This window comes from Acanthaster planci, linkage group LG07 (genome assembly GCF_054643075.1).
Source record: "Acanthaster planci isolate LZ-2023a linkage group LG07, COTS_SCS, whole genome shotgun sequence".
NCBI classification, from domain to species: Eukaryota; Metazoa; Echinodermata; class Asteroidea; order Valvatida; family Acanthasteridae; genus Acanthaster; species Acanthaster planci.
This window is the reverse complement of record NC_141783.1, coordinates 4,140,379-4,212,467: the sequence shown is the minus strand read 5'-3', so window position 1 is coordinate 4,212,467 and position 72,089 is coordinate 4,140,379. Positions and strand designations below refer to the sequence as shown.

The 72,089-nt window shown below is 41.0% G+C and overlaps 3 protein-coding genes and 1 pseudogene across 3 annotated transcripts; all 4 read left to right on the top strand.

Moving 5' to 3' along the window:
* Positions 1 to 41,183: 41,183 nt before the first annotated feature.
* Positions 41,184 to 44,231, top strand: LOC110990614 (uncharacterized; annotated as a pseudogene).
* Positions 44,232 to 52,058: 7,827 nt separating this feature from the next.
* Positions 52,059 to 55,496, top strand: LOC110990610 (uncharacterized). The gene is made up of 2 exons (XM_022255688.2): positions 52,059 to 52,353; positions 53,976 to 55,496. The coding sequence occupies exon 2, from the start codon at positions 54,048 to 54,050 to the stop codon at positions 55,236 to 55,238; it is 1,191 nt and encodes a 396-aa protein (XP_022111380.2). The 5' UTR covers positions 52,059 to 52,353; positions 53,976 to 54,047; the 3' UTR covers positions 55,239 to 55,496.
* A 200-nt stretch (positions 55,497 to 55,696) lies between these two features.
* Positions 55,697 to 66,265, top strand: LOC110990611 (uncharacterized). Its single transcript, XM_087138770.1, has 5 exons — positions 55,697 to 57,780; positions 58,827 to 59,806; positions 64,037 to 64,106; positions 64,316 to 64,493; positions 65,006 to 66,265. Exons 2-5 carry the CDS (start codon positions 58,844 to 58,846, stop codon positions 65,148 to 65,150), a joined length of 1,356 nt encoding a protein of 451 aa, XP_086994896.1. The 5' UTR covers positions 55,697 to 57,780; positions 58,827 to 58,843; the 3' UTR covers positions 65,151 to 66,265.
* On the top strand, positions 61,969 to 63,526 carry LOC147798570 (uncharacterized). The gene has a single exon (XM_087138772.1). It carries the CDS (start codon positions 62,092 to 62,094, stop codon positions 63,100 to 63,102), a length of 1,011 nt encoding a protein of 336 aa, XP_086994898.1. The 5' UTR covers positions 61,969 to 62,091; the 3' UTR covers positions 63,103 to 63,526.
* Positions 66,266 to 72,089: the final 5,824 nt, after the last annotated feature.

The window sequence follows — 72,089 nt, the reverse complement described above, 5'->3', positions numbered from 1 at the left end:
ACCTAACGTATAGAGGGATTTCACTGTAGCGCCGTCTGCGCATATCTGCATCGAAACCGAGGTTCTCGGTGTTGAACTTCGTCGCGCGCGCCCGCGGGGTCCACACAGTACATGGAGTATCCGGTTCGTTAGTGTGACGCCACTTCATTTTAAACCACGCCCACTGCATAAGATACACGACCATCGCTGGTACGTTAGTTCGCCGTCAATTGTCGTTATTTTTTCTTATGATTTTACGTGTCGAGTCATTCTGAAAGACTCTTCCACAAAAATGTGCAGCCCGAAAAGTCTGAATTTAACATACCTTTATGTATTTTGTGTCTGGACTCCTTACTTTCAATTGTCTGGTCGTATTAAGAATTGAAGCTGACACATACAGCCTCGTTTTCAAACGCAGGAGTGCGCAGATCGACGCTAAAAGCGTCGTATTGGGATCCATCTATTAACGATTTCTCTGCTGAACCGAGCTTCGTAGAAATTGAATAATTTTTCTTGGTCTTTTGGACAAAGCGACTCGATGTCTTTGACGGAATTTTCTTTACCTAAAAATTTTTTTAGATCCGCCTGATGCAGCTATTGAACAAAGTCTGTCTTTTACGTTAGGTTTGGATTCAGTTGCATCGACTTTTGATTCGGCGAGGATGGTTCTGATGTCGTCCATTTATATAAACAATTTTTAAAATTGTTGACTGTTTGCTCTAGACGTACTCGATTGTATAATAATGACTTATGACAAGCCAACATGCAATTCCATTTCACGTGCCCAAAGTTCGTATGTAATCTTTCAATCGTCGCTTGATCGTTTCTTGGCTGATGTATTAGTATTTTTAGTTGCAGCCGTTGTAATAACAGAATTTATGGTTGTCGACCAATTCCTGTAGAAAATCTCTATCGATGAATTTTTCAGGGTTGAATAAATTATTTTTTTTATCGTGCTGTTCAGAAGTATACAACCAACGATCGAAGGTAATTTTAATTGCATTGCTGCAGATTTTGCACCGATATTTCTCCTTACAATGAATACAAATCTCCGAACCGTTACATTCGGCGCATTGTGATCTTCGTCTTCTGTGAATACATATCCCAGAACCATTACATTCAACGCATTGAGATCTTTACCTTGTATGAATACATATTTCGGAACCTTGAAAATCAACACAAAGTGATTGACGCTTACCATGAAGACATTTACGCCGATCGTTAGATATTTTGCCGCGGCGTTACAAGTGATAAATCCTGCGCAAATCTTGCCGCTATCCATAACTTTAAAACATTCCCGTGCTTTTAACTTACAGCATCGATTACAAATTTTATTTTCCATTTAAATTGATATTAGATTCATTGACGCATTTTATCATTTTTATTGAATGCAATAATCCACTGGCGGTTCCGTATTTAACACCAATTTACTAAATTTAACGTCACGCAGGTGCTTTGCGATCTCTTCCCATTTGCAATCGGGCACGACGTTATTTTTAGCTAAACACTGGTCAAATGAATTTCAGTCTTTACAATGGAATAAAGCAGTCCATGCCGTATTTTAGCGAAAATCTTTGAGCACCGAATTATACTTTTGGCTAAGTAACCAACAACTATGGCCATAATGACGCCCTGAAAAAGCCATCCTACTTAATGCACATGTTTTACTCCCTTCGGGCTTCTTTCTATATTTAATAGATTGGTCGGCTGCGCAGTCGTCGATTATAAAAAGCGTATTTATTCCATCAAATAATTTTTGATAAAGTGCGATCGCTTCGTTTAACTCCATTTTTCCCATCCAAATCACATAAATAAACGTTATCGTCTGCGTAAATCCACAAACGATCTAAATACGTTTTATTCTTAAAAAGCGTCGGGCAGATGATCACGATAGCTTCAAACGTGAATTGGTATTCAGTCTCTAATAAATTCAATATCCAATATCCCCGTTTGATAATATATAGCGCTTTGTGTCTAACGGCGATAGGCTCAACTTATTTTGCGTGATGGTGTACATTTGATGTTTATCTGATCTAAATAGCTGCTGTTTATTGAAATGCTGCTTTTGTTCAAATAGGCAGCTTTTATACATCTCGTGGGTAAGGTTCTTTTGGGTTACTACTTTTGTGACCCCTTTCGCCTTCTTTGAATTTTGATCGGTAGTTAAGATCGAATACATTTGTATGCAAACCACCTCGGAAATTATTTGGCCACCAAATTTGTCTTTCACTTTGTTTATGACTTTTTTATTTTTTGAATCATAAAGTCGATGATCGGGCGGGTAATTCCTAAAGTCAAATAATGTACGCTTCTTACTCAGGTAGCCGTTTAAATCATCGGTTTGAATCTGAACTAACAGAGAATCAGTGTCCGTGTAAAGTAAATTTACTTTTTCACCAAAATTTGATTTTAGTTCGTTGTAATAAAAATCGTACATTAAAGTTTTGGATAGGTCTAGCACGCTTAATCCGCAATAGATCGGCTTATTTAGCTTGGTCTTTACGCGATACATTTCCACAAATGAGAGATCGCACTCTTTAAACGGCACAGTTGATTTGTAATTCGGTTTAAAAGTTATTTTTTGTACTTATCTGCGTCCTCTAAGTTCCTCAATAAATGACCGTCCATACGATATCTGACATTCTCCATCGTCTTGCCAAAAACCGAGTAGTTCATCAATTTGAAGAAATCTTTCTCAAAAATAGATTTAGCCAATTTGCGCAATTCGGTATTTTGTCGAAGTAGCTTTTCATCCAAGGCCACTGTTTAAACGACATGACGCGGTGTACCTCTTTTAATTCTAATCCTAGTTCTAAATATTTCTGTAAAGTTTGGTAGTAAACAACATATTTTTGTTTAGTGCTTAAAGTGGTCACGAGTTTGTCTACCGAGGTCACTTGCTCTCCATTGCTAATTAAATTTTGTTGGTAACTTGAAAACCATTCATTAGGCACTACTAAATTTTCAGGGGCAAGTGGGAAGTCGTTGTGTTTGTCGTGTAAGTGCTGTGGATAGTCTAAAGTCACTTCAAACATGTAACCGTGCGTGTCTGCGGCTCGTAACGTGGAAATAAACTTGGGGGTAAATTCGTCAAAGCTTTTTAGCCCCTGAAACTCACCTACGGGCAGATACTGATTCATGGCCCAACCGTATAAATTATTTGCGTCCAGGTGCATGATATGAGACTCCGGCTTATTTGAGTCGTAGTCAGGTAGGTCCCGGACATTTGCCTTTGCATATCGCTTTGCACCCACACTAGAAATGCCACCTTTTTTTGCCCTTTCAAAGAATAAATGCTTATCTATGTCTGTCAGTAGTTCCAATTGTATGCCCAAGTGTTTTAACAAAGCATCCCACGACAGACACGGTGACGTGTAATAGTTGGCCGAGTAAAGGCCGTAGTTCAGTGTATAGACTTTATGGAAGTTCTCAAATACAGCCGCTAGCAATAACACGCCCGTTTCCACGTATAGTTCTTTTACAGTGTGTTACATAGTGTTTTTACAACCAAAAGTGTGCCATACTTTTTGTGCACGGGCGTATTCTTGCTCGGTCACAGTGGACTGCTTCAGAGAGCTATAAAAAGCGTCTACTGGCGGTAAGCTCGTCTCTTGGAACCGATCAAAGGAATCGTAAGGGTAAATTCCCTTTTCCAACAATAAATTTGTATTTTCTGGAAACCTTTCGCAAAGTAAGTTAAAATCGTCGGGTGAACAATTTTTAACCGACCGATCTAGCGAGGTCGCCATAAAATGAACGGAGTCTAAAAACCTGAGTTGGCCAAAGGACATCGAAATGTAGTTCTCAGTATTTTTAGCAATTAATTTTATTTCTTCCACGTTGTACTCGTGAGCGCCTTGCATAATCAAGTGCGCGCCATATTTCTCGAGATTGTGTAAAATCACCGGAATGGGCGTTTGATACGGGATGACTTTTACCTTGAGATTACAATTGGCGTGTGCTGGACCTCGGTACTTCCCCTTCACGTGACAATGATCTCTTACCTTTCTAAATTTATTAATGGTCTTTGTACACGTCATACATAGCAATTCTCTAAACCCAGCTTCGTTTGCATAACTGTTTTCAGCTTTTTCGTCCTTCGTCTTTGGTTCATTTGGAATTGGACACTGACACTGAAATTCTTTTGTCTTGCCGATAAGCTTTTCACAGATCCAGCAGCGGTTACAATTTTCATAGATTTTTGTAACTCGGGTGACCAGACCAACGGCTCTTTGTTTTTAAACGTTTAGTTGATCTTGTCTGCTTCCTCAGAAAGCGATTGTACAAATTTGGTAGTCGCGTCTGTGCCTCTATAAGTCTCGCGTGAAGTGCAAATCCCGTCACAAAAAGCATTTCCAGCTTTTACACATACACATGACATAAGACCACCTCGTTTGTCTGGTTCCCAGATGTAAATGTATAATACAGAAATGACATCTGGAAAAGATGACCAAATGTATGGGGGCCTTCAGGGATTCCTTTACTCTACATACTGTACATGTATTACTTAACCGTACCTCATCTAAAACATTCAAATTTATGCAGAAGCAAGATTCCACTCAGTAAAGCAAGTTTGGCAGCTTTTGGACATCTATGCCCAATTTTTTTTTAAAATGCCGACATGCAGGCCTATGGCGATGTGCACACTGAACAGAAAATGCTTCCTCTATTTTTTTCAGGATTGGAACCTGTATTGTGGATTAAAAAAGTATTTTTGTGATCAGTGAACAGGATTAAGTAAAGAGATGATACACCTGTGGTTAAAGGTCCCCCAAAGATTAGCATGTTAAGCCACATCCAAATAGCTTGGCTACGGTTGACAATAGTACATGCACATATGCAAACTGCCAGTTAGTGGCTAAATCCATGTTCCATAGACACATACATAACTCTCGGTCACAGCCAAGCAATCAGATACAACATCACACTGGTCTTTGTATTATCCACTCAGTAGGTGGGGGTATCATCAGGTACCACCTGACTCATTGTTGCCTTTTTCCAGGTATTCCATCAGTCTGCATTAGCAAGGATAGCAAGTGAGTGTGTTTGTACTGTAGCGTGGCCCACTGAACAGGGTTCGACGCCTTAAGAACAACACGCTGGTGCAACTGTTCTGGTCAAAAAATCTCTGCTTTATTCTGTCGCGATACTGACAGCACCACGATATGCTCTTCCGACAAGCTTTTTTCACAACATGGCGCCTGGCGGCAGGGACTGCGCAGGCGCGAGGCGGGAAAACCGCGGGCCGTTCGCAACCAGCGCGGGCAGCCAGCCAACTCCATACGGGTCCGAGCCCGCGCCCCCACCGGCCGGACCCGCCGGCGCTACAGTACTGTCTGTTGAAATCTTTTACTAAACAATAAAGTGATAAGTTGTAACGAAGAAAAACACAGCATTACTGACCTCATGTCTGAGACATTTTGAATACTGGTGTAAGAAAGTGGAAGTCAGCTATATTGGTTGATATGCTACATCTGTCAAAGGAAATGTTGTTAGAAAGACATAGTTACATAAGCCTCAATGAACGAATTTTCCATTTTGGTAGATATTCCAGAGGAACTGAGCTGTTATAAGGATTTCTTATTCATGAGAAGGCTGCAGCACTCCCCACATAGCCCATTTCATGGTTCAAACATGCATGGTCCATTTGTTTGTGTGTCATCCATCCCATATTAAAAAATACAGTAGCAGCATTGCCAAGTGAAAATAGTGAAAGTAGCAATTAGTTAATAAGAGTAAAGTTGAAGAGGAAAGTGTCATACAAAGGATTGGTATTAGTTTGTAAGCAGGAACATGTTCAAAATGCACAAACTTATCTTAAGCAGAGTAATATTTGGTACAAAGAAATTATAATCAGTTGTGACTGGACAGATCATTGTTGGGTGATAATGTAATAGATGAAAGTAACTTAGAACAAGAATTTGATGAGCAATCATGTACAAGTGATCCTGGATACATGCAAGTTTGCAACCTGTAGATAATGTACTTAGTCTAGCACCTTGTGAAGGTCCTGTTAGAGTGTTGATGGAAGAAGGAAATTGGGCAAAATGGTTTCCTGTATTATTTCAACTGGCAGTCCAGTATTCAGTGATGATCATATTGTGAATGGTACACATGCAAGATATTTCCTCAACGGACTTAATGCAGATAATATTTCTGCAAAGAATATCCAGTACATCTCTTATTTACAGCATTTGTTGGAAATTCAAAATACATAAAAGGCGACATTATGAAGAAAAGATATCAAACAGTTGCAGGAAATTTTATAATCTGATAGGGTAATAAATTTTTGAATACATTTGGAGGTACACTCCCATATTGACAACCAATACAGAGAAGTGATGAGTTGGATGCTTACTTTAATGACACAAAATTTATGGGCCAGTCCTTTGGACTTTCAGATTGTAGATAGCAGACCGTTTTCGTAGGTTACAGAGATGCATTTAGAAAAAGCGGCCCCGGTTCTCCTAGACTGGGTATGATGCACCTTGTGTGGTCTCTTTTATACATGGTGCACACTAGACTTGAAGTCAAATTTTGATGGAATGACTCTTTAATAAACAGCACAAACTAGTCATGGTTGGGGAAACATAAAACTGAGGAACATATGGAACTGTAAATGTAACTCACAAAGTTCTTCACGCTTTCACAGTGGGCTTGAAGTAAATTTTATGTAGAGTAATCCTTTAATAAGACAGACTATCAAAATAAAAGAGCCACGGATGGGGGTATAGATGGGCAAGGCAATCAGAGTTTCTGCGCTCAGCTAGGATCGTAACAACAAGTTCCCACTTGAGCTAGGCCAATTTATGGACCTTCTGAATACAGACATCTGAGTAAGGGATTTACCTGATCTACATTGTATGTGGACTGGTTTTCAGCTGACTTGTACTTTGCAGGTAAATTTGCTGAGTGATATTATTTCCTTATTTCTCTGTGTTGTAGCTGTATCTTAAGACCCCACTGGACCAACACTAAAAATTCAAGTCAGAAGCTATTCAGATGAATTGCAACAAAAGTATTTCTTTGTCACTATTCACCCTGTTACTTGTGATTGGTCTTGTTCATAGTCTTGTGTGTGGTTTGTAACTGGTCTTGTGGATGGTCTTAACTACAACAGTGTTATTATCTGCCTAAAAGCTTTAAAAAAATTAAAAAACTAAGAGAGTTTCAAAATGACAATTCTTAATCAATCTTAATCAAAACCAGTTTTAAAAACTTGAACTTCTGATGGCAATCATAGAGTAAGTATGAGTGTGTAAACGCCTTCAAAAATGGACCTATAACAATAGGGGACAATAGGGTCCACGGTTGCCGAGAGTCCACAGTTGGAAACATGTAGAAAACATATGGGAGGTCTTCCGAAAAAGTATGAACAAAAGAGGAACAATAGGAAGTCCACCATTGAAGGCGTTTACACACTTGTGTGTGTTGCCAGATATGCAGGGTTTTGGTTGATATGTGTAAATCCATGCGTCAAAGAAGTATTCAATTTGCGTCAGAAGGGAGTGCACAATTATTAGCTTTACTTACAATGTCAGCAAAGACTTCAAAGTCTTTTCTTAAAACTGGCTTTTCTTAAAACTGGCTTTGACAACCCCCCCACATGATATTGCTACCATTGGTGAAAATTACACATCAATTGTTGGTTCTTTTGATGATGCTTCTTAAGTACTGTCAATTTAAGACAACATTTACTGTTTTGACACTCAATACAACTACTGTGTCATCCAGCAGCCCAACCACGGCAAATTTTACAGAGCTTTTCCCCACCTCTTCCTCTCACTGGACCACTTTTGCAAAATATGTGACTTGCAATTCCCCATGTTATGCTGTTCAACAATTCTGTACAATCCACTTGGGCACCACTTCAAAATTCTTATGGGGTAGGTGTCAGACAGAATGGTCAGACCAATACATTTATTATCAGTTGGCTATCAGGTTGAGTGTCCTCAAGTGGCCAATTCTAACTGATAAATGCCCTTCTATTGCATTACTTCCAAGGCTATGTGGTTTCAGTGGAGCAACACTTCCTCCATTATTCACTCAATGCAAGTCACTGTTATTAGTTGGATGGCCTTGTCCTATAGTCAACCGATAAGAATTTTGAAATGATGGATTTTTTTTGTTGTAATGGATTTCATTACAACAAACGCATGCAGCTAAAGCTATTTAAAAGGCTGATAAGTGACCCAAGATGGCTAACTCAGTGTTCCCCACCACAGCATCCTTCACTCCTCAGACTTCAGGCTTTACCCCCGTAGAGTATCCACTGTCAGGAAGTATTGCATGCTGTTCAACAGCCCTACAATGTTGTTCCATAGAGTGTGGTATTGTGCTTCACTGATCAGCTCAGTTAATGTCAAAATGTCTGGGCAACTGCAGCAGTTGTAGCTCAATCAACGTTTTATGATGTGGAGGAGCATTAGGCATTCCTAACGGTTAGTGGACGTTGTCCTAGCAGCAAGTGGATGTAAGTGGATGCCATCTGCATAGTAACTGTGATAGAGAGATGATGCCTGGCATCCTGGAATCCAACCCACTTTGGTGACAGGGTTGCTGATGTGGATCACTGATTAAGGCCATTCAAACTGTCCTGGGCTTATCCATGTCAACAGTATAGGGACAGTGTCTGACATCCTGAAAATGCTACCAAATTGGCCACTGTAGCAGCAAGGCTCCTTGGATTTGTAAGGATACAACATCTGAAATGTTTGTTGTATGTACATGTACATGCATCATTAGTCATCAGGTTGCTGGGATCCTAGAAATCCAGGAATGTAGGAATCTAGCAAGCCTTACACTGTTGGTCATCAAGTGGATGTAGCTTAATATCAGCAGAGCATCAGCAAAGCAGGATGGCATTTGGCATTATCATACAACGGAGGAGGCCACTTTAGTGGCAGGTTTGGAACACTACAGAGGGCTGGAAGTGGATGTTGCTTGAAGTGTCTTCAGCACAGCATCAGTGCAGTTCGACTGTCTGGCATTCTGCTATTTATGTAGCCATCAGGTCACCCAAGCAGCAACACTGAGAGGCTGTCGTTTGAACTGTCTTCAGCAAAACATCAGCAGAGTTGAACAATATCTGGCATCCATGTAATGCAACCATTGGGTCCATCTAGTGGAAAGGCCCCAACGATGGACCGTGGTGGATGGTAGTCTGATGAAATGCTGCATTTACTCAATAATGGTGGTTCATGTAACCAATGGTAACCATTTTTGATCATCATTTGGAAACTCTTATACCAACCGAACAGTATTAAATTTGGAAGGTAGTGACATAAATTGGGTAATTTAGTTTTTTTTTTGGGGGGGGGAGCCTGGGGACACAAATTATTCCACAGCAACACCTAAAGTGTAGGTTGTGTACATTTTAGAATTTCAATGAGGGGTGACGACATGGACCTTTGCTGGAGGCATGGACCTCTGCTGGGGGAAATGTGAACCCCCAAGTTATAACACTGCAGTATGGAATACATCTTCACCGTCAGCCAGGTTTTGGAACCCCACTGACACCCTGATGTTAGGCCATTCCAAGGTTCAGATGCATTACCATTTTACATACATCCACAATGTAGTCTCATTTGACAAATATTTGATTCAAGTTTTAATCATAGACACAGTTTTGTTAATAACATAACTTCATATAACTTATACAACTTCATATAAAAAAAACTCAGTGGAAAGTAATTCATAAAATACTATTTCAATCTAATTACCAAGCAAGCTTTGAGGCATAAATGCCAAGGCCCTGCCCAACCTCACCCATGGCCATAGTGATTACCATCTTGAATTTCATAGTCTCAATTTTCTGAACAACTTTGTTTTATATCTCTTTCTCTTTAGTTTTTTGGTTACTGTTGAAATATCCTTTGTGCCATCACTAGGACAAAAGGGGGAATGAAATACTGAATTGGAGGGGTATGGCATGTACTTGTACCTGCCATGTGTACATACAATGTACCTGTAAGCCACTGTGGGTTGTGCTCTAAAGTGTACCTACAACAGAAATAATAAAAAATATGAAAGTACATTTATATATTGCCAAATCACCAGAGGCAGCAAGGCACTTACTAGTAGAGGCAGAGTTACTTCTTGAGAGCAGATTTGAAAGACGATACACTGTCTAGATTCCTAATGTGGTGGGATGAATTGTTGCACAGGCAAGGAGCAGCAATAGGAAAAACCCTGTCCCAAACCTTCTTGAGAGACTTAGCGATGACAAGAATGAGACAGTCAGAGGAAAGAAAGGAATTGGAATAGGTCTGGTATTCAGAAGAGAAAAAAAAGAAAACAAAGCGTGGTGCAGGAGTTTAATTGATTTGAGGGTTTACACTTATGTATGAAACTGAATATGTTGATCAACTGGAAGCTATTGAAGCAGAGGGAAACGTGTGGATTTCTTGAAAATTAACCTGACAAATAATGTAAATACTTCAGGGATTGTGAAAACTAAGAGTTCCATGATCTCTATCTTAGAATGTCTTATTCAAACAGACTGGTAAGAAGATCTTACCAATTGAAACTATGTGCTGCCAGTGAACAAATCTATACCGGTAATATTTTAAAGGCAAACTGGAGACCTTATCTTCTTTAGGAAGAAAAGTCGACAGTGTAAAGTGCTTTTAGCAAGCAAATGACTCAAATTCCTATGCTTTTTAGAACTATAACAAATTCGCTTCAATCAATCAAACTTGTCTTCTCACGAGAAAGATTTATATCAACATGTGCTATCTACATGAACCAATGCTGTTACTCAGATACTTTTTTTATATTTGCATGTATTTGCTTTTTCAATTGGTAAAGGACTCAAGGTGGATATCATATGTTTGACAAAATGAAATCCTAAACACAAGGTGGGAGGAACTATCTATACAATAATGTATATGGAACTATCTATAGAATAATGTGAGAGGGAGCTAGAAGATGGCAAACAAGAACAAAAGTATCAAGAATATATGTTGCAGGTTTTCAGAAAGTTCAGGCAGTAAAACGAGGAAGGGGAGCCAAAAACCCCTGTGCTCTACTAGCATGTGCACTTTCAGTCATGGCTCATGGTAATGAAAATGAAGTACAGTGGGTCCAATGCGATGTATGTGGCCCAGATGACGAAAGTGGGTGGTTCCACACCGATTGTGTTGGGTTGGGAAATGTACATGTCAGTGGATTTTGGTTTGAATGTCCCATTTGCAAAGGAGAAGTAGGGACTGTAGATGATGTTGTGAAGAAGCCATGCAGAAGTGTAGTTGAAGAAAAACAGGCAGCCAAAAAGGACCTTGATGGTATCTTCAATGAGGTGAAGGCAAGCATGAGGCCTCTTGAGAAAAAGAATGGGTTCCATTTTGGAATATGGTCTTTGTGTTAAAAAACAGGTCCACTTGTACGAGACGAACAGCAGAGTGGTCAATACCCACCAGACAATTGCCGTGGCCCTGCAGCCTCCAACGGTTCATTTGCATTACACATAGCTGAACCTCATGTGGACTGTATGTCAGGCAGCCATCATTTTTGCCAACAGCAAATAAATTCTGGCATCAGTGAGTTGCTCTAGCCATCTAGCACACACGCCAATCTTGCACGGGGGGGGTGAGTTGAAACCTTTGGGGCTGCAATTTTCTGTTCCGGTGATGGCAGCTCCTGTAAACGGAGCTAGTAATTCTTGTGTATGAAACACAGGTATTAAAGCATGCTGAGAGTAATTTATCAGGTGGCATCCATTCAGCTGATGTCCTCAAACTCCAGGGTTATCCAGTCTTTGTGACCAGTGCTGCCTCCTGCTTGGCATGCATGTTCCTCAGGCAACACACGACAAGATTTTGCTGGGGATTTTTCAATATTAAAAAAAATGATGCAGCCACTGCGGTCATTACTAAAATGCAACCCCAATTACCTTGAAGCTGAGGAAGCTGTGAAATTACAACCCAAGAGAACCTGCAAGACATGGCTGCAGAGAGAAGAACTGTGGAAGACATCCAAGAGATGGAGGGATTTAAAAGAAACAGAAACTTGTGAAAAAATGAATCACGCAAGAGACTTTTCAAAAATAATCAGTACGATATGAGTATGCAAAAGAGTGAAGCCATAAATCAAGTTTTTAGGGTGACCAATCGAAAAGGTAGTCTCTCCTTTTCAAGGAATGCTGCTGCCAGAGATCACAGCTCATGACACCTTGTTAACGACAGGCATACAAACTCCACCATCAAGAAATGCAAAGCAGCTTGATGTCCAAATTCCAAAATAAAAATACATGTATCACAAGCGTGCCACATAAATAAGATACGAGGCTGGGCATGATATCGAGCTACCTGTAAGAGATGCTGTAACAAAAATTAACTTGATTAATTTTGTGAGTTCTTGAGCTCCATAAAATTTGTTTAATGAATGTTGATGTACATGTACAAATTGATCTGCTATTTAACTTTTCGCACTAGATTTGTATGTTCTTGTGCATGTGGCCAGGATGTTGTGTGCTTCCTTTTCTTGCTGTCAGCGTCATCTATGAAACATAAAAGTTGAGTTTTAGGATTGACACTCGTCCCTCAACATAGGTCTGCCAAATCTGTACTGTTTCTCCCCTGTGGAGAAACTGCACTTTGTTTTAATCAAATGGCGGTTTTCTAACAATGATAGATAAGTTTTAACCAGCCCCATGAAAGTTCCTAATAAAGTGGCAATTTCACTGTTGAGATGCAGCTAAACATGTACATGTATGTGACCCCATCTTTTTCAGTGGGAGCTGGTTTTGTTTTTTTAGGGGTGGGTTGGTAAATTTTGTAACTGTCTCCTTATGGATGGTATATGCCATTTATTTCGATTCAGTTTTCATTCTTGAAACACCCTTATTCTGAGAGGTCGCACAATGTTTCAACCTCTGTAAGGCCGATGGGGTGAATGTTTTGTTGCATCTTTTTCTAAACTGACATCATAAATAGCAATTAATGTGTATTCGACAAATGGTCTCCTGACCTTTTTGTATTGGAGCCACAGAAAAGAAGGCCATAACTGATCATGCATATTTCAGTAGTTGTGTAGTTCTATAGTTGTTTATCATTTGTCATAGTTTTGATTTGTTCTTAAAGCTCATTTCCAGGATTTGATGGAAGAGGAGTGGGAACTCGAGGAATGGGGCGGACCCAGAGTCCCAAAGGTACATGTTCTGTGCAAGAATCCAAGAGGGCTGACAGTATGATAGAAGTACAGTTCTTCTTAATGGAGAATGACAGACCTTGCACTCCCCCACCGACAGAGGAGGCCATGTATGTGGCTGCTGGTCATGGACCATGAACAAGTATGTATTACATTGTGCCTCTGCAAACTAAACTTAGTTTGACAGCTTTCCTGGCTGATTCAAAGGTGTGATTTACTGTGAAATTTTTTTGATTGCCTAAGTCACCAGTGCCAAAATAAGTTATAAACTTGCCTTGACAGCTATGGTTGAATCAGACCAATTTCATAACTATACTCATTCCAAAATCTTTAGTCCATAAGGGACAAGACCAAAAACATTCTTCCTGTTCTCATGCGTGAGTACGCGTTCCCTGCCGTTCGTGGACGGGGGGCAATAAAAGTGAACAAAAGGCCCCGTTCCAACACGGCAGAACGGGGGCACATTTCGGCCTTTTGGCTAGGCAGGAACGCCCCATTGTGCTGTGCATTTGTTATGCTAATTAGGCGAGAAGAACGCGTTCCGAACAGTGGCAGCAGCAAAGGTATGCGATGTACGAAGACAGTGACAGAATAAATGGTGCTTGCTATCAATTCTTGAGTTTACAAGCCAGTAATTGCTGTAGACGTATGATAATCTTTTCTACAAACACCCACGTGCCCACAGACTCAGTTACGTAGGCCTACATGTATTTCATTATTTTATTAGGTGTAAAAATACTTCACTGGTAACTTTTAAGATATAGACTGTGTTATCGTCGCCGCTAAGTTTTGTCATCTGGTTTTTTTCTCCGCTGCTATTTAGTTCCTTGATTTGAATAGTATGTCCCTTCCAGCTCAGTTTTGTTCCTAGGAATGTCGGGTCACATGCTTCTTTATTCTCTTAATGTATTATTATTCACGATTAGCTAATTTACATGGAATTCCTGGGTCATGTCGCATTATTCAGCCAATAGCATTGCGGCATGCGCTTCTCGTGTGTACTGGACTCATTGGGTATATTTAGGGTGGGAACTTTCTTTTCGTGTCAGTCTTCGTCACGTCATTGGAAGCTGTGAGTGCTGTTCATTTTTTCTTCCCATATTTTGTGCCTTGTGTTATAATTTATATTCGGCTATGTGCAGTGTAATGTTGTGACGATATCGTAGGTCTCGCTTGTCACATTAAGTTGTATAGAAGCCCATGCCTTCCGTTATAGCTTGTCGATGTTCTCGTGTTCCTATGTATGTACAATAAGGTTTACCAGTAACGATATGTGTTCTTAGCGTTTATTTTGTTCATATTACGTTTATTTTTTCAGCACCACCAGAATACTGCAGTTACCTCTGAAGCCCCTGTATATCCCGGTTTAAGTGCTGATAGGACGTCGTTATTTTCCACTGTGTGTATTTGGGGATGCCTACCCCGCATACGATTTGTAAGTTGTGGTTGATGTATAACGTCAGTCTATAATTGAACATTGTGCCTGCTTACATTTGCTAATTATTTAAGGTGCTTTGCTCGTTGGAATATTCTTCATGTAATTATTTGCTATGTCTCTTGCTGGTTTACGTATTTGTTGACTGAACTTATTGGATATATGCTGGGCGTGTGTTTATTGTCAGTGTCTCCATCTTCCAATTGTCTTGTCTTCTAGGGGTGTATTTTCTTAAATTACAATATAACTTATACTTGTATTCATGTGTTTATTTCAGTTTTCACCTGCTCCTTTGGAGTTGAGTCATTAAATGAAGGGGAAGACATCTCTGCGTCACCGTGTCCATTCTTGCGCGTACACATTAGTGATAGACTGCACTACGCTGAATTTTTTATAGTATCTTTTTCTCTAATGTTTTGGTACAATGATGACGTTTAAAAGGGAATGAATCATTTGTGCTGAGTTCCTCACCATTCACTGACTTTGAAACTTGTTTGGGTTACCACGTTTTTGCTTTCGATGTAGAGCTCAGCCTTTTAGGCGAAAAAGTTGAAGGTAAATAATTTCTTTGAATTTTTGACATAAATTTACTGCAGAGTTGTACAAAACTCTGCTGCCTCTTCAATGTCGCAGCATTAGCAACCAAAAGTCTCTTACTCTAAACACCATCTTTGAAGGAGTAAACACAAAGAAACATCAATCTGCAAGGAAGAGATATCAACAAACGGGAGTAAAATGAAGACGCTCTTTTATTGTTTGATTCTCTTTATTTCTTTTGTTCTCAATGAATTTAGTTATATTAAAATGATTTCAATGTATTACTATGCAATGTTATTCATGTACATGTACACGTACTTTCAAACATTATATGATATGTATCCTGAAGTCGTGGACGCTGCACGCTCCTTCACTGAGAGAAACGGGTTTAAGGCTCATAGAAGACGGCAGGAAGACACTGGCACTTTTGGTACTACCTAGAAGGAAGTGAAGCAACACCTGCTTCACACTATCCCAAACTTGCAAAACGAAAGGCCAAATATAGGTATGTGAACACTCACAGGTCAACTTGTACCCGTACTAACTCGCACCACCAGGTCTAAAAGTCAATTTACATGTAAAATCCATTTGAACAACCTATATCTACACGTATGTACTATCAGCTCTAGTGCTTGCGAATATACTTCCGTGTAAGAGGAAAGTGCACTTGAACTGAAAGAATTTGCGATATAGGTTAACAATACATCATCGAAAGACTTTTTTAAAAGGACTTCGAAATAGGCCTTTTTTGACATGTTGGCACAAATGTATCCTTTTACACATATTTCTGGATAGTTTCGAATGAAGTTCATATCAACCACCAAAACAGATCTTACATTTAATTAAATATAGTGCCAACTTGTTTTTCATCCTTTGTTTATTTCAGGTGTGAGGACGATAGCCCGCTGGATGCAGCCACCAAATAAGGCATTCCGGGCAAAGCATCCGCAGAATACCAAGGTTTGATCGACGCCCGAGTTCCAGCAAAAAAACATTCGGTTCGTAAGTCCAACGACAACAGCCATTTCTACGAAGCCAGGGTTCGCTATGTACTGGAACCTGCATCTAAGTTCAACTCCTGTTCCATCATCTACTCTGTGGACAACAAGAACATGTACCACCAGTGCACTTACGAACCGAATGTTTTTTTTGCTGGAACATGGACTTGCAATGCCTTTGTATGAAAAAGAAGCCACCCAGCGGCCATTTTCCCGAGTCGAATACAAAAGCATGGGTTGGCTCCCTTCTATAGACGTCAGGAAGAACAAAGGCGGCCATCGAAAGCAAAGCTTTGTATTTGGCTGGGTAAAATGGCCGCCAGTGGATTCAATGATTTCTATAAGCTGATTAAGGGCATTGCGACTCCAGATTTTTTATACACTTCCGTGCATTGCAAGTCCAGATTTTGTTCTACATATGCATACAGTACATGTGCATCCATGACCACTTCCCGTAGGAAAGCATACATGTACACAAACTTTAAGCCATGGCTTTCCAATAGGCATGCTGCAATCAAGGCCAACATCCCTCGCAATGAAGCTGTAGTGGTTCTGCAACTTCAAACATTTACTGACAACGCGAAAGACAAAATGCTAAAATTGTTTGACATTGCATACACTGTGGCATACTGCGAACAGCCATTCGAAATCTACAGTACATAATTGGCCTTAGAATGCAAGCATGGTGTTGAGTTAGGAACAACCTACTCACATGGTAAAGCTTGTCGGAACTTCATCAGTCACATTGCTGGGAGCATGACTGACCAGCTGGAGCAATCGTTCTCTGTGGAGCCTTTCTATTGCGCACTCCTGTTTGACGGCAGCTTCGACAAGTCTACTTCAGAAAAAGAGGTAGTGAGCATCAAGGTGATCGAAGATGGCAGTCCAAAGATAAAACTGCTTGGGTAAGTATTAAAATTGTGTAATTTAAGAATACGAATTTGATGGAATACCAAGAAATTTCATTAAAAAATCAGAGTTGTAAAATAGCAGATGTACAGCAGAAAAACAGTTAAAATAACAAGTTCTGCAAGAGTGCTGGAGTGTTACCCAAAGAATCTCAACACACATCAGAGGTTCTTATTTTAACTTTTATGTATAATTTCAGTATTGCCGAGCCAAGCAAGTGTGACGCTGATGGAGTACTTGCAGCCATCACCAAGACTTGTCAGGACCACAAACTACATCTTCAGAAGTGCTTGGTGGCAGCAGCTGCTGACGGTGCATCAGTCAATTTTGGGAGAGTAAATGGAGTCTTGACTAAACTTCAGGACACCACTCATGCCCCATGGATGGTCAGGGTTCACTTCATTGCACACCGTTTGGAGCTTTCATTGAAAGATGCATTCAAGAACACCTACTTCGGCCAGGTAATCTGAATGAAATAACTGCCTGCTATTGCAAAATTGCTGATCACCTTTCTGCTGAATGTTTCAAGTTCCATTTGCTAACATTTAGGTATCCTGTCTCTTTAGTTTTTCAGATTGACGACATGTTGATGCAACTGTATTACTTGTACCGTCGATCTGCAAAGAGGTGGCGAGAGCTGAAGGCATGGCAGATTTGCTTAAACAGCATGTTGTAAAACCAGCATGTGCACAGGGGACACATTGGATCGACCATCGCTGAAAGGCATTGAACTGCCTTGCCACTAATTACATTAGTGTGATAAGGCAGTTTGAGGATCAGTCAGCCGGAATCTGCCGAAACATCACAGCAGCTGATGCAGTCAAAATGAAAGGTTACTTAAAGCTCCTTACTTCAAGTAAGTTCTTTCTCCACATGGCCCTCTACCAAGATTTGGTGGATGATTTAGCTGACTTGTCCCCCAACTTTCAAAAAGATGACATCCCCGTCTCCGCTGCAAGAAGCAATGTGGTAATGACCCAGGCAGCCATCAGAAGGAAGAAACACACACCTGGTCCCCACTTACGACAAGTCCTTGCTGAGGCCGATGAAGCCTTTGAAGCCGCAAAAGACTCTCCAGCTGTATTCAAATTCCACGGTGTGGAGATCAAAGCCCAACCCACTGGTCCCTTCAAGAGGCAGATGGAAAAGATTGTTGATCGGATCATACATAATATTGGAGAAAGATTCTCCAGTTTCAGTACTGATCCGGTACTACTGGCGGCAGACATTTTGGATCCAAGCAATTATCATACAGACATTGATGCACTGATGGAGTATGGAGTAGATGAAGTCAAGGCCCTCTGTAGTCACTTTCAGCCACTGCTCCTTCAGAAGGACTGTAATATTGCCAACATTGATCGTCAGTGGTCAAAAGCAAAGTACGACATTGTGTGCCATCACCAACATGACCAGTATCTTTCGCTCTGGAAAAAAATCCTGACCGTCAAGGTGGAGAAGTATTCAGATCTTCAACATCTGATGCAAATCTTGCTGGTCCTGCCAGTGTCAACGTCCTGGGTTGAGCGACAGTTTTCCCACATCAAATGATTTCAGGGCGACTGGCGTCTTCGACTTAAGACATCAACTATCGAAGATCTGCTGAAAATATCCACCGAAGGGCTGAAACCAGAGGTCTTTGATGCTACGACTGCTGTCCAACGTTGGTGGAGCGAGGGTCTTCATGCTAAGCGACCTTTCATACAACCATATGGCCCAAGAAAAGCACCTGGCACTGAACACAGCGAACAGATTCATGACTCGAACAGTTCTGGCTCGGAGTCTGAGCCCTCAGATCCTGATGAAGATGTACTTCAACAAGATGACTACATACAAGACTGCATCAGATCTGTGAATCAGTGAATGCAATTTGCACTCTGACCTTACTCATTATGCCGCAAAATATCAATGTCAATTTTCACAGGCATCAGTACAAAAGGGTTACTTGAAAGCCTAAAAGTCAACAAAAGGGATGTGCACACATTTTACAGTGTTAGGAAAAAAATTAAATTAATTTGACGATCATTTATGTGCAACTCATGCCCTGTTCATAGAGTATAACAATTCCTGGTGTTAGGTTTTACCTGCTTATTGGACATTTGCTCGTGGGTCAACTTTTTTCCACAATAAAGCAAAAGAATGCATTTAAGAGGTTGAACAAATTGTATTTTGACAAATTTGCCTTTGGGCCCTTGTCAATTTTCAACAATGGCCTCCGTGCCCTTTTTAGTGGCCTTGGTGCCAAAATGGTCTAGGCCCCTAAAAAACGAATTTCAAACCCTGAATATATGCCTTGAAAAATGAAATGCAATTACTGTACGTTTCCAAGTCTTTTTGTCGGGATTTGACTTTTGCATGTACATTTAGGCCAGGAAAAGTACATGTATGTAAGGCGAGCAGAGCACATTCATAAGGCCATGAGAATGAGGTTTTGCATTTGCGTCCGGAATATTTTGAAAAACATGAGGATTTTTCATTATGCATTATTTTTCGTATACGACGGTGTGCGGAGTGGCCAAGTGCGATGAATATGTAAAGTATGTAGTATTAAAGAATTCATAAAAGATCAGCAGTGTCATGCAATATACCGCATTCCCTGGTACATGACTCTGCTAAATTCTCTCTATATTCAATTGAGCTTAATGCACATTCAGTTCAATAATTGGCATGCCAGCTGCAGCTAGCCATAACCTCACGTTCCATATAAGGCAGACAAGGTCATTAAGTTGTCAAACAGAACAAGTTTTGATTGGATGCCGCGTTCTGTATACTCGCAGCTGGCTGGCCAAGGCAAGTGGACACGCAACGGGACAGAAGCTACACGGCCTCGCAGTGCTAACGGATTGCTTGCACAATATGGCCGGGCCTGGCCAGTGCTTTACACGAAGGCATTATCAGTCTTACAAAATTTGACCGTTCGTGTAGCAGGTAGGTATGCGTAGATATACGCATACTAGACCCTTTGGCTTTTGCTGCTGTATGATTTAGTATTTGAAATGGATTTTTTTATTCCTGCATTTTTCTGAAAATAATTATTTGGAAATAATGACTTTTTTTGGCTGGGTGTTTTGGACACAATGCGGGCGGTGGACGCAAATCTAAAATTTTCATTCTCATGGCTTATTAATGTTGGTGCTCGGATTTTTACGATAGCGTTAAAAGGAAGCCAAGAAAAAGTTACATTGTCTTAAACGGGTTTTCAAGTCGGAAAGAATGCATTTTTTCAGTAGGAAAGAGGTATCCCTCACCACTACCACTACCTGCCGGGAACCAATGCGCACACAATTGAAATGGGGGGCTTCGTAGTCGGTCGGACAGCAAAGCCAAAGCAAAAAAAAAAAAAAAAATCAAATTGGATATCTGTAAATGTTTGGTCAGCGGATACAAGACTTCTCTCTCATCATTTTCAATTTCTGACTCCAGAAGGTCGGCAGATCTGATTACCACCTTAAAAACTCTTGCCCATTAAATGCTGGCCGACTTTTTTACTTTGTATTTTATTGAAGCTTTCTCAAACATTTTGTCTGCCTCAAAACCTATATTTTTAAAAGGCAGGAGTTCTTCGTGTCTTTCTCATGAAACTCTTGAACTGTGCATGATTTTGTGGAAAGGTTTTGCCTTGAGATACACCTGCAAAAGAAATAGAAAAGTATGGTTAAAAAACGTTTCACAGATTAACAAATGTTCTGTATCCACAGGGAATCAAACCATGAGTGCCCATATGTACGTTTATCGGATACTTCTTGTTGCGTAGGGTCGATCAGTGTGTGTTCACACACCGTGACCGCGCTATTATATTGCTGCCCACCACACTTGCGCGAAGCATGGGGCCTGTCCTGCACGCGAAAGAGCAGTGGGATTAAAGAACAATTGGACGTTCCATCCCATTCTCACGCGTGAGAACAGGAAGAATGTTTTTGGTCTTGTCCCCAATGACTTTGTCCACAGAAGTACATCGAACAAAAGGCAAATTCAATAATTAAGGAGTCATAATTATGCAAAAACTAAAATTATTTACAGATAATTTCACACAGATGATAAGTAGGTATGCCTCTATGACACTGCCAAATTTCATTGAAGTATATTATCGTCCGATTGAGATTTACTACCCCCTCCCATTCTACATGACATAGTGTAAAGTCTGCAAACTGTACAAAAGGAGCTTGTCATTATTAATTTTGAACTGCCTGAAATGCAGAAATTGAATTGTGTGGTTTAAACGGAACTAAAAATGTAACTGAAATTCTGCTAAGAAGTAAGAGCATCCTAAAACAAAATAGGATTAGGACTACATAGCAAACGAATGAAGAATCCCATGAAAGTTTAAAAGATTCAGAGCCTCAAGTAACAAAATATAATTTATATGGAAAATGAGTTTGAAAACCGTCAATTTTTTGAGGCAGGAGTCTGCACCTTTTCAAAAAAAATCTGTAATTTGTTGGTCAATGGATGAATGATATATTTCTACCACAATAGATGATAAAATGTATGCATGGCATGTGAAGTATCCATTTCTATCCATGCATTTGATTGGCAAATGGACTATACATGGTGCATAAAAAGTACACTATGAAAGCATATTAAATGAATGTTGCTTCTCATGATCTCAGACACTATTTTCATCCCAGTATTTTTAGGCGCAAAACAGATATTTAACATTTAGTGTGATAAGCCTGTGAGCACTTATGCATGGTATGCCGAGTATGTGCCACAGCACAAAAATAGCAGCATACCATTGTCTATCGAGCGATGTAAAAGGATTTTCATAAGATTATACAATATTAGTTTTGGGGCACCTTTTCAAAGTGTCAACTTCTTTGATACACCCTGTAGTCTGTCCCAAGTACTGATGTTAATTTTTTTTCCATTTGATGTTCAACAGGAACCTAATGGGCACACCATGCGCATCATCATCTTTTTGGAGGGGCAAGAGTCTGAAATCTTCAGTGTACTAATTAAGGTACTGACAATGTACAAGAGAGGGGAACGTAAGAGTGTCATTGTATGAAAGAAGGAAAAAGTTACCGGCAAGGGCGATTTCAAGCCGTACATTTTTAGACAGTTCTTGTCTCTGCCAGGTAGTGCTCTTCTCAACCTTCTGAGCCAACTGCAACGAAGGGAAACTGACCTTACCACATTCCAGCAGGAGGCATTAAATCTTCAATGGCTACAAAGAGTCCAACGGCAAATGATGGACATGATGGATATCAAAACCTGGGCCGAGTTGGAGCATCAGTTTCCTGCTCATACCACCAGAGAATCATCTTCAAATTCACAAAAGATCTAAAGGGGAGTGGAGTCAGTGACAGCCTCGGGCAGTATGTGAGACAGATCAGGAAAACCGAGCACATGTCGGAGGAAGAGGCCAGCTTCTTGACAGATGCCCTTTTCCACAGACGAAACAACACAGTTGGTTTCCGGCTGCCAGCTTATGCAGAGGCTATATCTACTGATGCGGTTTTGCAGCTGTTTCCTTCATTTCCAGGCTTCCATTTGAGTGTGCTCGACTTGCCAAAGGTAATCGTGGGTAAAGAAGTAACCCAATCCTACTTTATGAGTAATGACCTAGCCCTAGTCTTCGCGAATCGGCCTTTACCTTTGCAAAAGAAAGGACTCCCCCGACAAGTGTTATTTTTCAAAATGCACCCAAATTGCAAATTCTTCGCAGTGAATTGATCGTGAAAAGGTCCTATATTTCTGAGAGGTACATGTACTGTGCAGGAGTTGGCACACAGCGCTCTACAGTTTGGCTTAAAGTTTATTTGAAAGTTTTGGCATCCAGGGTTGATAGTAGGACATCACAAGAAATAACTGTCTCTTCCAGTTTCAGAAGTGATGTGTTTTCTCATTCTGAGCTGCAGACGAAAGTCAAGCTTTTGAGAATGGATAACAAAGCACTGAAGCAGAAGAATATGCCCCTTCAGGTACATATTGAGGAAATGCTGAAGCAAGAGTGTGCTCCGGTCAGCAGCGAAGAAGAGGCTTACTTCCAGCAGGCAATGAGGGAAAGAGAAGAGTAGTTCTAATCAGCATTGAGTGAGGGTTCACCAGCTAGTTTGTTGTGGGAGCAACAGAAATTAGTGTTCCAGTCCGGCAAGGGCCTACATGTATGAGGGCATCCAGCCATATTTAGGATTTGTATTGCTTTGCAGAGCAAATCCTCATCAACATACAACCTTCTTCGGGACAGTGGCTTTCTTAAACTACCCCATCCAAATATGCTTCACCAGTACATCCATTTTGGCAATCCAGCTCCTGGTTTCAGTGCAGATCCTGTGCTATGTGTTGCCAAGGAAATAGGCTTAGAGTCTTGTCAGCAGCACGAGCGGGAAATCTGCATCTTATTTGATGAGATGGAGATAAAGGCTACTTTGGTCTACTCGGTCAGGTCTGTAGCTATTGTGGGGTTTGACAATGTGGGCTACATTGCAAATGAAACATTGCAGATTGAGAAGAGATGTCAAGGTGAGGGTCTTTGTACTGCCCGCCATGTAGTGATACTGAGGTACGTGGAATACAGGGTTGCAAGGGGTCCATCAGATACTTTCCTTCCCTTGGTATAAGTAGCCATCAGCTTTACCCTCTTGTGTGGGAGGCAATCATGTTGTTAGAGGCAATTTTGACAAACATTGACAAACCAACCGTGAGGATCCCAAAGCACAAAGAAGTTGAAATGTAGGCCAACCTGTCAGTGTAGTGAGCACAATGCCCACCACAAATTTGGTGCTTGAAGAAGATAAATACATTCCACTTTTTACTTTGGCTGGTGAAGAGGTAATTGTAATTATTGGTAGTGATTGTTATCAGACTGGCAGCTCTGCCACACTAAAAATAGATGGAATATTTCAGACATTAGGATTGGAAGATCACATATTGCCGTTCAAAGAGAACAGTAGGTCCAGTTCTGTTTAATAGGCTATAACAGTCAAGTTACTGTTATTGACAAACTCCAGTGTCCACATTTCCAATTCCAAGTGGCACTTGGGGATCTATTGGAAATAGTGGTCACTTCACAGGGATACAGCCTTGATGGCATTCATCAAAAGGACCATTATTATCCTTCTGACATTAGATGTTTCCCATAGAGCTACATTATATTTAATTACAAGAGATACAGAGACTGAGCACAGTGTATGAAACATACACTGCAAATAGCACTGTCTCATCCACTGATGCACAAGGGGCTTCATCAAGCAGCCAACTTGTGGCACATTGCCAGATTTATCTGGCATATCAGCAGGTGCCTCAGCCAGTGCCTCGCAACCAGATAGCTCTGCCACACCACCTGGCTCACCAGCAAGAACTACTTCTTAAAAAGGAAATATTCTTGCAGACTTGCAGGATTGCTAAAGCATTCATCATACCCAAACCACAGTGTGCTTTCTTTATTTGCAATGTATACTGTCAGACAGTGCAACTGATGTGTTTGTATATGTATTGGTATAATAGGTAATTATGGAGCTGTTCTACAAAAGCTCAGCGAATGTACATCATGGGAAGACTTTGATAATCTGTGCCACTTTTTAAGGGGTATTCTAGCGTAAGGCAAAAGCAATTCAAATCAGGGATGCTACCACTGAAATGCAAGATTGATTATGCGTACTGTAGGTACATGTAGCAAGATGTGATTTTTGTTTATTTTTGCAAAGCTGCTGTGTTGTAACCCACTTGTTATAATTTAACTATTCTAAATACCCAACTGTAAGGGGTGTGGTAGACATCTGAAAATATTCGCTAGGGTTAGAATCTTGCTAGTTTTTGACAAGTAGATTCTCTTTCAATTTCAATTAATTTCAAATGCCTTTTGTTGTTGCACTAATTTCATTGTTATACTTCAGTTCTGATGTTGAATACCATGCATTGTTTCAGTTTAGTACATCCACATAGTCATTAAATTGAATTTCACATAACGGTAGAAAAAATCCTCAGGGCTTAACGTTAATCCTACTTTTCCTACATGTACTAGTTATGATGGTAAAATGGTTATTGCACTAAGTGGTGAATCGTATGTTGATATTATGTATGTACATTCTGTTTACAGATGAACAAACCTGGAGAAGACACCATCGGGCTTTGTTGCCCTTATAAGCAAAGGGGATTGAGACTGCCTCTTCCATTCCCTGAGTCTCCTTTATCAAGGAACAAAAGAGGTCACCCTCTTCCTTCGTATGGCTGCTACCATACATGCCATGTGTTACATTACCATGGTATGCATGTAACCTATTTTTTTTATTGGCAAAATGCTATACCTGAAACCTTCCACTACCAACTATGATCAACATGAAGACTCAGCCACAAAATTCTGAAGACGTTGAATTACCAAAAAGAAGATTCAAACTATGGCAGGATTTGACAACTTGCCATGAACTCTTTTTTTTTTACAAATTGTGCATTCTGTATGCATTTTGAACACATGGACTGTCCACAACAACATTTTGTTTAGCCGTTGTGCATGTCTTCTGAAATTTCAATTAATAGATTGTCAGTTTTATCTGCAGTGTTGTCAAAATATATAATCATCAGACATCAATTGCCTGCTGAACATCACTCTTATCAAACACTAAACCAGCAGAAATCCTATATCCTGTAATTTTTGGTCATGTGTGACAACATATCAAGCGTATGTGACCAGAAAACGTTCAAATATCGGTTACAAATGACATTGACAGAGTTAATTAGTGGGGCAGTCACAGGTTATCAATACATGGCTATAAATGATATCATAGAATTGCCTGCAATCTACCTGCTCGACATCATCTACTGCCTTGATCTACAAGGCTTACTACACTCAAACTCAGGTAACAGTTATTAGTTTGTCATCTAGTCTGGTCTTGGTGTCTAGACCAGCCTTGAGGAATTTTAGTCTACACGATTGTCAAGTACATGTAAGATAATCAGGACCTCTCAATCTATTCGTGTTGATAAGTGCAGATCAGCAAGGAAGCAAGGTCTTTTCACTGCTGACTCATAGTTGTGCTGGTGGCCTCCAGCTTGGTGGTTTGGTACTATAACATCAAGTGAACAGAAGGAAATGCTCACCAAATCTTTGCAGCTGTAGAAGTCCATTCTTCCTGATGACTGTTTTGGAGGCAGAGGTGAGCACGTTCCAAGAGTGTTCATCACTGACGATGCTCTTTCTACAAGCAAGACAGTGCATTCAGTCTTTCCAGAGGCAACACTGCTTCTTTGCAGCTTCCACATTCTCCAAGTTGTGTGGAGATAGTTGTGGGATTGTAATCATGGCATTGAGAAGGATAATCAGCAATGAGCAAAGCCTCTCCACCCATGTTAACCTGATGGTTGACGGGGCAGGCATTAATGCTCTTGAGGATGCTTTCAAGAAAGTAAAATCAATCAAATGTGACTAACACCTTAACTGAAAATTTCATGTATGATTCATTTTTCAAACAATACTTAGTGTGTAGACGGAACAGTTTTCAGAGTGGAGTGGAATCCTCGGTCAGAGAAGGTATCCAAAGAAGCTCTGAAAACATTGGAAACAAGATGGAATAAATAAAATGTGTTTTCCTCTGACAGAGGATGTATGCTAAGTCCATCAGAATACCCAAAGGAGTCCTCTCTGACAAAACCAAATCCTTGATAAATTGCCCTTCAAAGGAGAATTGGACAGTTTTCACACAGGCTACACTTGCTCAGTTGGTTCTTTTCAACCGACAGAGCTAAGTGGTGAAGTGGAAAGACTGACAGTTGAGTGTTTCACAAGCTACACAAATTGTTGTAATAGAGATGTTGTACATGCCCTTTCTCAGAGCGAGAACTGTGTAACCAACTGAGTTGTTTTGAAATTAGAGGGAAAAAAGAAAGGAACAAAGTTGACAGCATGCATCCATGTGTTGGATATCCAGATTTTCTGGTGTTGAATGTGAGCCAGAACGTCAGATACCAATAAAGTTCACCGACAGTGGTGAATTCGTGGATGGAACTAGACATAAGAAGTGTGTCCTGTTGGTAGAATCAAAAGGGCTACGATGTGATTACTGCAGAGTACATTGGAGTGATTTGTCTTCTGCCTCAAGATGGTTGAAAGTCAAAGAAAACTGCAGTGGCTCTGCCTCCTCCAATGTGCAAACACCTCATTGTCATGGCAGCAACTCCATGAGAAAGTGAGAGAGTGAGAGAAGGACGGGGTGGAACTCTGGAGGCCAGAATTGCTGCTTTGTTTGAAGAAGAAAACTGTCAACCTCAGATGTTTAAAGGTGGTGTGCGCCATTGGTAAAATCTGAAAAATGAACTTTGAAATACAGTTGTCTCAATCGCCAAGACTGCAGCAGCCATCACTGGATTGCTGAATTTTACGATAGCTTCCCCCCATCGGCAAGCTGCTTCGGTAGCAGTAAATTACACTCGCATTTACAGGCGTTGGCTTGCGGATTGGTTTCCTGGGACTGCGTGCTACAGGTTTGCAACATTTTTTGTACATGGACGAGCTGCTGAGATTGCCAACACCTTTCCCAGCTGGGTTGCCGAGCAGCGGTCACAGCACAGTATGCCCCGACGGCAACAGCAGCAGAAGCGCCGGGCTCAACAGTCGCCTACACCGTATGCTCCCGTCGCCCCCGCGGTCGGCCCCGCTAGTCCTCAGCTGCTGAGTCCAGGTCAGTGCCAACGAGTGCCGCAGCCTTCCCCACTACGGTCGAAGCGGATCAGGCCACCACATCAGTTGGCAGATCGATGGCGGAGGATACCAGTGCAGCAATGTGCCCAACCCTAGTGACGAGCAGACAGGCCAGGAGTCTCAGCGCAGGTTTCACCAAAGCGGATTGCCAGGAACATTCACCTCTTCAGGTGGTGAGTCCAGTTCAGTTGCCTTAGGACTACAACCTGATGCAACAACAAACCACGACAATGCTGGGAATTCCCCAGCTGAGGGCTTGCTCTAAACCCGGCTTTAGGCCCAGGCCACCCTCATACCGTACCTACATGTACATAGTTATATAGGTATCATTAAGATGTGGTTGTCTTTAAGTCTGGTTCCCAGAACTGACTCATGCTAGAAACTGGCAGCTCATAGGGCAAGGAACCATACCACGTTCCTAGCGCATGTCATGCATACATGGCACACACGCGCAGCTTTTGAATTGTCTAGAACTAGTATAAACCCTAACAGTAACATCAGTTAGTCAGAGATATCACTTCGACCATAAAATTTGCCTTTGTGAGGTACTTAAAGGACAACGAGAATGACATTGTTCCTATACATTACATCAAGAACTTCAAACCAAAGGCAGCGAAGGACTTTGACTCAGTGAAAGCGTATTTAGTACAGTGGCATGGTGACGCGGCAAGCCATGCTGATGGCAGCAGCAGTGACAAGGACGTGTACTACAAGCCTCAGATACTAATGCTTGGAGGTAAGTAGCCCCACTATTTTATTAATGGTTTATTTAAAAAGGCTCTCGCAGCAAAAATAGCTCAATTGCAGTCATTTTTTACAATAAATAGATAGATACACCAGTTGTAAAAAAATTTGACGTAAAGAGTAAGAAACTATTGCATGGCATATACATGTACCTCCCAGCGCTAAACCTACATGTACATCCGTCTCGCCCGCATGGGGAGTCGGAGGATCAAGGCTTTTACAAACGTTATTTTATGAATGAATAGGCTAGCACCCTCCCTCCGATGAGCACGCGTTCCTATTGGCCAGAAAAAACGGTTGATGACGTCACGTATTCGAAGCTGCTCATTAAATATGCAGGTAAAGGAAGTGTTGCTACAATTGGCGTACCGATGGGAGCTTAAGCGACTTATTATTAGAAAATTGACCAATGAGAATCGTTGTTGTATCCATCGAGATGATTCTTGGGGCCTGTCCACTCAGATTAATATGTATGAGGTCATAATTTCCACCGAGTTAAATTGAAACCATTTTGCTAGTAGTTTTTATAATTTACTTGACCGTGAACTGAATTGAAGGAATCTTGAAAAGGGGTCGATAAGCTGGAAAGATACACATGTAATGATGTATGATATGTAGGCCTACTGCTTATTAATCTTAACATATAGGTAAAAACAAAAAGGGTAAAGAACATCACATTATATAGAAAAATTCCAACCAAATGTTTTGGGCCAAATGAAAAAAGTAGAAATATAATGAAGTCCTAATGTTTCCCTGAACTTTCATGTTATTTCAGATCACGTAAAGCTGAATAAAACAAAGTTTTTTGGCTTGTTTCCTTGTACAAAGTGTTCAGTTTGCGAATACAAAGAACTGTTAACTTGATTAATAAATTCAACATGTCAAGATTTCCATATAGGTCTATACGAAGTTCACTTATTTTTTCCCAGAATGATTTGTCAGCCTCCAGAAAGCAACCACATTTCCGAAAAATTGATGTCAGGAGTGAGAAAATACAAGCATTTTCAAGAAAACACTTTGATTTTCTCAGACTAGTACCATAAGTTTGTACACTGGATGACAAGTGAACTTCATATATGGAATTTCTGTGGCTTTCATTGTTTCTACTTTTTTTTTAAATTCAACAGGGTGGTGATCCTAATCCTGTGTCATGCTGCGCCTCTTCTCCTTTATTACGATCCTGTCCTCTTGTCTCTTCTCTGGTACATAAAAAGGAAGTCTTTATCATATATCAAATTTTTGTAGAGTTATACATTTCTTTTATTTATATTTTCCACTTTCTGGTTCAAAAACTGCCCATCCATTCCTAGATATCCATATAAATTTCTTGTCATGTGCAGCAAATGGAACTATAGATCCTGAAGGTTAAAAGGGTTTACCACCCACAAATCGGTTTGACAGTACAGTAGGAGCAGGTGTTAAGAAATGGTATTATAAAGGTGGAAGACCTAAGCTCCAAGGAAGACATAAGAAAAGGAAAGACCAGTTAGACTTGTCTGATGCCAAGAATCAGCCCGTCGTGTTTCAGGACAAAGATGGCATCTATATGGCATGGGTGGGTGATGAGATATGCAAAGGGGAGTGTTTAGTAAGATCAGAAGAGCCAGAGAATGATGATCAAGCATGCACCACTGTGATCAATACTGAAAACCACCCAGTTCAAATTGATGGTGTGGAAAACGGGCAGCATGTTTCGTTTCCTTGGGATTGTGCTCCCGGGAAATTTGTGGAATTAAAGCCAGCTGTAGTTTTATGTGACATTGGACAGTTTATTTGGCTGAAACCTGCAAATAGTCATGCCCTTAGGGTTCTAAAAGATGAACTCTGTAAGTGCCCATTTGATTTCGAGTTGGATGAGGTCGATGTAAATAACGATGCCCAGAACGATATTAACGTAGTGAAACGGATCATTGAACAATATGAAACTGATATGAAAGAGACACGGCTGAGCTACCAAAAGACAAAACAATGGCTCAAAAATGCCAACATGCAGGAAGCCAAGCTGTCTGAAAGGTTGTACGATCTTGATATTTTATATATCGATGCACTGAAGACAACCACACAACTGAAAAAAGCACTCTTCGAGAGTGAAAGAACTAAATATGACTATTCTTGCTGTATCAGAAATTTACTCTGTATTCTTGCCTCAGAAAAGCAAGTAATAGATCAAAAACAGTGCAAGATAATTGCTCAACACAAACACATGATATTGTTTCAAGCAAAAATTGATTCAAGAGACATTGAGAAGAGTAATCTTTTAAGAGCTCTTGCAGCTTCTGAGGAGGAGAGGTTGAAGCTGACACAGGAAAACCAAGAGCTCAAGGACAAAACGAAAGAGCTCAAACAGAAGAACCAAGAGCTCAAGGGTCGCTGCAACAGTTGGAGTCCGAGGTTGAAACTCTGCGTACACGGGAAAGCCTGCACTTGGAGCAATGGTCGAGTATGTCAGCTGGCCATTCAATCATTTTTGCAAGGCTGGCTACCTCCAAGAAAAAACCAAGTGCTTATGTACCATTGCCACTTCCTCAGACTCCAAGCTCTTTGTCCAACTGCAAAACTCTGGATGCAAGGGCAAAAAAATTGATGAAGGTAGGTGACAGAAAGAATTGAGTTTTTTTTCATAAGAGTATATTTTAGGTCAAAATTGCTGGTCTTGTACTTATGTCTTGCTCAAAAGTTACACTTTGCTTATTTGGACATAATTATGATCAAACTATATTTTGGACATGTAGGCATTATGTAACATTGGAGAATTAAAGGTTTTAAATTGCCATTCCAAAATATGTAGGGGTCTGAGTTTCTCAAATTGTATGTGTACCTAGTGGAGTGTAGAATTCAAATCCGGATTGCTTTTCACCTTTCAGCTGATAGAAATTATCTCAGCTAAGGAAATACCAGCCGAAAGTGACATAGTAGCCACCCTCGCTGCTTTCTTCAGTATGTACCCAACCTTGACGTCAATGGCCTACCAAGCAGCTGATATTTCCTTTTACAAAGGTAAAGTGCTCTTATACAAAATGTACATAACAATAATCTAGCTTCAAAATGACATTTATCTGTTCAATAAAAAGACCAATAGCAGTAAATAGAATTTTAAACAATTTTTGTTGAAGAGAAATGTTACACAAAGCGTATGTCACACAAATTTCAAAATAAGTATTCTCTTAAACCCTAACCACCCAAGTCACTCAGAATTAAAGAGTAGTAAGTGTTAAATTCTGTGGGGATATGCCTGGTAGGCCCAAACAGCTGGCTTTTGCAGAGGGTTTGGCATACCTCAAAAAACGACCAACAGCACCTGTGCACAAAATTTAACTTTGTGTGAAAGGGAAGGTTAAGACCAGCAACCAGTGGGGGTTAGAGTTAAAATAAGCTTTTTTTAATTGCAATCCAGGTACACTGTAAATTCATCCCTGCCATATATACTGTGCACCTGTTTTTCACAACAGAGCTCACTGCTGGTGAAACATTGGATCTAAAAGTCCTGCTACGTTTGCCAATGCGGTAGTTTCGTCAACTGCAGACATTCTTCCGCAATCAAGGCATCAAGGTTTTCTCCAGTGATAGAGCAGTGTACAAGGAAATAGCTTCCAAGCTGAAAACAAATTTTTAAATACATTGCTTGTTTTGACCACTTGAAGCCAGCAGACTGCTAATCCCTGTGGTACATGTATGTTATTGTAAGCCGCTCTGTTCCTTTCTTTTTTATTTGATGTAGGGCGGCGTGACACTTCAGGGAAATCCGTTGAAGTAGGTGAGCTGCCCCTAAAGAAGACAGTCGGTGCCACTGAACTAACAGATGTCCCTTTTGTAGGTATCAAAAGCCTGGACAAGCACATCCAGTCACTGTTAGAAAAACAGTTGGCCAGTGGAGATACATGGGACCACTGCAACTTCCATGGAGAGATCTGGGTCAAAATACTTGTAAGTGCATTTTTTAGAAAAGGCAACAAAAACTGAGGCAACATTGAAAGTGGGCATGTTTAAAAATGAACTTGTTATCTTGTTGGGATTACTTTAATCAAATAAAATCTAGGAAGGTTTTGCGCATGAAATTACTGAACATGCTGTAGACCAGAAATCCGCACTTACTGCTCAACCTAACATAATGAGTCATAAGTCAAGTAATTGTCAAGGTACCCAGTACTCACACTCTGTTTACATTTATCAGTATTTTCAAACTGAATGATGCGTTAAAAGCTGAAAATGATCTATCAAATGCATATAACAAACCAACATGAAGAAATATCCTTAATCTCTATTTGTAGGATCATGTCAATTTTAAAGTAAACAGTGTATAACATTCCTTTGCTAAATAGTTTGGTTTTAAAAGTAGCAATGTTACTTCTAAATTTTTTTCCTACAGGGAGACAAGGGTGGATCATCCACGAAACTTGCGCTGCAAGTATGCAATTTCAACGATTGTAACTCACCCGACAAAACCGACTCATTTGCAATGTATGAGGTAACTGATTCATACAAAAACATGAGTCGTGTCTTCCTCCCATTTAAGGAACAGGTATTGAAATTGCAAGCGATTCCATGGTCACCGTTGGCAAGGAAGTCAAAATTTGTCGCCTGATTTTGGTGGGGGACTATGACTTCCTCACTAAAGTGATAGGACACATGGGACCCCATGCAGCCTTTCCTTGCCTTTGGTGTTACATCCCACTTCAAGCACTGTCACCAGGTGGCCCAGTGCATTCCCTATGATTAAGGAAGGTGATGAGTATGTGGCCAACTCAGAGTGGTATAAAAATCGGGCACCTGGTGACATCGTGCAGGATCTTGTTTATAACAGGAGTGATCCAAGAAATGGGGGTAACACCAAGGCCAACGGACATCGTCATAATTCAATTCCTAATGAGGCAATCTTACCAATAATATGTGACCTGTGTCACATTGCACCACCCATTCTACATATATTGTTGGGATTGGTAGTTGGGTACTACAATTGCCTTGAAGAGTTGTGTAAAGAGAAAGACAGAGGTAATCTATATGAGCAGGATGAGGGTTTGTATCAGGAATGGATGGAAGTTTCAGGGAATGCCGAGGAGAAGTCGCGCGAGCATGATGAAGCCCTGAGTATGCAAAAACATGAAGAAAAGCTGCTTTTGGCTTTTGAATAGGTTACCAAAGGCACAAGGTCCACTGGATTGCAGGATCCATGTGCGTATCCAGTATGTGCAGTGGCTGCAATGGAAAACATTGTTCAGGGGGAGATAGGTTGGGTCCAGTGTGACGTATGTGGTGATGACGATGACATAAATGGTTGGTATCATACAATTTGTGTGCGTAAAAACACTGAAAACGTGACCAATGTGAGGTATGAGTGCCTGATTTGCTGTTAGTGGGGCGGCATAGCCACAATATTCAGACCAATTGTGCATTTTTTGATAAAAGCACCAAAATTGGCACAAATGTAGACAAGTACATAATAAACAAATGTCGATATTGGGGCATCTCAAATTTAGTCCCTGATGGTCGTGGCAGCTCATATTACAAAATGGCCGCCAGCAGTTCTAGCACGTGTAATGGTATGCCTAATTCTTGACGCCCGGAGGAGAGCGTTTAAATGTATTGATACATTGTTGCTTGCCACACATTACATTGCTAAACAACAGATTGTGATTTTGATCATTGTTTTAATTACCCCATTTATTGGCACAATTCCACCAATTGGTGGCGCCCTCCACTTCCTCATTTATTGCATTGTTTCAGTGTATGCACTGACATATATAAGATACTGTTCCATTTCAAATCCAAAGTAACAGATGTATTTTGAGCAGATGAATGTCAAACTCCCATACATTGCCTATTTTCACTGTCGTGTGACGTGTCAAGTACATGTAAGTAATGCGTTTCTATAGATTTTGGGAGGGTTTAGCCTATTTTTTTATATTGGTCTTTGAGAGAATGAGTAATTCCTATGTTTTAGAGAAAATGTCTATAATTAATCCTTGTTTTTAGTTTCGCAGTCAGAGAGTCATGTTTAGTGCACAATATCAATATATGTACAATTTTGCCTATATTTCTTGGCACAAACCCTTTTTAAGATATTTAATAATTTTCAATTGTATATATATCTTTTACAGTGCACTACAACAAAGATTTTATGGAAGAGTAACTCATCAATATCATGTCTAAAAGCTTCGTATTGGTTGACCCGGAGCATCCTGCCCCGTCAACGTCAGCACATTCAGTTGAGACAAACTGGAAGCTTTGTTTTATTTGCCAAGAGGACAAATCAGAGTCATTGACATGTCCTTCACAGTCTAGAAGGAAAGACATAGGGAGTGGCTACAAATCACTGGCAAACAATTTGATCAAGTTTCATGAGCTCGGCCAACTTCCAAAGAAGTCTCAAATTGGAAAGACTCGATAATGGGAACGGTATTGAAGCAGCCATGATCACGAACAATGCTCAGTACCATCAGACATGCAGGCTCAAGTACAACACCACGATGTTGAAAAGAGCAGAAAAGAAGAGATCCAGTCAGGGCCAAGAGAACCAAATTATGTTTACGGTCATCTAGTACCAAGAAAATTTCCCAAGAAGCCCTGTGTTTCTTCTGTGAACAATCAGCAGGCACTGATGGTCTCCAAGAAGTCCAGTTGGACAGTAGGGTTTGGGCATGTGCAATGCTTCTTGAAGACACGAAACTACTGGCCAGACTCAGTGCACGTGACATGGTGGAACTGGAAGCCAAGTACCACAGCAAATGCTTGGCCAGTTTGTACAATCGAGCCAGGAAGGCCAAGTCTGAAGAATCCAAGATCACTAATGTGGAAAGAAAGATATCAGGAACTGTCTTCGAAGAACTGGTCCTGTATATTGAGGAAACACAACTTGATGCAGAGATTGCACCAGTCTTCAAACTGGCTGATCTTGCCCATCTGTACATGTCCAGATTGGAGCAGCTTGGAATTGAACTCGGTGCCCGAGTTCACACCACGCGATTGAAGGAACGACTGTTGACCCAATTTCCTGATATGCAGGCATACAACAAGGGCCGAGATGTCCTGCTGGCCTTCAACGAGGACCTTGGTGCTGCTCTTTGAAGGCATGTGAAATAGACAGCGACAGTGCTTTTTCAGCCCTTGCAACAATGGTTACATTGAAATATGTTCCTTTAAATTTTGCTAGAATATCCCAAAAAAATCTGTTGGGCGATGTTGCGATGCAATTCCACTTAATAAATTCTGTGCTCACAATGACTTGAATTTTTACAACTACATGTACCAGAAAAACACAAAGCTGATTCAGTAATTCAGAATCTGGTACTTGAAAAATAAAATTCATTATTGGAGGCTCTTGGTAAAGATAATCTTGATTAAGTTTTTGTGCTTTCATTAATCAGGACTCCTGTCTGAATCCTTATCACATTTGTATATTCACTTTAAATAAAATTGTAGTATGGGCACAGACATTGCCAGTTGTACTATTATGAAACAAACAAAGTGCCTCATTGCCTGAATAGTGACCAACCATGTTTAAATACAAATGTGCATCGGAGACCACTTTCTATTTCCTCTGCTTTTCAACAGATCTCTCTGGGAGCAGGTATTTCACTGACGAGTTGTCAGTGGAATGCCATCAGCAGCCAAAACAAGAACTCCTTGGTATGGGGGAATGCCATCAGCAGCCAAAACAAGAACCCCTTGGTATGGGGGACCAATGTCCTGAAAGATAGGTCAGTGGAGGGCAAACTTTGTCCCCGATTTAACCAGCGAGAGGCCAAAGTGCCTCTAAGCCCAGAGAAATTGAAGGCTGTAAAAAGTATAGTACACTGTACGTATACTTTTAGGAATATGGACAATGATTATTACTTTGGCCATTTTGACTCGAAGGGTCTACATCTCACACACCATGTACATGTACATGTAGGTCAAATCTTGTGCTGTGTGCAAGCAACATCAGGGGTGATACTAAATGTTAAGGATGTTAGTTTTTCGGAGGTCAGGAAACGTCATTTTTTTCAAATGGCCATTACAAATACAAGTTTTGATAGAGGATTGGGTACATCTATGTATTTTCCTCAACCCTATTTCAAAAAGTGAGATTTATCATTTATAATTAATTGCTGCATCAATTTGCATGGACGGATTTTTCGATCGATATCTCATTTGAAAATTCATAGCACAGGTGACTCAACGAAATTAGCAAATCAAAATTTTGATTCATTCATGAGGGTAAACGCACCCTGAGCACGGACAGGCTATCTTTAAGAAGCACCTCTAACAAAAACTGAGTGTGCTTTTATGCATCTTATAATGAATTATGAATTAATACAGCTCGCAATTTACTTTGGAGTCAAAAATCGCTGTTACAATTTCTCCTGAACTCTGTTTCCTGAATGATGAGGGTTCCTTTGTTTATAAATGTCATTGAGGACAAAGTTCAACTGCGATTTCTTACTCTAAAGTAAATGACATGCTGTATTAAGGTATACATATGGCAAGAGTGTTATGTCATTGATTACAAATTTACAAAAACAACAAACTCAATTTTCGTTAGGTGTGCGCTTTAAAATTTAGTTCAAATTCTGTGTGTTATTTTCATATACATGTACATGTATAAGTAGGTTAGAATGTCTGGACGTTGATAATGACCCCCACCTTTGCCTCAGATCAGCGTCCAGACTCCAGCGGTCTTAAGTAGTGTTTAATACAAATGGCATACCACATACATGTATGTGAACCACTCAATGAAAACGAGTCTGATATCCCATACTTTCAATCGATGGGTTTTGCCATTTTAAGTGGATGGAGTGAACATTTTGCCAAATTTTTGGTTTTGTGTTTTTATTTAATTTTGGTTGCTTTTTTATTTGGTTTACTTCACTCACAATGTTTTTTTAATTATTTCCTTAAATTTTGTCATGACAAAATCAGTTTTTTGGGTTGTGTTTCTAAGTTATTTGCATTACATTTGTCATTTTTCAAACCCCTTTTCTCCATTGAGATATTTCATACAAAAAGTGTGCAGAATGAAACAAGCACAGCAATGCAACCAGATATCCCAGAGAGGTCCATGATATATACCAAATGACAGTGCTGCATTCTCTTTTCATTAATGTATCTAACGCAAAACTTCAGTTTTTGCAATATCTGACTCATTTTCACAGAACGGGCCACATATTATTATTTCCATTGTAACGACAAAAGCACAGTATTTTTACTTTGTTTTATATTGCTTGATTCCCATTCTTTGCCAGACTTAATGTGTGTCATTGTAACCCATACTTTATAATTTAAGAAGACAATATTTTTGCATTCACTGTGGTTATTGCTACTGTTTGTGAAAGTAATATTACAGGAATCACCTTCTTTAGAACTTGCCATACGCATTGCATTTATTTAAGCCAATCTTTGCAAACGGGTGAAAATTAGATATTGAAAACATTCTTGAGTAATGACAGGAAAACCTGCAATTTTTAGTCCATTGTTTAATTGCATGTATTTATTAAATGTTTAAATTCCTTGTAACTATCAGAAACACCATAACTGTCTTGATAATTTGCCATTTCTATATTCATTTTGCATTTTTGTAAACCAATTGTAGTTTTCAAAGTGACCAGATTTCTTTCAGTCATCAACTGGAAACAAGGTTTAAAACAATAGCTTGCCTACAATCTTGCCATGGTTTAGCCAATTCCTATTTTATTTTTGTAAACATGCCACCTTTGTAAGGAGGACTTCACTGCTACTTGCCGCATCAAGGACTGACCATCAATGAAGTTTTAATTTTTACATTCTTTAGATTTGTAAGTCAATCTACTTACCAATTAACTCTTAGAGTTCAAGATATTCATTAAAATATTTAATCACATACATGTATGTCTTGTGTCGCTGCTTTACAAGTGTTCTATACATTACCAATGGGATTCTATCAATGAGCCAGTGGGACCAATGGGACATCACTCAATGGGGTTTTTTAATATTCAATAGGACCCAATGGGATTTTATTCAGTGGGACATATGGGATATGTCAATGGGACCCAATGGGTTATATCAACGGGATATGTCAATGGGACCCAACGGGTTATATCAATGGGATACGTCAATGGGACCCAATGGGTTATGTCAATGGGATATGTCAATGTGACCCAATGGGATATGTCCCAAATTCCATGTTAATCCCATTGGGTCCCATTGTATGAGTCCCATTACATGGGACCCAATGGGTTCCCATTGGGCCCAATTCAATGGGAATTTTCTCCTGGGACATTAAAAATAGCCACTTCCTTTCAGTTAATGTACATGATGTGCCTTCATTTTATTGGATTCGACCTAAACTAAAGTATTTTCATTAAAATTTACAGATATGTCCTTGTTCCTCAATTCTAGTTGGTTTCATGGTAAGCATGAAACATGACAAAGATGTCATCCCAGATATGCCATGGCACCAACATAAACAAGTGGTTTGGCAAACCATGGAGGAATAAAACACAGCGATTTTAAATGGCCCACCAAGCCCCCACAGGATATTTATTGACCAATTAGTGACCCAGGCTGACCAGCGATAAAGCCAAGGAGACCTCCCGCGATAAGACCGCTTTGAGCACAAGGTCTGGTACCGCATTGGTCTGCTCACTGGAGAAATGAATTGTTTTCACTTTTTTAGCCAACTCATCACAAACAAGCAAGTGAACACAAATCGCATGCGCAGTAGACCCAGGTACTTAGCATGACTCAGCATTTTTCTCCTTGCGATGCGCCTTGAAATTCTGCGTCTTCTGGTCTTTAGTTCATCGAAATCCATCATTCAGAGGGTAAGTTACTCCCAGTTTCATGGGACAGTTTTTATGATATATATCTGAAAATAGGCATGCATATTTTTATGATTTCGAGACATTTTGGCCAACTTTGGCCAGTTAAAAATCGTATGTTTCGCACAAGGTTCGTTACATTCGTACACATCACATCGTTGTGCGGTGTGGTGCGTCTTTGTTCAAACTTGAACTTTTTTCAAAGGTTTCTTCTTTTTTTCAGTCAGGCTTGGAGGGAAAGCACATGCTGTACCAGGGCATGAATGCCATGACTGGAGAATGGTTGGGGCAACTATTGTACTGCTAAAAATCGATGTTTGAGCCAAACTTTAGTTCTTAATTTCACACGAATGCCGTGATTCAACAGTTGCAGACCAGCAATCGTGGTGTTCTATATTTCTGCGCACTTCGATTAAAAATCATCATGTAATCCTAATTCTATAAATTTCTGGAACAGAGATTGTGAAACAGGAACTCATAAAGACGATTAACCCCTAGCAAAATGAAATTATCTGTCAAACAAGATGTACTGATTCCTTGTTATTGTTTTGATTTTTTTAGTTTTTGATTTAAAGTATATGTTCACATCATGCATGGAGGAATAAAACATATAAGCACAACTGTACAAACATTTCTGAAGAATCCACTTTTCAACTGAAGTGAAAAAATAATCCACTCATCAAAATTTTTAGTTTGGTTTGAAAATGTTGTCAAAAATCAGTTTTGTCACATTTTATCTTGGCGAAACCCAGTTGGTTAATTGAATTTGAAACATTTTAAACTTGTTTTATTTTCTTTTTATTCAGTAGTAATTCAGAACATAAGTACTGTCCCTTTCGAAACAAAATTACTTTCTGGTACATGGCTTGCTTGGTGCTGGATTGATTTTATTTTCAAGTAACGTTTTTATTGTGGAGTACAACAAAGTGCTCCTGATACAGAACTACTGTTTTATTCCTCCGTGGTTTAATACAAACAACAGAAAAAAATCCAAAGCAACTCAAATTCATATTATTTAACACTCTGAAACATTGTGTTCAAGATACCATGGAGAGCTCTGTACACTTCCCACTAATCTGTCATGCTTGTACATGAGTGTACATGTACTTATGAGCCCTTACATCTTTTCTTCTAGGTCATTCATTGTCATTCATTCATGCTGTTACAGTTACAGAGTAGAGTGTTTTGGAGGCTGTTTATCATCGTGTTTGTGATGAGTGTCAGCCTTGTGCTGACAAGGCCCATTCAGTGTAGCAACATGTCCGATAGTCACCGACATTGCTTAGAGTTGCTGTGTAGATTGCGTGGAAAAGAAAGAGCAATTCCAGATGACCGCAACCCAATATGTAAAGCGTGTCTATCCCAGCTTATCATGGCTTCCTTTGGCATTGATGTTGACGATGACAATCCTGATGTACATCTGCCATTCATTTGTAAAGCTTGTGATGTGAGGCTGAAGAGATGGTGGGCTCCCTAAAATAAAACGAGGAAAGGGCAAATCCCCTTGTGGCATTCAAGTGGCTGTGTTTGATGATTCAACCTGCCTGAAGTGTGGAACTGCAACTTCACCTGCTACATTGACCATTCAGAACATGAAGAATGATGGAGAGAGATGTGGGCCGTTGGTGTGGGAGGGGGCAGACTGGTTGCAGTTCATGAAAATGTCAAGTCAGGGCTGGCCAGTTTTGTACCTCAGAATCTTCCGAGATTTAACGTAGCAGTTGGAGGTGTCAGGGGTACTTGGTGTTCATGCTGAGGTATGCCCAGATGTTCCAAGCACACTCGATAAGGAAGGGTTGTCCACACTTTTGCAGAAGATTACACCAACACAGGTGTGTGGAGGAAATGCACATTTCCAAGATTTGATCCAGCTCATCAGCGTCGAAGGCCAAGTCCCCATCAGCATAACCCCCCAAGATCTCTTATCTGAAGGTACCATTCGGCGCAAAAAATGCCGACTATTTTGTGGCAAGTTGAGGTGCAGTGTCTGCCAAATATACCGCAGTGAGCTGCTGAAAGTACAGAGCCGTCAGAGAGCAAGACTAATGCGGGCTCTTTCAGTTTCTTCGTCGGTGCCAAACAAGACCTTAACACCAATACAGCTGAGAGAGAAAGTTGCTGTTTTACAGATGGGGAGACGGGCCTTAAAGCGACAGGCTAACACTCTAAGGGATAGAGTGGCTGAAGTCATTTCCAAAGAGAGTGTGATTCTTGACCAGGCGCAAGATTCACCTTTGCGAGAGATCATCCTTGGGAGTGGCAAGGAGGTGAGCGATGTTCTTGGAGAAGATACGCCAGCAGGTCTGCTATGGGCACAACAAAAGGAAGCTGCTGTGAAGGGTAAGCAGATGAGATGGCACCCTGCTATCGTAAGATGGTGCATTGCCCTTCACAGCACATCTTAGTCAGGGTACAACATTCTTCGTCAGACAGGATTCCTAAAGCTCCCACATCCCAGCACATTATATGCCTACACGCACTTTGCCAAGCCTACAATAAAATTCAATTCAGCAATGCAGCAGAGAATTGTTGATGAAACTAAGGGTTGCCCTAAAAATGAGAGGAATGTTTCAATGCTCTTTGATGAGATGAAGTGAAATCTGGACCGTGTTTTTCCATCAGATCGGGCAGAGTAGTGGGTTTCACAGATGTTACAAGTATTGCTAACGAGGTCGCAGACTTTGAACGGAGGTGCAGAGGTGAAGGTGATCCAGAAATTGCAAAACATGTTCTGGTTCTGATGCTGCGAGGTATCTTTTCATCCCTTCATGCTCCGATTGGCTATCATCCACCCACTTGTTTGACCAGTGACCAACTTTATGCCTGCCTGTATGAGGCCATCCTATATGTGGAGACAGCCGGGTTCAAAGTTCGAGCGTTGGTCTTGGATGGAGCTTCACCAAACCGGAAATTCTATGAACCCTACCTATTCAACAACCAACCCCTTTGACCCATCTTGAGATATCTTCTTTGTGATATGCCCCACCTGATCAAGACGACCAGAAACAAATGGGAACACTCAGGCTGGCACGATAAGACCAAGAATCTCTTTGTAAGTTTAATGTTTTAAAAAGAGCTCAAAATTTCTTTTCAGTGGTACCACATGAAATGTGACCACGTGCATGTACATGTACAATGGAAATATTAAATTGCAAGTCTCACCTTGTTGGTGTTAGCACTCTTAAAAGAACAATATGCTTATGGCATCTTGGATCCCATTCCTTTAAAAATTGTTTTCATTGCTTAAACAATGGTTCAAGGTATAAGAATATTCAATAAGAAAAAGACTTTACTATTTCATTTCAGTCCCGTACACATGAGTGCATGTTAGGAAAAATGTGAAATTGTATTTGCTTCATGAACATTTATATGGAAATGAAGGTGTCCCTCACCGCTACATGTATGTGTGTAGAATTTTGGCTTATTTATCAGTAAAGTCAATATGTGGATCAGACTGGCCTATCATTTCCATTTTAATCAGGAAATTTGAGAAACCCAGAATAAAAATATTTGTATTCATCGTATTAAAAGTCTACATTAGCAACAAAGAAACCCTGAATCAGGTACCGATCCCAGAAACCCTGGATTCCTCCCCCCCACAATTCCCAAACAAATTCATTAAAAAAAACATGATACCCAACAAAAGTTATTTTTGATAAGCATCCTAGCAACACTGTTATGCATCAACAATGTACTGTGAAATTTGTCACCATGTTTGATCAGTTCTTCGATTGCCTTAATGTATGGGATACCTACAAGGGGGTACACTCAAGAAAGCCTGCTCTAGAACACTACAAGACTGTTGATGATTGGCGCTTTGATGTAAGTTTGAATTCATATCAAATAAAAGATTAGTTTAACTTGTTTGCAATGAAATTGTTAACTGCACAAATAAACATTTTGTTAGAAAAATCTTGAACACTACTTATCCTGTGCATTCATAATTAACAGTCAAGTGTTTTGGTGACAAATGGAAAGGTGAATGATCTTTTACATATGTATGTACTTGTTGAAATGTAGGCTATCAATTCAGACTGGTATGTAAAGCATGTCGGCCTAAAAGCTGTTTAGCATAGTTATTTTTCCATATTTTAAATTACTTGATGCTATTTTGTTCACAGTGGCTCAAGGGAGATTTCTTGGACTTCCTGAGGGAGTGGGAAGAGGAGGTGCAGTCAAAGCAACAGCTGGACAAAGCCACCAAAAAGAAGATGACACTAAGCAGAGAAACAGTGGAAGGCATTAAGATCACAGGTAATCAGAATTTAAGTACATTTTGTTCATTTTATTTTTGAATAATATTTCTGGAGACATCAATGGGGGAGGCATTTTCATTTCTTCAAAACACCTCACAACACTTGCACACTAATCAGTATCATCAGCATCACAAGTATTGCCCTGAAATCTATTTTAGAACATTGCAAAACTGATGGTAGCATGGCTGGAGAGTGTATTGTCCTTGACAAGGTTGCATTTACATGTAGATACACTGTACCTTTGATATTTGTTGCCCAAAATCATCACCATCGTAATATGAACGCTTCAATGAGAATGAGCTGCAAAAATCTAGTGGCTGAATTTCATTTACAATTTAACCCAAACTTCCTGGCTAAAAAATCCTCCTGTTATTTCTTTTTACATTCCATTTCATATTCAGTGCATTCCTTTGTGGAGCTGGGGAAACATCTACATGTACTCCAGCAACCTGGGGTGCAGTATCTGGTAAGTGAGAAATTCTGCCAAGATGCGCTACAGGAGTATTTTAGTAAACAGCGTGGTGCTAGGATATCAAACAGGAATCCATCTGTTGAACAGTTTGGGCAGAATATGCTAGCCTTACATGTTGCTCAGGGATGTGTGAAGGCATCACGGAGAGGAAACTGTTGCCTCCAAGACAGGGAAGACAGTTCCAGCACCATGGATAGCACTCCACTTCCCGTCGCAAATAATTGAATTACTTCAGATTGATCATGTTATGGAGCGCATGTAAAGTGTAAGTGCAGGCCTCCATTTTTCATGTGTGAGGAATCATCAGCATTTTGGTGTCAACTGGTTTGAAAATTAGTGTTATATACTTTCTCGATACTCCTTTGGGACTTACCTCATTGCAATAACTTAAGCTGTCACCATTTCTGTGCTCTGAGTTTAGTTGTCAAGGTGCATGTTTGTGCACAAAGTGATACCTTTTCAGTGTGACACCTGTTGTTGAAGTTAAATTTGCCACCCTTACTAGCTGCCAAGAAAAAGTGCTTACAAATGCAAATACTTCAATTTTTTATTTTCTCCCAGTCTGGATTTATTAAAGCGAGGCATTGGAATTGAAATATTGCCCATAAAGACTGGCAGAGTACATGTGCATGTCATACCCCCCCCCAAATTTGCCAGGTTTTGTTTTTTTGCTAATTTGTGAATGACTAGTGTAAGTCTATTTTTGTAGGGGAGGTCAGTCTGTCTCCTTAAATTTCCCAAGACATCCATCTTGGTGTTGCCTTGTGTCAGGCATGGTCCTGTGTGTTATCTAAAACAATGTGGGGGGCAACAGCCTGGCCAGGAGTGATATGGGTTGGTCAAGTGCAAGAACGGCATTCCACTCCTTGCCTGGGGTAGAGCACACCGCTCTCCGTTGGTGGATTGGAATCGTCACTATCGAATTTGCATTATTTTGCTGTACCCATCATTTCTCTGGCACAGGTAAGTTCCCCTGTCTTTTGTTATGAATATATTTATCACTAGTTCAGTTCATTGTCAAACTATTCATTGTTTTGAGTATTTTTGGAGAATGTTTACCCCCCGTCCTCAACTCTAAAGCTCGATGATAAATTCATTTATCTTTCGTAGTGATCGAGTTTCCTTGTATATAGTAATTGCTTGTTAATGAATCGGATATTGGAATTATATGACGTTTTTGAGTTTCCCCTCATGACGGTCATTATGACAGTATTGAATTGGATCACTTCCATTGGTCCGTGGATTTCAGCCATGTCAAAATATGTGAGTTCGGTTCATTTTACTTTCCTTAATTGGAACTGGTGGAGTTTGCAAGTGGTTTCTAGGAAAACTGAAGTTGTGAAGGGTTATGTTCATTTCATGGCTTTGACTTTTTCAAGTTGATGCTAGCTTATGATTTCACATCATATGGTTGTTTGAACTTTGTTGAGGATACTTGAACCGCTTGTTCATTGATAGTCAATAGTCATGTTTGTTCTTAGATTACTTGAATATTCCTTTTTTTTTAATTGAGTCAGATATGCCTTAAAGTTAAAAAGGAGTTGACACTCGCATGAATAATGATTGCTCTGAATTTTGACCATGTATTCGTTGTAGGAATCGAGTTGTTTGATTGCTTAGATTTTACTATCATGAGTTTGCTTCTTTAACTGTTACTGTATTAGCGTTTGTTCATAGCCCAGCACATTTTTTGTATTATGTCACTGGTCATTCTGCCACTTTAACGCTGTAGTGGACCACATGTGGGCCTGCCCGCACTGTTAGGGACATTCCAGCCACTGTTCTTATCATCAATCTCTAATTTATATGTCCACTGGGTGGACCAGGCCAGATGGTGTGGAGGGTTTGGTTGACCTTGTATACACGGTAGACTATTCATTTCTTGAGACTGCTCATTTCGTATTCACAAGGAGTTAGTTATTGTCTTAACTGCCAGTGGTTTGGGCTTGTGTTTAGATTATCTCAGTATGAGACCACATTAGTGAGACTGGATTTAGTTCAGTGCTTTGGGTTCAAGAAGGATTTTACTGTATAGTTTCAGATATTAGTTTTGTTGATCCAACTTGTTTTTTAGAATTTGTGTACAAAATAATTTAGTTACGCATATTCCGATTCCACTCCTTGCCTGGGGTACAGCACACCGCTCTCCGTTGTTGGATTGGAATCGTCGCTGTCAAATTTGCATTATTTTGCTGTACCCATCATTTCTCTGGCACAGGTCCCCCTGCCGATTGCCGAGGTGAGACCTGGCGACCCCTTTTAGAGCTGTTGCGTTGTGTTGATCACTGCTCTGATCCCCCGTGGCAGTGATTTCACCCTCTTCCCAACGGTTGCTGTTTTCCCTGAAGTTTCCCTTTGCCGCCTGCTGGTACGTTCCTTGGACGTCCCCGGGATCCTCATTCGCTTCGATACATTCGAGAACTTTGAACTTTTCGTCTGTTGTGGACTTTCTGATCACGTGTTCCCGGACGTAACTGAGCGCGGTTATCGTCCAAGCGGAAGCAAGACCCAGACGAGACCGTAGGAGACGCAGCCGCTATCACCCTATCCTTTTTTTATTTTTTTATATAAGTCATTGTAAATTCTGTGTATTTTCATTTGTGTGTTTTGTCATTGATTGTATTTCTGATTCATATTTCTCCGCTTCAATTTCCAGTTGAAGATCGTGCGAGTGACCAGAATTAAAGTTCCCGTTTAATTCGAACTGTACATTAACCTAAATCTTTAATGACTATTGTTTTTTTTATTTTGTCGAGTTGATCGAACTGGTAGGGAATTACATCATCGGGGTTTCCCTAATCTGGGATAGACCCTGCGACATGCACATGTAATGAAAATGTCTATAAAGCATTTCATGTAAGTTCCCTTTCACATCATGAGCACTGTCTTTATTTACAACTTGAAGATCCTTGTGGCACATATTTACAGGTAAACTCCAGGAGAAAAAGGAAAGGGGGACGATGACTTATTGACAGGAGGGAAAATAATTTGATTCTTGAAAAGCCAATCTGATTAGTTTATGTGAGGAAATGCTTAAATTTGTACTTGGATTATTTGTGTGCACAAATATTGAAAGATGAAAACAATAAACTACATGTATCATTTCTTGCAGTTACATGTAAACTGTGCACATTATAGGATATCCTTAAAACAACTTGCACTGACTTGACTGGATAGGTTACCCACGAGGACAGTCCTTATCCATAATTATATTAGTTTGCAATATATATACTTTTTCTAGATTTACTATATGTGCCGTTAAAGTACAGGGTCCATAGAAAGAGCATTTTTGCAATAATTGGATTTGCCTGCAGTGTTACATGTAAGGGGTCTTAGGGAATCATAGGTCCTTTTGAAGGGCCTTTTCTGATTTCTTGGAAACATGTGCACCCGATGCTTTCTTCAGACTAAGATAAACATTTAAAAAAGATTTAGTCCTAATTCTTTATCCATTTTGTAATAACTATATTCAAAAGCTTGTCTGAATTTGCTCTGCTAATTTAACCCTGAGTTAGGCTACACCAGTAGGTTTGTACTCTGGGATGTACCTGTATCTGATCAATGACCAGAGATTGTATGTTACACCAAGGAAATATTTCCAAATTAGCCACCGACAATATTTTTCTGGTCTGTATCTCCATTGTTCTGAACAGTAAATAAACTCCATCTGATACATGAAATAACCCACCTCTATTATTAATTGCATGTATGTTCTTCCCTCTACCAACTCTCTACTCACCACACTATCATAGTTTCACCCAAATGACACTTTATGCATTAGTAACCTTCACCGACAGTCATGGTCATCCACATATTTCTTTTCCATGTTTTTTTTTTTTTGTAAAGGGTGTTTGAAGTTAGGGGCAACACCAACGTACACGTGCCTATAACGCCTTCCAACAAAGTTTTGAAGATGCAATTTTAGGATATAATTGAATTCAAAATTATGACTGATTTCCGGGGGGAAAGCGTCCACTTGCCCCGGACACTCAGGCCAATAGTCAGGATATTGTGACACTGGGTTGAGCCTAGGTTCTATACCGAAAGGTAGTGCAGATTGAACAGAATCCGGCATGAACAGTCTGTAATTATGGACAACGGATGTAGGTGGTTGACACCACGCTTTAGCTAATACAGTGGAGTGGAAGTTCCCTTTAATCACTATGGTAACATGGGAATATAAAAGCAGCTTATACTGGCAAACGCTGCTTGTGCATATTTACTATTTACACTTATGCTTTTGAAGTGCCAAAAGGGATCCGCATCTAACACACACTTGACTGAACTCTTTTATTGTTTAAAGCGTGTTTTTTTCTAAGTGGACGCTTTACACACAGACTGATACCATATCAAATTGTATTGATCGTACGAGTGGTCTTTTTTAAGTCACAATTGAAGGTTAGTTGCATGTACATGGCCTGGCTGTGGTCTGTGGCCTTAGTGCCAGGTCAGCATGTTGATGTGGACTTGCAGACGTGGACTCTGGCTGGTATAGAATAAGCTTAGATCAGCATTAAAGAATAAGCTCGGGTCAGCACATCAGCACACAAATCCCCAAATCCATCCGGTTTATTATAAACAACCAACATTTTATCTTTGTGCAAAAAATATTTCAACCTGGTGGTGCAGCAACTCCATTCTATCGATCCGTTTTTTTTTTTGTTCAGCACCTATTTTGCCATCTGGTTCATTGCGTATACTGATTTTTTAATATGGAATCTTAGACAAAAGCAATTCATGATATTTTTGAAGTCAATAAAAATGGACGTGTACCAGTAAAATTAGCCCATGAGAAAGTTAAAGCATTATTCCCATCTTTAAGCACTTGCAAAACAGACAAACTCTTGAAATCAACATTTGGCCAGCAACTTAAAAGGGGAAAACCTGGGAAAACTAAAGCAATTCCATGGCCAGTGTGGGTATATTACAGAATAAAGCTCGGCGGCCCACTTTGCAGCACCGTCATCCCAGGAAGCTGGGCACAACACAACCTTGGACACAATTTGCCTTTGCTTCCAGGAGTAGGCAAAATCATCGAGAAATCAAGGAAGAGAACCAGGAGTTGAAGGAGAAAATCAAAGAATTATCGAAGGGATGAGAGGAGGACAGGAAAAGGATCTTGAGACTTAAGAAAGAACTTGCAGAAAAGACATCCAATCGGCACTCTGGGAAGCAGGGAAGATGTCCCTCTGAACGCAATTGGATTCCCACAAGCAACCTCAACAGCAACTTCAAGCAATAGAGAATCCGAAAGCCAAGAATCTACATGTACATTGTCCATTTTGTCCGAGAGGAGTGGACAGTCTTCATCTTCGCTCAATACTTTAGCGGGAATCATTTCAGTGGTAAATTCAGCACATTTAACGACAAGCATGGAATTCAAATATTTGGATCATTAATTTGATATATTAAGTTTTTGGCATTTTTAAGTTGCAGTTCTCTTTGGTCGAATTTTGAGGCTTATTTTCAAGTGAAATATCAGCAACAATTTGAACCCGATTCAGTTATTACTAATATCTACGACATTAAGTCATGCAAACATCTGAACACAGCAAAAACTTTAGGCATAAACTTCACCAATGCATTTCATTGAAAAGGGAAGAACACACAACACTTTGGATGTGGGGGTGGTTCTTCAGTGGTTGACAACCCTCCATATCTCGCAAGTCTCTTCGAAAATAATATAAAGTTATAGTTTATCATTTTAAGTAGTGATGTAAACTGATGTGACAGAACTAAGCTCAAGTGTGAATAAAGGGAGACTGGAAAACAGCAGATGCAAAACCTGTCCCGATGATGAGTCAGTATGCTAAATGTTGTGATAAAAACTTGTCCTGCTACGTACATGTATTTCCAAATGACTGGTTTAGGGGTTCAGTGCACCATCTGAAGTAACTCTATGCATGCTATACATGCAAAACAAGAAACAAGACACAAAGCTGAAGAAGCTAAATGAGGAACTGCAAGAAATACGACAGAACATGAGACATGCCGGAGCAACTCAGGAGGCAAACCTGTTGTTGTCCCACATGAATGCTCAGTGAGTTAATAAATATTCTATGTAATCAATTAAGAAGAAACAATTTCTGCATACGTATCTCTTCCCAAGTTTTTAACTTAAATTTCTACCAGAAACGAAAAAACAGTCAAACCAACGGAGGTTGAAAGTATTAAAGTTCGGAACAAACTGTCATTGTGAGTGAACACAAAGGGAACAACTTACTTTTCTTGGTAAAAAGAAAACCAAACCGCAATTGCCCTTGATTTTCTTTGAGCAATCTTAACAATTATAAGCATTCTTTCCGAGCAGCAAGCTGTCCGCAAAGTGTATGGAAAACTATACAAGGACGAGATGGGAGGATTTAACCTTTCACTGATGTAGGTATCAGGGTATTGACCTTTAATATGTGTTGTAAGGTCTATTTGTTGCTTTCCTTTCTGGTTTATACTTTTACTGTTTGTTCGTTTTTGTTATCATGAAGGAAAAACCATGTGGGGAGACAGCCCAAGAAAATGTTTTAGGCAGGTGGACTAAATACTATGGGAGAGGAACAGCCAAAGATTAAAAAAACCCAAACCCAACCAGCCAACAAACAAACAATAGGTATCAGTAAAACTAGTATTTTACAACCGCTCGAGATGTAAGGGATGATCCCAGAGAAGGTGTGCCAGTCTGACAATCTGTCAGCATCAGAACTTGCAAAAGTGGCTGGGGGAGTGAAATCCCACCCAATTCTCAAATCAGAGCCAAAAGATTAACTCCTCAATGCCATTCGCCCTGACATTAATTTGGGTAGTTTGTTCAAGAAGCTCCTTGTCTGTGAAATTGCCAGGGTCTAGAGAGGGGACATTACAGAGGATGTTAAGCCAACGTTTGAAGCTGCAGAGAAGAGATTTAACAAGCACATCACATCAACTATTAGGTTGGTGCCGAAATTGATGATGCCAGGAAACTTTGCCCACAATTTTTTCGATACCAGAAAGGTGAAAATTTCTTGGGACTCGTTTTGCACGGAAACAGAAAAGAGAGCCTGGCCAAAGTTTTGAACTTATTTCGTCTTCGTATGGTATACCATGCCCATCGCCCTGATCCAGAAGCTGTCAGCACCTACAAACTATGTGTGGTAGAAATGGGGAATCTGCTGCTGACCAGCTTCACGTATGCCCAATGGCTAAATTATCTCCACAAGATAATTGACCATGTGCAGGAAATAACTGAAGAACCTAAGGGGCCTGGCACCATTGGCAGAATCAGCGGAGAGGGAAACGAGGCAGCCAACAAGTTGTTCAGGGAACTTTGCTAGGAAACATAATCAAACTCTCTCCCTCAGAGATATCATTTGGTGTGGCTCTACACCACACTGTTAAAAAAAACAGGAGATTTTACAGAAAAAAAAATACAGACTCATTCAGTAAATTGTTTTGACTGGAAATTTTCTGCAATTTAATATTTCTAAATTTAAAAAAAATTTGTTCTTTTACATGATTTTCTTTTGCTTTCAGACCCCATTAAGCGATTTTCTGTAATTACACCAAGTGCTTCGTGAATTTAGAGTAATTCTCATTTTTAATTAGGGATCTGTTTTCGTACAAATAGTTTTGTGAATCATTGTACCCGCAGACCATCTGTAATGTTACAGCAACATTTCTAAAAAAACGAAATAACTGGCTTTCAACAGAATTTGTGATTTGTTTTCTTGAAACGCCTGTTATTTTATTGAAATTTTGGTTGGTTTCAGACAATTCTTTCTTTTTAATGAACACCCTTTAAACATTCAGCAATCATACTTTTGCAGTTTAACAGATGAGATTTATATAAAAAGAAAACATTTTTACATACTCTTTGAAACCCGTTTTGTACACTGAATTTCAAAGAGGGCGTTGATCCTGATTGTTGATGGTCTGTTTACGTACGAAATTCTTTTTTGAATCGTTTTATCCGCACACCAACTGCCATTTCACAGAAAATTCCTAAAAGAAACGATCTAAGTGGCTTTCAACAGAATTTTCCATTTATTTTACTTGAAATCTTTTATGGACACTTTTAAAATGTGGCCAGTCATATCTCTTGCAATTTAACAGAAGAAAGAAATCCAAAAATATGTTTCCGCTGTAATTTAACAGAGTGTTTGGTTTATTAAAGTAAGCGTTTACATTTAATGGATTTTTTTGCGAAGCATTTTAGCCGCTGCAGGCCATCTGTAATTCATGTCAGAAACCCAAAAATCATGGACGGGAACATGCCAGTGGAACCGGAACCAGGCTAAGCATCCGGGACCCTTTTACGGATAGCAACGTTGGGGGCACGGTCTGGGTTCGGTCAAAGAGGTCTGGAACCCAGACTATGCAAGCAACTGATGTACCAGGATGCAAAACGCCCCATTCATATGCATATGCGCAAATTTCGCACGCGGGTCGCGACGGTAGCGAGCGCATGCCGTCTGACTACCTTTTGCCGTTGTGTTTCAGGTGGGTGAAATCTCTCTCAATCAGGTCGTAGAACCAAACTGTGTTTAAATATATGTAATATTCAGAAAAGGAGGGTTTCGTTTATTACCGGGGTTGAAAGATTTTCGTCGGATGGAGCTCGAGCAGGCATATTTTTTATTGTCAAATTTAACAACATTGCAAGCCAAATCATGAATGTGTTGTACGTGAACTAGTCTACGGCCTTTTGCTGTACTGGCATGACTAAGCCTAGTTTAACTTGAGGTTCGGTACGTACGATGGTAGTGTGTCTGTGCCAAACGTAATAGTTTTTGTTAAGATGTCAATATTGGGAACTACAAGAAATGTCCTAAAATGTGTAAAATTAAAGAAAATGTCGCGTACCGTCATGTTGTTTCTCGTTAGGCTAATTTTATTTAGGCCTAATTTGACTTGTCTTTAGACTTTGACATGTTTGAGTCTAGCCTAGGCTAGCCTAGGCTAGGCCTATGTAGGATGGAAAAAACAGAATTTTTCTAAGATGAAGAATCCGGAAAAAAATGTTGCAACCTGACTCCACTTTCTAAACCGAAAATCTCACATTTTTTTATCTTAACTTGTCCTTCATAGAGTCCACTTTCATGTGGGCACTGTTTGGAGTTTGTGGGGAAAGTCTTTCATGGAGTTTTGTGGGCAAAACTCTGGTCATCTTAGTGCATTTTCCATATGTGGACGCCATGTTTTGGATGTACACATGTGTCCACATATTAAAAATGTACAAAGTTGAATGGATTTTTGCCCCAAAAACTCATCAAAAGACTTTGCCCACAAACTCCAAACAGTGCTCACATGAAAGTGAACTCTATGAAGGACACGTTAGGAGCACAAAATGTGGAATTTTAGGTTTACAAAGTCGCGTCAGGTTGCAACAATTATCCAAAAAAGCCAAACATGAGTGACTAATCCGGAAATGTCGCACTGACTGACCCTACAATTACAACTCAATTTTTTTTTACATGAACTTGGGTGATGATTTCTGTTCTAGAATTGTGTTTGGAACTTAAGTTAGGGCCCCATCTGTCAGGCCTTTTACATGTACTTTCTAGCGCAGATAGTCATAGGCCTAGACCCCTGGGTTTCTTTTTTTTAAATTTTGCGCTTTCCATCATTCATTGGGTCAGAAAGGAATGTTTCGTGGCACTGAAAATTCCATATTTTGAAACCCTATCCATTGATATTTTTTCCATGTTTTTAATGATTGTTGGGACACATTACTTGTTCAGGTTTTTTGGGGGTATGGGGTTCCGAATTTTCCTCTAAAAATCAACAATCAACATGGATGTTTTGAAGAAGGTACAAACAGTACATATATTCTCATGAATGAAACTTGTTATTGAAACATCTTGAACCGGTTGTCCGATAACAATTCTCGCACCTTTCAACTTGTGTTATGATGTTTTTATATTTATACACAAATACAGCTGTCCATCAAAAGAAAAATTCCATTTCACACTCTACTCCCAAAGCCAGTGTTTATGGAAGTGTTAATGTACATGTAGCTTCCAGGGATTGAGCGTATCACTTGAAGGTGTAGGCAAATGGTTTAGGAATGGATGGCCTTCTGCAAATTCCTGTATTGAAAATTGACATTCTTTAACTTCCAGGTTACTGTGTGCTTTTTGGGGTCCCTGCGTGCTTCCTAAAATTTCAATTAGCTGTTTCCTGACTCGTTAAGTATGTACAAGTGTCGTCACTGCCATTACAGATCAAACTCACCAAAAACTTATTCCCATCATTATGCTATTCATAGATACATTAATAACACCAGTTTTCCCTGTGGAGTTCCTGGCTGTGCCCGAGCCTTTAGGGCTTACGAAAGCTTCACTTCGCATCTCTCACGAGACCACTCTAACTACAGGGTTTCTCACAGTATCACTGCGAAATCATCAGACACCAGCACTTCTAGTGAATGTCACAACGTTCAACTTGGACAGGTGGACTTGGAGGATAAATTGGTGGATTTAACCTGCACTCTCTGTGAGATGCCTTGTGACCAGTACAGTGTGTTGTTGGCTCACTTAAAGGAGCACATCAAGAATGGAGCGGTAGTTAACTGCCCTTTTAAAGGATGCACTTCTCAGTATAGGTTCATATCTTCCTTGACTTCACATTTGTCTCGTATTCATCCCACTTTGCCATGCAAACCAGTGATGCCCGATTCGGCCACAGGAGGTGGTTGTCCTGTCATGTCTCCCTCTGTGGAGTGCACAGCTAATGATTGCAACATAGGAGGCAGCAACTTGGAAATGCAGGAGCAAGCTCCTGCAGTGGAGGAAGATGAAACTGATTCTGATGAAAGTTTGTCGGATGATGTGTTTCTTGAAAGTGTAGCTTTGTTTTATTTGGGGCTCGAATCAAAGCAGCATGTACCACAGTCCACTTTACAGAAAATTGTCACAGGTGTTTGTAATTTCCATGATATTAGCCAAGACCAATTGCAGCTGCAATTGAAAAAAACCCTTGAAGAAGAGGGCATAGCTCTTGACCGAATCCCTCTTATAGTCAATGAAGTTTTCAGTAGTGATCTCTTTCACTTAGTGCACAACAGCCATGATGGTACTTTGAGGTCAAATTACTGCAGAAAGAAATTCTACAAGGAGCATCTCGATTTTATTGCCCTAGTATCAGTATGTTTAGGTAGAGATGGGAAGAATTTAGAAAGGCATTATCAGTATGTCCCCATAAGAGAGACAGCTGAATTCTTTCAAGATCCATCAGTGCAGAAGCAATACAAAATGAAACTAAATGTTGCTAGTGATATTTATGAAGATTTTCATAGTGGAGAGGTTTTCCAAAAACATGAACTGTTTGGAAAATATCCTGACGCAGTTCCTTTCTGCTCTACCAGGATGCTTTCGAGGTGGTGAATCCTTTAGGGTCCGCCAAAAATAAGCACAAATTTCTGGCTGTCTATGCAACTTTTGGGAATTTACTCCCTCAGAATCGGTCTAAAATTGAACCAATGCAGTTGGTGCTTCTGTGCAGAGAGAAGGACTTCAAATACTTTGGCATGGACATGGTTTTTCAGAGGCTGGTGTCCGACTTGCAGGATATAGAGGAAAATGGAATGAAAATGGGAGACAACCAAAATGTACCAAGTTCCGTTCTTTATATTCTTGGTGATAATTTGGGTAGCCATTGTGTTGGGGGGTTTTGTCAGAACTTCTCTTCACATCCTTACATGTGCCGATTTTGTCTGATCACACAAGCCGATTTCCAAAAAAACCCTGTCAATGATGCAGAACTAAGAACAGTGGACAATTATGAGGCAGCCATCACCCACCTTGAAAATCTTGAAGGGCCATTCAAGGGAATTACTACGGCTTGTGTCTTCAATAGCCTGAGGTATTTTCATGTATGTAATCCTGGCTTGCATCCTTGCTTGGGCCATGACCTCTTTGAAGGCATTGTTAGGTATGATTTAGCACTTTTCATTAAGGACCTAGTGAAGAAAAAGTGGTTCTCGTATGACTATCTTAATAGGACTATGAAAAGGACCCAGTTGAAAGGTTTTGATGCAAATGATAAACCCCCAGAAATTAGTAGCTCAGGGGAAGAAATATCAGGCCATGCTGTTGAGAACTGGTGCCTTTTGAGAAATCTTCCATTCTTTCTACATGCTGTTGTTCAGGACCCACAAGATCAGTCATGGCAACTGATACTGTGCCTTAGAGAGATAGTTGAGTTTGTCTGCTCCCAAAGAATCTCACGTGGGCAAGTCTTGTCTCTTGTGTCTTTGATTGATGAGTATTCGTTGGATAGAAAAGAAGCATTTCCTTTGGTTAACCTCCGACCCAAACACCACTACCTGCGACACTATCCAGAGCTGATCCTGAAGTGTGGCCCATTGATCAGAGCATGGACCATGAGGTTTGAAAGTAAGCATACTTACTTAAAATCGCATGCTCGCCATTGTGCCAATTTTATCAATATTACCAAATCATTAGCTGAAAAGCACCAGCTTCTGCAAGCCTTTTGTAGACGTGGTCAGTATTTCAGTATTGGCATTTCAGCTGCAAGATCCATTCCATTTTATTCACATCTGTATGCTCTTTCCCTGAATTCTGCTGTGGAGAAATGTGGGGTGCATATTGGTGATGATGTTCACATCTCTGACTCAGTCGATATTGATGGCATACATTATTGCAAAGGGAAGTATGTTGTTGTCAATCAGACTGATGTGGATAGATTCCATCTAAGCTTTGGTCTCATTCAGTCATTCATATTGGGCAGTGACAATTCTAGTACATGCCATTTGCTTGTCTCAATCATAAGAGGCAGTTACGACCCTGCACTTGGGGTGTATGAGTTACTTGAAGCATCAGGTCATGAAGCACATGGATCCAACTTGAAATGCCTTGACGGACGGCAACTCTTAGATACTCAGCCTCTCCATGCCTACACTGTTAGTCGCAGAAAGTGCATTGCCCTGAAGCATTCTATCTGTTTCATTGATGAAGAGCAGTGAACGAAGTGTGAGGTAAATTTCTTTGAAATGAAGTCACTACTGGTAGTCAAGATTTTGTGAGGGTTGTATATACGTACATGTAAGCTCACTCTAACCCCTAAAACGACCTATAAGCCGTAGTGCATGTACATGTCATACATGTATACACATTTCGTAGAAAAGCAATAATTATTTAGACCAGTCTCAAATGTTTTGCAGGCAGTGTCAAATGAACTTCTTTGTGGAATTCTTTGCACCATTTTCTCGGTGTTCTCAACAGGGATTTTAGCAGGGTGGCCCACCCCTGCCAAAATTTTATGTTACAGTGCCAAAATTTCATACCGTGGAGAACACTGATTTTTAGTCTGCCATGTCCTGTTCTCTCCATGTTTGAATTGTGATCATGATTTAAACCTATTAGAGATGCCTGCTTCGGGTTTGGTGATTTATCAGATGTCAGGATTTTTTTCACTGAAGAAGTCTTGGCTCAAGATGAATATACATGTACATCAGGCGACTGCCACTCCCTAAATGACTTGTCAATGGGTGTATGCTACGACGTTTTGGACTTGATAATGAAATGATAAAAAAAGAAATTAAAACCTACATACAATTCAGACTTAATTTCCCTTGAAACAACTCTCCGGAGTCACAATTAGAAAAAGGGAAATACAATTTTTACCTGCAACTTTTTAATTTTAATCCCGATGGTAGTTATAGCCTTCTGTCTGCTATTTCAGAAAGCACAATGGACAAAGAGGCAGCGGAGTTAACACAGTTCCTATCACAGGTTTTCCCTACTTTGGACGATGAGAATCTTTGAGAAATCGAGATTACACTTGTTGACAAACTTGGGTGTGATGAAGTTGAAGATCTGCACCATGCTACAGAGGATGACCTGCACTACCTAAAACCGTTACGAAGGAGGAAACTTTTGGCTGCTGTTTCTGAAAGAAAGCATGGTATGCAGTGGTGTATCCAGCCTCATTAAAGTACAGCAAAACAAAGGGTTACGGGAGGGGGGGGGAATGTGCCCCCGTAACTCTTAGTCTTGCTTTTTATTGCTGTGAGGCTGGATACGCCACTGGTATGGCTTCTTCATAGACCTGCTACCAGTAAGGCCAAGCAAAATAAATGATGTGTTTACGGTAACCCGACCTACCTGGATTTTTCACAGCCAAATTTCCAACCTCAAACTTTTTAGTTTCAATTATCTGCCACAAACACAATCAGTTGCCACACTGAAAACTTGACTGAAATGGAAAAAATAAGCAACAAAATAAAATTATTTTCCTACCTGAATTTGTTGCAAGTCATTACCGTAAACACACAATTTATTTTGTTTTGCCTAAATGTGGTTATTAAAGGGACTTTACAAAATAAGATGTGCTGAAGTGAGTTGGGGACAATTTAAGTGTGAATGAACCGAACTAGGCTTCAGCTAAATTGCAGGCGTGAGATTTTTCAGACTTTTATTTGAATTGGGACATTTTTAACCTCAGAGAAACCACACTCTCATTATAGTAAGATACAAAGTTTCAGACATTTAAGTACATTTTCAGACTATTTCTTCAGTTGACAATATCATCCCTGAAATTGTCATCTTTCATGGCCCTTAAATGTTTGGATTAAAAAATAACGCAATGTGGTAAATGCATGCAGTCTGAATCTGATCAAATTTTATTGAGCTTAAAAATCAGGAGACAGTGGATTGAAAGGAGGTGTGGTGGGGGGGGGAGTTTGCAGCTATTGGTTTTGTGGTATAGGTACATGTTGGTTTCTTGTGAAGGTTCATGTTGATGCCAGCATTGAGGGATGTCTTTTTGTGGATTCATTCATCACCTGAAGATTTAATCTCCAAATGCTACATGTAACTTTACATTCCTCATTTATCCTTCCCATCACAGCTATCCGTCAGCAAAGTGCTAGGCCCATGGGCTTCTTATTATGTTGTTGATTTTATAGATTTGTCACAATTTTTCAGGAGGAGCTTCTCCCTCTGGCACAGATCTTGATGAACGCAGTATGTTGGAAAGTTCCATGTCCTCCACAAGCACCATTCCGGAGACAGATTCTGAAGAATCCAGCGTGTACTCTACTCCTGAACCAGCCAAATCAGAGTTCAGCATCCCATGGCATAAATTCCCACGCACCGTGATGAAGAAGTGTGCCAATCGGAAGTGCCTTACAGCCTCAGAGACATGTGAAGTTAAGCGAATGGTCAGTGATGAAATGATGGCAGTGGGAGTTACTAAACGCGGAGCTATTCGCAAAGCTGCCAAAGCCATTTGTGACAGGTACCCATGCTCGTTTGAAGACAGGGGTATTGGAGGAATTAAACTGGGCAATGGGTACCAGTCTGTCTTCTCTGGAATAGAGAATCGCATTTACAATGAGACTCATAAGATTCGCAAACGTAAAGCTGAAGTGCTGCAATCAAAAGCTTCAGATGACGGCTCAGAGGGTACTGCTGACTTCGACATGTATGGATGCAAACAGGGAATGTGGTTGCCAGACTGTCCAAATGAAGATGAGTCGAATGCCCAGATGGAGAAGAAAAAAGTGCTGCAAAATCTGAAAGACTTACCAGACGGTGACACTGAGGAAGTGATGAAGCTAATGACTGACACGTACTATCTCCAGCGCAAAGATATTTGCAGTGGCATGTCTATTGCTGTACTCAATAAGGAGTGGCCTTTTCTCTTGACCTACAAGTGTCTTGTCAACCATTTCCACATGCTCACCGAAATAAATCCGGAATCTGCAAGGGAAGATTCGCTTCTCGCTAGGAACAAGGGTAGCTGCATATACAAGTACATATTGTCAGGGACACAGAAGAAGAAGTCTGTTGATGTGAAGAAGTGGATTGGCATCATAAAGGCCGAGGTGGAGGAGACAAAATCAACAGACCCTCAATGCCAAGGTGTTTTCTTCCTGCTCCTGAATTATTTCGAAGATGCGGAAGATAGGCTGTTTCGCTTCTATGGAGTATGTATATATAGCAACTTATAGGGGCCATCCATACGTACACACGTTTAAAGTTTTTAAAGCTCTCTATGCGTTTCAGGCAAAAATAATTACAGCAAATGCATTCGAGTATGCAAATTGACATTGATTTTCATGGCTCGTACTAAATGGATGACCCTTCTCCATGATTTACCTTGAATCAATACCATATTGACCTGACTAATGAGCAAATTATCATGGGTTTGCTCCCCAATAACAGACATGCTTGCACCATTTTGATATTTGCTGGCCAGCCCCTTGGACTCACTCCCAGTGAATGGTCGGGCCCCTACAAAGTACAATGAAAACTACATGTACGATCCACTCCACTGTGCTGGTCAGCAGTCCATGCATGGAGATACAAAATGGTGCTAGCAGTCTGTTTGGAAGTAGAACTCTTAAAACCTCAAACGTGGTGGATTTTGTTGCTCAATGTAACATGTGGTCCAAAAGGGATATTTTGCTCCAGTCAGGTGAACAAACTTTGCATTGCTGTGGATAATTGCATGTTCTTGTAGAATGTCCTGGTATTTTAGTGAGTGAGAAAACTGGGTTAGAGAGTGTTGGTAGCGACAACACTGTTGAATGAGGCTGTTGCAGAGTTGGAGTCGAGTACTTTCCAAGTACCAACATTGTACAATAGAAAGTAGGTTTGCGGTAGCACCATGGACGTATCTCTTTTGTGAGTATTTGCGGTTCTGAAAAGAACCAGTGGTACTCGACGTTTCGAGCAGTATGCTCTGCTCGTCATCAGGAGAATGCCGGATACTGACTGGGAGTGGAGCTTAAGTAGTCTGGTGGAGGATTCTAGAGACAGGGGATTAGTCCGATGATGCGTGAAGGCGGGAACTCTGGAGGAGGGATTAGGCTGGCTCGGTGATGCGTGGCGGTAAACTTACTCAGGTGTGGCAGTACTGTTGGGGGTGTGGATTGGTAAACATGGGTGCTAAGGGTATAGAGGACCCATAGGCAGACTAAAGGAAGAACTGGGGCAGGGTGCCAAGGGGTATAGATGACCCATAAGGCGAGCTAAGAAGGGTTGAGGATGGGGCGCCAGATGTCACTGAAGATGAAGCCTGTGTCTTGCGGAACTGTTCTGTTCTTGTAAATCTCAATTGCCTCACGAACACGGCGTGGATACCATTGTTCTATGTTGGCAATGAGATGGGCTTGTTGCCAGTGGACTTGGTGGTCTTCAGTGCTGGAGTGCTTGATGATGGCAGATTTCTCGAGATCCCCCCGTCGTCCATGGGCTCGGTGTTCGTTGAGTCTGGTGGTGAGATCTCTGCCAGTCTCGCCGATATACACCTTGCCGCATTCGCAGGGGATCCTGTAGACGCCTGGCTTGGTCTTGGGGTCTTGCTTGTCCTTGTGTGACTGGAGAGCTGCTTGGATCTTGTTGGGGGCGGTATGGAAGACTTTGATGCCATGGTGTAGAAGGATGCGCTGGATCCGGTGGGAGGTATTGCCTTAGTAGGGGAGGGTGACAGAACTAATGTGCCTAATGGGTTGACCTTGGGTATAGGAGACCCGCTGGTCTGGAGGGGGTCTAGGGTCTTGGGTCTTGATCTGTCTTGACTTGAATCCGTTCCGCTGTAGTGCTGTGGAGATGTGATGAAGTTCCAGTTGCAGGTGGTCTTGGTCGCAGATGTTGTATGCTCGGCGCACGAGGGTTCTGTTGACGGAGGCCTTGATGCTGGGATGGTGGAAAGACCGGTTGTTTAGGTAGCGGTCGGTGTGTGTTGGCTTCCTATACACTGTGCGGGATAGGGTGCCATCTTGTGATCCAACGGTCAGACAGCATCTCCATGGCCCTATACCGACAGCTTCGACCCTCAAGTTCAAGATGTCCAAGATTCTTCGGCCAGCCCAAGATACACAAGACCGGTATCCCACTCCGACCCATCGTAGCTTCCCGAGGTGGCCCCACCTACAACACTGCCAGGCACCTCACCAAGATCCTTCACCCTCTGGTTGGCAACACCCCACATCATATCAAGAACTCGGACCAGTTCGCCCAGTTCATCGACGGGTTGTCTCTACGCCCCACAGACATAATGGTCAGCTTCGATGTGGTCTCGCTCTTCACTAATGTTCCCACATTCGAAGCATGCACCATCGCCAAGGACAGGTTACTTCAAGATCCCTCACTCAGCGACCGGACCAACCTCACACCACATCAAATCCACGATCTCCTGAGCAGCTGCGTAACATCTTCCTGCTTCCAGTGGAGAGACAAATTCTTCGAGCAGTCTTCCGGAACCTCCATGGGATCGCCTCTATCCCCGGTTCTGGCAGACCTGTTCATGGAAGAATTTGAGCAGACAGCCCTCTTCTCCGCAGACCTCAAGCCCAGCGTATGGATCCGGTATGTGGACGACACTTTCGTCGTCTGGCCACACAGCCCACAAGACCTCCAGCTGTTTCTTCAACACCTCAACAGCCAACACAACAACATCCAGTTCACCATGGAGCAGGAACAAGACGGTCGCATTGCATTCTTGGATGTCGAGGTTTCAAGATCACAAGATGGCACCCTATCCCGCACAGTGTATAGGAAGCCAACACACACCGACCGCTACCTAAACAACCGGTCTTTCCACCATCCCAGCATCAAGGCCTCCGTCAACAGAACCCTCGTGCGCCGAGCATACAACATCTGCGACCAAGACCACCTGCAACTGGAACTTCATCACATCTCCACAGCACTACAGCGGAACGGATTCAAGTCAAGACAGATCAAGACCCAAGACCCTAGACCCCCTCCAGACCAGCGGGTCTCCTATACCCAAGGTCAACCCATTAGGCACATTAGTTCTGTCACCCTCCCCTACATAGGCAATACCTCCCACCGGATCCAGCGCATCCTTCTACACCATGGCATCAAAGTCTTCCATACCGCCCCCAACAAGATCCAAGCAGCTCTCCAGTCACACAAGGACAAGCAAGACCCCAAGACCAAGCCAGGCGTCTACAGGATCCCCTGCGAATGCGGCAAGGTGTATATCGGCGAGACTGGCAGAGATCTCACCACCAGACTCAACGAACACCGAGCCCATGGACGACGGGGGGATCTCGAGAAATCTGCCATCATCAAGCACTCCAGCACTGAAGACCACCAAGTCCACTGGCAACAAGCCCATCTCATTGCCAACATAGAACAATGGTATCCACGCCGTGTTCGTGAGGCAATTGAGATTTACAAGAACAGAACAGTTCCGCAAGACACAGGCTTCATCTTCAGTGACATCTGGCGCCCCATCCTCAACCCTTCTTAGCTCGCCTTATGGGTCATCTATATCCCTTGGCACCCTGCCCCAGTTCTTCCTTTAGTCTGCCTATGGGTCCTCTATACCCTTAGCACCCATGTTTACCAATCCACACCCCCAACAGTACTGCCACACCTGAGTAAGTTTACCGCCACGCATCACCGAGCCAGCCTAATCCCTTCTCCAGAGTTCCCGCCTTCACGCATCATCGGACTAATCCCCTGTCTCTAGAATCCTCCACCAGACTACTTAAGCTCCACTCCCAGTCAGTATCCGGCATTCTCCTGATGACGAGCAGAGCATACTGCTCGAAACGTCGAGTACCACTGGTTCTTTTCAGAACCGCAAATACTCACAAAAGAGATACGTCCATGGTGCTACCGCAAACCTACTTTCTATTGTACCTATTCACCATGCAAACCTTCAAGACTTATCTACCAACATTGTCCGAAACTGTCAAGTATTGAATTGTGTAGAGAGGAACATACATGTAGCTGGTGAATGTTGTCACTTGAAGGTAGAGGCATTAAGTGAACATTATAAAGTCAATATATGACATCAGAATCTGTAAGTATTGTAAAAATTAGTTTTAAGGTGAAAAGTACTCGAAAAGTATTCGGCTGAGTACTTTCTGAATACTTTGGTCATCAAAATCACGATTTTACGAAAGAGTCTGAACGAAGGACAAAATTGATTTTGTTTGTTCACTCTGTGCATTTGCCATCCAGTGCCAACATTCCCCAGCTTTGTTCCCCTCTGAACAATTCAATATTTGACAGTTTATGCCAGTGCTCGGAAAGTACTCGACTCCAACTCTGGGCTGTTGACCATATGAAACAGACATGGAGAATTGCTCTGGCTGAAGGGTCATGCCCACTTCTCCCATCCTCAGTAATCTGCATCGTCTGTTATTGTTCTAAACATCTAAATGTCAATATTTCAGGTTGATGGTAATAAGCAGAAGATCGACAGTGACAAACTAAAGCCACATACTCTGTTCATTGCAGTCATTGGTGAGTTTTGTGACTAATGCCAACAGTATGAGTGTTTTGAATTGCATGAATTCAGATTTTTAGATAGAAAGAATAATAGAAAGAATAATAATAAATAATAGTCAAAAACAAATGTTATTTTTTTTGTCAATTTTCGAGAGCTGTTGGTTCGCTTACCAAGCAATAAAAAAACTCGCCTTACATGTACTACTTTTATCCTTTTATTTCAGGATCACGGGAAGACATCTTCCAGGGCCGGAACCTGTTTTACCTCGTCATAGAGGGTTCTGTCATCAATGATCGCATTGCAACCTTCCTCGAAGCTGTCACAAGCCTCTTCTTGTGTTTTTACACACTCTCTTTAGAGTACCCCCCAGAGGCAGCAATCACAATGGAGTTTATCCAGAGGTGAGTGAGGATTTCAATGTTATTGCTACAAAACAATATGGCCTTGAAAGAGCATGATGGCTGATGCAGAACATGACCCTTGGTGATGGTGGTTATGTCAAGGCATCACGCTACACATTCCTAAGTGCCCATCAAAGTTGCAATATATCATTACCCTGGTGACATGGTGACCATCTTCAAGAAAAGGTGCCATCTTCAAGAAAAGGCGATTGGAAAGTCGCAAACGGTGGCTAGATGAGACCACTGTAGACATAGATTGATGGAGTGCATCTGTGATGGATGCCACCTACAAGTCTGGGAATGCTCTTTTACAGGAATATGTTCCCATAGCAATGCATTCCAAGTTCACAAAGCAGAGATAATTGCCCTAATCCACTTTATGCACACACCACTTGTGATTTTCCATTCGCCTTTTCTTGAAGATTGCATTGGTTACTATGACAGCAACAGTCTGTCAATGTGTTGGCCTCTATATTCCCCTTTTGTTACACAACTTCCGTTCTTGTTTTTAGGGAAATGATCGGCATCAATCCAGACGGGCCAGTTGTTGCAAAGACCGGAGGCAAGAAGAAAAACAAATCCGCCGTTGCTCTCAAGATTGTGGCCCTCCTTCGTGGGATCATGGAATTCGAGTCAGACTGGCATATGGATCAGTAGCAGATCTGCTGCAATTTGTTTGCTCTGACACATAGACATTCGCACCCTGTTGCCTTCATTTGTTTGGGTTTTTTTGTTTTTCTTTTTTTTACATTTAATTTATTCTTATACAGTAACTGTTTAATTAACTCTCAATTTGGGTTTGGCATCAAGTGGAACTTATTGCGCCTAATCATACATGTTAAAGTTAAGTTATGCTTCACAGGTTTTGTCAAAAGAAGTTTACAACCTGGCAATGTGTGCATACATCTGTACATTAATTCTTGATGATAATGTTTGACTATTTGTTGTGGCTCCCTTGTATGTCATACATTTTGGTTTGACATGCTTGATACATTTGATGTTGGTGTTTTATGCTACATGCAGGTTTAATGCCATGTGGGTGTTTTCATCCAGGTCCACATAGGTATATGGAGAAAAGATTCACAAAAAATCTTGAATAACCTACTCAGTTATTGATGTTACTTGCATTTTAGGTCTGTTTGACTGAAAAAGTGGCATTTTGAAAGTTTTGAACCTTAGACCTGTGTCATTGTTGATGTACACTCTTTCCACTACTGTCTTCTCACTTGGTCTGTGCCTGCCGTCACAGACTTGGTGAGAAGACATATGGAAGGAGTGTGTAGTGTTGATAGTGTTTCAACCCAGAAACAGTTTGCAGCAGGAATGTTCATTTCCAGTGGCAATGTACATGTTCAGAACCCTGCAATCCTTGAACATTTGTTAATGATTCGTCTTAAATCATTTATGATGCAGTTCTTGTTCTTGCATATTATTGATGAATAAATCCTTAAAATTACAGAATGTTGCAGTTGTTTAAACTGGTGTTTCTGTGAATTTAAAGGTGACTGCAGCAGAGTCTCGTGGATTTGTGTTTTTACATGTAAACTTTATTTATTGCGTGCAGATTTCCTGTTAACAAACAGATCAACTGTAAATTGTGACAAGAATTATGTAGTAAAACTACAGGACTTTACAAGACTCTGGTTCGGGCACTTTTCTTTTTTTTAAAATAAATTTTATTATCACACATACAAATTGTCTGTTTTAAAGCAGATGAGCTGTAAATTGTGGCAAAAATTATGCCGTAAAATTACATGAGTTCTCGAAGCTACTGCAAGCACTTTTCCGTTATTTCAAAGAGATTGTTTTTTATCAGAAACAGATTGTCTGTTAAAAACAGATAAACTGTAAATTGCGTTGTGAATTGTGCAGTAAAATTACAGGCGTTCTCGAGACTCTGCTACAGGAACTTTTCTGTTTTTTTAAGGAGAAATTTTCTAACAGTGCAGGCAAAAGATCTGGAAGCAGCAGCACAGTCCAGATCATATCAATGTTCAACCGCAGGAGTTTGGGGACAATGGAAGAAATTGCCCAAACTAAATAACTGTAAATGCAAATGCAAATACAGTGTACCAGGAAATGCAATTCGATATAGTTCTGACAAATCATTCTTTTCATGTTCATGTTCATGTTTATTCAAAGAGATTATGCATTCAGGCAGCGTTTGAGTGTTTTTTATTACTAGGAATATGATATGCTCAGATTAAAATAATGAAAGCCCAGCAGGCAACCAACAGTGCTGCATAACCTCAATCAACCCTTCTTGGCCTCACGACATATGTATGGAAAGCTACATGTAGTTAAATGACATTTATTATCAATTTCCTCATGCCACACACATGCATACTTGTTTTATGGTTTTCATGATTCCTAATTTCAAAAACCTAGGGTCCATAATATTGACATACAGGAAAAATATTTGATTGCCCTGTCATACATGATGTACTACACTATTCAAAAGAATTAAAGGAACAAAAGAACAGAATGCTTTTGTAATGGTCTATATGGGCTACTGTTAGAACAAGAGGCATTAAAGTTAGGTGAAAATCAGTGTAGAATCTAGATACTTAAGTTCTTAGACGGCGCTATTACAACTTAATTGTGCTGAGCCCTGTTTTCCTTAAAAAATTGGTGGCGCTCTTCGAAACCATGCCTATTCCAAAAGTTACATGAAGTCTCCATTTTGATGCAATAATGTTGGTGTATTTTTCACCTTTTTAGTCTGGCATGTTACCCAATCTGGGTGAGTAAACCCTTGTTAATAGTTCATTTTCACTTCTGTGTTAAAACTTTGAGGGATAAGTGTTTATTCTTACTGTATTTGTCTTCCAAAGTTTCATGTATATTTTTCGATTATTTTCACATGGTCTGGACTATTCGTTAATGTTTTTACTGATTACTGTTGCGATTCTTTATTGTATTTCAGCATAAAGCCAAGTCAAAGCCAAAACCTAAAGCCTAAAGACAAAGAACAGCAGAGAGAAATAGAAAGAAAGAACTGGAAAGAAATAAACCACGGCTTTATCAGCCAAGAGTAACACAGGAAATCAGCTTCACTTGTAATTTTAAAACCCAACCAGCTACCCCCCATTCTACACAATCATTCAGGTGTTGTCACATAACTTTAATGCCTCTTGTTCTAACGGTAGCCCATACAGACCATGACAAAAACATTCTATTCTCTTGTTCCTTTAATTCATTTGTGTAGTGTATTTAGCCCCTTGAGGTGTGCAGCGACATGCAGTGATGGGGCTTAGGCACAGGCATCCTATTTATGTCTACATGTAAACCTTAGCAATCAATGTCATTTTTCTGTTTACCCACAGCTTATTATGTGTATAAAATGTAATAACGTAATAAAATCAAGATTACAGTGCACATTTCGAGTAGGAACAACACAAAATCAGGGTTTACAACCCTTTGGTCAGTAACTACTAAGCATCTGGAAAACTTTTCATTGCTTTCCAAAGGAATAAGTAAATTGTACTTTTTACATACATTCTGCCAACCAGGACAATTGGCCATTCCATTATTGTAAAGGGTCCTAATTTTGTAAGATTCTTACTGTTCCTAATTAAGTTTTTGTTGTGAAAGGGTTAGCAACTTCAAACGGTGTACTCAACATATTTCTAACGATTCAGCTGAGTGCGTCATTCCATGCCGTATTGTAAATGTTGGAATAAAACTCATCACGTTGCTACATGTATATTTCATGTACATCCCTAAATTTAATTTAGTGGTCTCAAATTTAACATTAAAATGAATACACGTATGCTAATCAAAACAACAACGTGCATGATGTACATAAATCTGTTGCCCATACAGAGTTGGTGGGCCAGCACTAGGGAGAGGAGGAGGTCACAAAAGTGAATCGCTAAACAGAGACGATTGCAGACCTCTGAAAGAATGCCACAGTTAAAGAATGTGAAGAATGTGATCAGCTTCAGACAGCACAAGTGACAATAATGAATTGGGCATAACTTCCGTACGACACAAAAACCAATTTCAGGTGAGTGAGTGAAACTCTCAGGAAACGAACGATGAAGATGAAAGACCAGGCGTAAAAATACATGTACATGTAAACAGCACAAACACAAAAAGTTTTTAGAAATACCCTTGAAAAGAGCAGATGACAGTGAACATTACAATTGTAAGATTAAAAGTTCAAAGTTGAGGAGGACTAATAATCCTTCCTTGAGGAGGACTCCTAATCCTTCATGGGAGGCATCTGTACACAGATGCCTCCCATGAAGGATTAGGAGCAGTACTCTACCAAGAACAGGACGGCAAGAAACAGGTTATTGGCTATGGATCACGAACCTTGAGCCCTGCCGAAAGGAACTACCACCTACACTCTGGCAAGCTCGAGTTCTTGGCTTTGAAGTGGGCTGTTACTGAGCGATTACTTGTACTACACACCCAGCTTCACCGTGTACACAGGCAATAAACCACTCACCTACATTCTCACCTCAGCCAAACTCAATGCAACAGGGCTTTAAGATCAAGTACCGCCCCGGACGAAACAATGCCGATGCTGATGTGCTGTCTCGACTCCCTTTGGATATTGATGAGTATATGACCCAGTGTACCAGTGAGATTACCACTGATCACATCAGTGCTGCAACCCAGGCTATCACCGTGAGAGAGTCAGTCTTCTGTCCCTGGGTGACGGCAGTAACGTGTGTGCCACATAACCCGGATGATGAGATGACTCCAATCAAGAAAGTCAGTAAGCCAGAGCTGAGGGCAGCTCAGGAGCAGATGAAATTATTCGTCCTGTTCTCCATCATGTGAGTAATACATGTAGATGGCAACTGGGCAGATGTGACCGGATTGGACGACACCCAGACACCACTATTCTCCTTCGTGACTGGCACAAGCTCAGCAGAGACGAAGATGGGGTCTTACAACGCAGATCAGGTGGAAGGTGCCAGGTTGTTCTTCCTCGCAAGTATCACCGCCTGGTTCACAGAGAGCTGCATGAGGAGATGGGCCACCTAGGGGCTGAACGTGTCATACATCTGGCATGTGACCGTTTTTATTGGCCCCATTTGCAAATGGACATTGAACACTTCGTCACAACCCCTCCGTAGGATTGTTACGACGGCACCCTTTGAAGTTTTCTCCATCGATTTTGTCCACCTGGAGAAGAGCGTCGGGGGGGGGGTATGAATACATTCTGGTGCTCGTTGACCACTTTACCCGGTTTGCACAAGCTGACCCGACAACTAATAAGTCTGGCCGGACTGCAGGTGACAGAATCTTTAATGATTATGTCCTCAGATTTGGATTCCCGCACAAACTGCATCATGATCAAGGGAGGGAGTTTGAAAATCAGCTATTTCAAAGGCTACAGAAGCTAAGCGGTATCACACCATCACGAACAACTCCCTATCACCCCCAGGGCAATGGCCAGGTCGAGCGGTTTAGTCGTACGTTACTGGGAATGTTGCGGATCCTACCAGAAAAAGACAAGTCACACTGGAAGGAATCGGTGAACAAGATGGTCCACGCATATAACTGCACTCGTTCGGATGCAGTGGGTTTTTCACCTTTCTTCCTCCTGTATGGTCGACAACCGCGCCTACCCATTGACCTCGCCTTTGGCTTACACAAGAAGGTGGGATTTCCCCAAGATCACCAAAAGTACAACCAGCGTTGGAAGAAGCAAATGGCAGAAGCATACGAGTTGGCTCGGCAGAGTGCTGCAAAGTCTGCTGCTCGTGGTAAATCCAACCATGATCGAAAGGTGTCCTCCAACCTGGTGACAGAGTCCTAGTGCGGAACCTCAATGAAACTGGAGGACCATGTAAGCTCCGAGCCCACTGGGAAAAAGAAGTCCATTCTGTGGTGAGGCAACTGGGTGACAACTTGCCTGTATACGAATTGGTCCCCGTGAATGGAAGGGAAGGAGATGGACCCTCCATAGAAACCTGTTGTTGCCATGCAACAATCTCATTGTGGAGGAAGAGACAGCACCAAGGCAACCACCACCACGACCAGCCCCACGGACACAGAGCCAAGTTGTCCAGGACTCTCGACTCGGAGAGGACCACTCCAGTAGCTCCGTTGAGGAGTATGTAGACTTCGTCCATACACCACAACGTCATACCGATGCCCCCTCGTCAGCAGACGCCCATTTTCCAGCCGACGCCCCCATCACCGCCAATGCTCCCACTACAGCCGACAGCCACCCTCCAGCCGGTGCCCTTGCACCAGCAGACACCCCAGAACAAGCAAACACACCGGGACCAGCCAGTGCATTAGGACCAGGCGAGGCATCAGAACCAGCAAATGTACCAGTGCCAGACGATGCATCAGAACCAGCCAGTGCACCAGGACCAGCCAATGCATTAGAGCCAGCCAACGCAGTGGAACCAGCTCACGCGCCGGAACCCGCCGATCTACCAGGTCCAGACAATGCACTGGAACTAGCCTCTTCATCAAGGCCAGCCCACGCACCGGGACCAGCCAACTCAGCCAGACCAGTCAATACACTGGGACCAGTTGCAACAGGACCAGGGAACACCAGCAAGCCACCTGACGCTCTAGACCCTGCATTTACAAAGCACCGCAGCTACGCAACAAGGCATCGACAACCCCCACAGCCTTTGACCTATCGACAGTTAGGTGAGTCACAACAGCACCAAGGAGAGGTCAACACCATTGACTGGAGGAATGGCCCACCTTTTCAATACCCAATGTTGCCGTGGCCTCATCCCCTGATGACAGGACCTGCACCCTGCACCATGTGGCCACAAAACTTGATGCCATGGGCTACCCCAATGACGACACCCGCTTGTAACTCTACTGGATGCAGATGCAACCATGATAACTGTGGTCCCCGCCGTCAGTAACATGCAAAGGCACCACACAAAGCAAAGACTTTGGGTTCCTCATGTTCAACAACATGTGGTGCTAATTAAGGGGACACTTGTTGAATTATTAGCATGGACTAATTGGTCACTTTTCCATTGTAGGCTTGCGTTGATGTTGAGGACAACATTAAATTTTCCTGGGGAGAGTGTAGAGGACCCATGCAAGATACACATAGAGGGTCCCTTCCTTTTTTGTTGTGGCCCAAGGTTCTACAGGCACCCCCTTATTTTTTTGTACCCTCACAACTGTTTATTTGGTGCCACATATAAACCACTGTTGTATGTGTAAGCTTTCTCTAAGCAGGAAACAGTCACAGACTTTCAAGTAAAAGATGATGCAACTTCCTGTCAGGCACTGGGAGGTTGGTGTGGGAGCCTTTGTTCTGGGGCCATTCTATCCCCAGACTTCAAGGAGTGCAGAACATTGACCCTACACCAAGCTCAACCAGTGTCTGATTGCTTTCATTCTTTACAGAATACTGGAGATAGATTAATGTACACCCCTGGGTAACTTTTAGCGGGTTTACTCCGGGTGTAACAATATGGATGAGGGCAAAGTTTCCATTCTGGTTTTTCTTGATCAAAATCTAATTGATTTTAACTATGGTACATGTAGGTTTTATTTATTTCTTAATTATTTATTTATTCATTTAGATATGTATTTCTTTATTTATACTTATACTGATATACAGCCCCTGGGAGCAGCTTGATGGATTGG

Excerpts from the sequence above, each read along its gene's own strand:
- LOC110990610 (XM_022255688.2), top strand. The coding sequence starts at position 54,048 with ATGTACAAGTGTCGTCACTGCCATTACAGATCAAACTCACCAAAAACT.
- LOC110990611 (XM_087138770.1), top strand. The coding sequence starts at position 58,844 with ATGTTGGAAAGTTCCATGTCCTCCACAAGCACCATTCCGGAGACAGAT. Across the intron at positions 64,107-64,315 it reads TCTGTTCATTGCAGTCATTG|GATCACGGGAAGACATCTTC; the intron begins GTGAGTTTTGTG and ends CTTTTATTTCAG. Across the intron at positions 64,494-65,005 it reads ACAATGGAGTTTATCCAGAG|GGAAATGATCGGCATCAATC; the intron begins GTGAGTGAGGAT and ends TCTTGTTTTTAG.
- LOC147798570 (XM_087138772.1), top strand. The coding sequence starts at position 62,092 with ATGGGATCGCCTCTATCCCCGGTTCTGGCAGACCTGTTCATGGAAGAA.